The following is a 72,089-nucleotide window of genomic DNA, read 5'->3' as shown; positions in this document are numbered from 1 at the left end:
AGCTCCACCAACACCGCCGCCACGCCATCGTGCTGTCAGAGAATTCATCTACCTCTCCACTCCCTCTTGCTGGATCAAGAAGGCGGAGATCGTCATCGAGTTGTACGTGTGCTGAAGCGGAGGTGCCGTCCATTTGGTGCTAGATCGTGATTGGATCGCGAGACGGCTTGCGATTTGGATCACGAAGACGTTCGTTTACATCAATCACGTTTCTTAATGCTTCCTGCTTAGCGATCTACAAGGGTATGTGGATCTGATCTCTCCTCTTGTAGATGGTCATCATCATGGATAGATCTTGTATGTGCATAGATTTTTTTTGTTTCCCATGCAACGTTCCCCAAAAGTGGCATCATGAGTTAGGTCTATGCGTAGATGACATCTCGAGTAGAACACAAAGGAGTTTGTGGTGTTGATATTCAGAATGCTGCCCTCCTTAGTCTTTTCTTGATTCGGCGGTATTGTGGGATGAGGCGACTCGGACCAACCTTACTCGTCCGCGTACGAGAGATCGGTTCCATCAATAGACATGCAACTTGTTGCATAAGCATGGGTTGTGGGTGTTTGTCTCTCCTACTTTAGTTGAATCAGATTCAACAGAGGAGATCCTTGTAGAAGGTTAAATAGCAACTTACATATCACCGTTGTGGTTTTTGCGTAGGTAAGAAGCATTCTTGCTAGATACCCATAACAGCTACTTAAAACATGCAACAACAAATTAGAGGTCGTCTAACTTATTTTTGCAGGGTATGTTATGATATGATATGGCCAATGACATGATGTGATATATTTGATGTATGAGATGATCATGTTGTAATAGTTAATATCGACTTGCATGTCGATGCTACGGCAACCGGAAGGAGCCATAGGGTTGTCTTTAATTTTTGAGCGCTTAGTGGTGCTTTACTTTATCGCTTAATCAGTAGCAATAGTAGTACAAGCATATATGGTGCAACAACCTCAATGGCAACACAATGATGGATATCATGATGACCAAGATCATGGTGTGGCACCGGTGATGATGGAGATCATGCGAGGTGCCTAGAGATGGAGATTGAAAGCACAAAATCATGGCCATACAATGTCACTTATGATTTGCATGTGATGTTAATCCTTTTTTATGCACCTTATTTTGCTTAGGACGACAGTAGAATTATAAGGTGATCCCTTGATACGTCTCCAACGTATCTATAATTTTTGATAGTTCCATGCTATTATCTTGTCAAACTTTGGGTGTTTGTTATGCCTTTTATATCTTTTTTGGGACTAACTTATTAACTCAGTGCCAAGTGCCAGTTCCTATTTTTCCGTGTTTTTGACCCTTTTCAGAGGAGAATATTAAACGGAGTCCAAACGGAATAAAACCTCCGAAAAGATTTTTTCCAGAACAGAAGATATGCATGGAGCATGAGAACCAAGGCACATGCCACCAGGGGAGGCCACAAGCCCCCTAGGCGCGGCGAGGGGGCGTCTAGCAGAATTGTGGGCCCCGTGTGGCTCGTCTGCCCTACTTCTTCCGCCTATAAATCCCCGAAAAATCCAAAACCACGGGAGAGATCCACGAAAATACTTTTCCGCCGCCGCAAGCTTCTGCCTCCGCAAGATCCCATCTGGGGCACGTTCTGGTGCCCTGCCGGAGGGGGATTCAGATACGGAGGGCTTCTTCATCAACACCATTGCCTCTCCGATGATGCGTGAGTAGTTCACCATAGACCTTCGGGTCCATAGCTAGTAGCTAGATGACTTCTTCTCTCTCTTGGATCTTCAATACAAAGTTCTCCATGATCTTCATGTGTGGGGACCCCGACTAGCAAGTCGAGTTCTCCGTGCCCAGTGACCCCAAGGATCAATGTTCACTGAACACAGATACTGAATAATAGAGTCTTACATCCAAGTACCGAAATTATTACATCAAACGATCAGAAGGTCGGGTTCAAGAGCGAGGCCTAAGGCCAAATTAAACAGATACATCGAGTAGCGGAAACTCGTAAGGGCTAAGCGGTGCCCATGCCATCAAGCCTACACCGACAGGCATTCTGACTTGGAAGCATCCTAGATCGCAGGTTCATCTCCGACGGCGTACTCATCGCCAAACTCCGGTCCTTCCATGTCTGGTCAATAATATAACCAGTGGCAAGCCAATGAGTACTTTGAATGTACTCGCAAACAGCCCATGATATGAACATTTATAGTGAAAAATAACAGTAACATGCATCTTTAGTGGAATGCAATTTGGTGGAATGATCAGGTATATGCAACAAATTAAAGAACTACCCTTTAAGAACAGGTTACAGATATCAACATATCTGACAAGGGTTGAACACACCGGGTTCACCCTATATGCCAAGTCATCGGACTTGTCATAATCTCAATGTACTAATGAGGGCTAAACCATCGGGGTTTACCCTATATGCCAAGTCACCGAACTTGGTCATATTTTATCATGATTATAACAACACCTTTTTAACACCACACACACACACTTTTGGTTTATGCGGAAACGCTGGACGTAGTTTAAGCAGCACCACCCAACTGTCCTTGACCGTGGACACGACTATTCGAATAGTTTACACTCTGCAGAGGTAGTACGCTGGACCCACGAAAAACGGGAACTTCTTTGTCATCCACGACTCGCGGTATATCACATATACCCGAGGTAAGTACCCGATCATCATCTTTCCCCTAACGATACTAGACAAAGAGGTCCACTCGATTGGTACCCAGCCCACATGTTGTACGTCTTACGAGCACCGACTCTGGACTGTATCAACCATGCAGGGACCAACGGTGTGCCTGGAACTCATAATAATGGCATAGTCGTCCTACCTGGCACGACCCCATCACGAGAGTGACACCGATCACTCCCACCACTAGTAATGTGGCTCTTTGCTAGTACCGACCAGAGTAATCAACAAAGGCCCGTCCCATAAAGGGGTATCGTGGTCGTACTGGTAAGGTTGGGACGGTCGACACATCATAAATCTAATCCCATTTCCGAAACCATTCACACAAAAACACCGGTGCATCACTTCACCAAAAGTGATCACCAACTCATCATCACCCTCGGGCATTAGTGGCACCCGACGGGGTTTTCATAAACTCTTTATTTAACTCATCATCATGCTCATGATAAAATGCTCTATCTTTACTTGTCAACATGGTAATAACATGACCCTCACGGGGTAGGGTCAAGCTCAATGCAATGATCTTATAACTTTACTAATCAACATGACAGTAGCATGATCCTCATAGATAGTAGGGTCAGCTCATCATGTTTGTGCTCCAAGGAGCCATGTGAATATCATTACTATCATGCAAGTGCTTCGATGAAGCCTTCGGTACCATCACATCAATGATGAACCGACACTGTGATCTCATGTAACGAAAGTACTTGCTTTACTAGCGTGCATCATTTCATATGCTTAAGTCATGGCAAAAGGGCTGCTTGCCTTGGTCAGCTAGGTATCCGGGGTCTTCGAGGTCTTCCGCTCCGGATCCTCCGTCACTCGGTAACTCTACCGTCGAGAAAGGAATATATAAATAATAGCTCTCACTAAAACAGATCACAAAGTGCTTTCAAAAATGTTGCAAAGTCTGAATAAATTCAGTTCATTATTTGGAAAATGTTTCCTATAGTTTTTATTAGCTAAGCATATTTATTTAAAAGCAAACAGAAGCAAACAAGTGCTTTTTAATATCATTTTATTATACCAAAATAGTTTCTGTTTTTGATAAATGACAAACACTACAGAATCAAATACTACACATTTTTAGAAAATTATTGGTGGAAGAATCATATTTTTCTACTGGATAAATATTTTTATAAAAATCATTTAAGTTACTGGATTAAAATAAAAGGAAAAGGCCAGGGGGAACAGATCCAGCCGGCCCAGCCAGCAGGCCTGGCCACCAGGCGTGCGCGGGCCAGGTTCAAACCTGACCTGCGGGCCCCTAGGGTCAGCGTCAGTGGCTGCGCGCGCTGGCTGCCCCAAGACACCGACAGGTGGGCTCCACATGTCGGGTCCTTCTCCTACCTCCAGCCAGAGAGGCGGAGACGGACGCCGGCGAGGCTGCCGTTGTCCTCAGGCCAATCTAGGAGCGGGAACGGGTCCCTCGTGCCTCCGCCTACCTGCTCGTGGTCGGGACGTCACCGGAGATGGTCTGGGTCGCCGGCGACGAGGTGATCGTGGCGGAAGGGTTTCGGGTTGGTGTTGAGCTAGTGGCTAGGGGCATGGATTCGCTCGGGAAAGTTGGGGGAAATGTTCCTGGTGTCAAGGGGAGTGTAATGGGGGGTCGGGCAGCGCAGGAGCCGACGTATAGCCGGAGATCGACCGGAGCTCCGAGGCGGAGGGGCCTCGGTCGATCTCGAGCACCGGGGCTCCGCGAGCTCGACTGGGTGGCTAGGGGATGTCTACTGGTTGTGCTGAAGCTGCTTGGAGGGTGCTGGGGTGCCGGGGAGACCTATTTATAGGCCAGCGATGGTGACCCGACTCGGGCGCGCCGTTGACTCACCGTGGCGCGCGTGCGAGCACATTGAGGTGCTCGCCGCGAAACCACGGGTTCGGGACGTGGTTTAGGACCTCCTGTTGCATCGGCCGCACAGGGAAAGCGAGTGGGGTCGAGCCGCAGCGACCGTGCATGCTCGGCCGCGTCGGGCGCGCACGGGCACGCGTCGCCTGAGCTCTTGCGCGAGGGGAGAGGGTCCCTGGGGGTAGCTTTGCACTGAATGGTTGTCGGGGGAGTGTTTGGACATAACTGGGGAGGTTGGGACCGGCCGGGGCGTCGTCCCCTTGCGGGAGGTTCTCTGCAGCGCGCCCAAAGCGCAGTTTTGGCATGCCACGGCATGCTGGCGCGCTCTGGGGCACTTGGGACGTGTCCTCCATGTCCCGAGTGTTGCTGGGAGTGTGCCTAGCCATTGTGGTTTAGTGGGAGCCCGAGCTGGTCAAGGGAGCAAGGAACACTAGTGTTGCCAGTACTGCCCTGTGGCTCAAATTGGAGTTCTTGTCACTTGTGCTTGGAGTTGGGGAGGGGCTGATTGACTGGGTGCTCAGGGTGTTCTGGGGCTCTAACCCACCAAGTTTGGGGCCTTGCCATTGGGTAAAACAGTGGCTAGGAGGGTTTTTACCTTCCTGTCAGTAGGTGTTCGACAGTGACTTGGGGTGCTTCCACTCCACCACTGGAAATGAAACTTAACAAGTTGGGTCTTGGAGTAAAAACATGGGGTTTCACCAAATTTGAGCTCCATTGAACCAGTTTGGTTTTGTAAACTTGAAAATGCCTCAAAATGACCAGTACTATCCTTTACAAAGGAAGTGTGGCCAAACAGAGTCTCACAAATCCCATCTTTGGTGTGGAGTCCTCATTTGGGGTGTCAAACACCTATGCAAAGTTTCAGCTCCATTGGAGAAACTTTGCAATGTAGAGTTGTTCCAACTCTTCTCTGGACAGAGAGGGTTTTGGGCTCATTAGGTGCACTTCCCCACCTTGGATCAAGGTGAGATTTTAGGTGAGCACCTAATATGGCTTGGGAGGGCTCCTGTAATTTTATGGGAATTTACTGAGATAATTTCCTTTGGAAACATCTCAAAAAGCTAAAACAGACAGAAATGGTTTTCAGGGTTTTACTCAAATAATATCAATGTAAAATAGGGTTTAAAATCTTATATATGGAAAATATATGTCCTTCTGAGCTTCATTGAATTTACTCAGAATTTTCTAAGGCAGGAAAGAAATTTTCCTTGTGGGAATATCATTAGTGGCCTTAGAAACATACATAGGTATAAAATAGGAAAATAATATTTTAAATCACCAATTAATGTTTTTAATGAATGAAAATAATATTTGGATCAGACCACCAACTTTTGTTGGAAGTGCCACTTGGCTTCATGAGCTAGTAGTGTATCCCAACATGGTGAAGGTGATCTTGATATAAAGGAAAAAGGGTTTTTGAAGAGAGCAAAATAATAAGTTTTCATGGGTTTGAGTCATCAAACAAGCAAGCATTCACTCATACAAGGGTTCACATTGCACTCACAACATTATTTGAAAAAGTTTTAACAAGCTCTGATTTTTGCAACATAAAATACTTGTGGTGAAAAACAGGGTGTGACAGACCTATCCCTCTTACAAGAATCTCGTCCCCGAGATTCCTAAGCTAAGCGTTAAATAGCTCGGGAAATTCTGATTGGAGATAGTCTTCACGTTCCCACGTGGCTTGTACTTCGGTATGGTTGCTCCACTGAACCTTGAAAAACTTGATGGTGCGGCTTCGGGTGCAACGCTCGGCTTCATCCAAAATGCGGATCGGTCTCTCGCGGTAGGTAAGATCTGGTTGAAGGTCAATAGCTTGATGATCAATGTCCTTGTGAAGATCGGGACGGTTCGGCACTTGCAAGCACTTCCGGAGCTGTGACACGTGAAACACGTTGTGCACACCCAAAATCTCAGGAGGTAGCTCCAACTGATAAGCTACTTCCCCGCGCCTTGCCGTGATCTTGAAGGGTCCAATGAACCTTGGAGCTAGCTTCCCCTTGACGTGGAAACGCTTGGCCCCCTTGAGAGGCGTGACTCGCAAGTACACCTGGTCTCCGGGAACAAACTCCACGTCTCTGCGGTGAGGGTACGCATAGCTCTTCTGCCTTGACTTAGCTGCCTCCAAGTTTTCTCGGACAAGCTGAACCTTGTCCCCTGCTTCCTTAGTGCTTCTGGTCCGAAAACTAGTCCTTCACCGGTTTCGGACCAATTGAGCGGGGTGCGGCACTTCCGCCCATATAACGCTTTGAATGGGGCCATCTGAAGACTGGACTAGTAGCTTTTGTTGTAAGAAAACTCAGCAAACGGCATGTAGTCTTCCCACTTGGCACCGTGAGCCAAAACACAAGCGCGGAGCATGTCCTCAAGTATCTGGTTTACCCTCTCGGTCTGTCCGCCCGTCTGCGGGTGGAAAGCTGTACTGAAGGAGAGTTTGGTTCCGATAGCTTCTTGAAACTTCTTCCAGAATCTTGAGGCGAATTGCGTGCCACGGTCGGACACGATCTCTTTGGGAACTCCATGGAGACTCACCACTCGATGAATGTACGGACTGGCCAGCTGGCTGCCATCGTAGGTGGTGTTAAGAGGGATGAAATGGGCCACCTTGGTCAAATGATCGACTATGACCCAAATGGAGTTATGACCCTTATTCGACCGGGGCAACCCGGTGATGAAGTCCATGCCGACTTTATCCCACTTCCATTCCGGCACTTGAAGAGGTTGCAGCAATCCAGTAGGTCGCTGGTGTTCAGCCTTGACTCGCTGGCATACATCGCATTTAGAGACATAGGAGCCAATTTCTCTCTTCATGCCATGCCACCAGAATCGTTCTCGAATGTCTTGGTACATCTTGGTACCGCTTGGATGGATAGAGTACGGTGTGTCATGAGCCTCTTGCAGGATCAAGTCCTTAAGTTCGGCCTTGTTAGGTACGCACAAGCGCTTCCCGTACCACAGTACTCCTTGCTCATCAATCGAGAATCTTGGGGCTTTGCCTTCTCGCACCTTCCTCTTGAGGCCTTCGATACTCTTGTGCCCCTTCTAGGCTTCCTTGATGTCGTTTGCCAGAGTAGGCTTGACCTCGAGGTTGGCCAGGTACCCTGGTTCGACTATCTCAAGTCCAAAGTCCTCCATCTCTTCATACAAGACGAGTAACCTTTCCTTGAGCATGACGTTCAAGGAGCCTGCCTTCCGGCTTAAGGCATCGGCTACCACGTTCGCCTTGCCGGGATGATACTGAATACTGAGGTAGTAATCCTTGATTAACTCAAGCCATCTCCGCTGCCTCATATTCAGCTCCCTCTGAGTGAAGATATATTTCATACTTTTGTGGTCTGTATATATCTCACATCGCTTCCCCAGAAGGTAATGTCGCCACGTCTTCAGAGCATGCACTACAGCTGCTAGCTCGAGATCGTGGGTGGCGTAGTTCTCCTCATGCGGTCGCATTTGCCGTGACAAGTATGCCACGACCCTGCCATCTTGCATTAGGACTCCATCGAGCCCGGTTCCAGAGGCATCACAATATATCACGAATTCCTTGTTGATGTCTGGGGTAGCCAATACCGGGGCGGTAGTTAGCCTCTTCTTCAACTCCTGGAAGCTTGCTTCACACGCCGGTGTCCATTCGAACTTCCGGCCTTTTCAAGAGCTGTGTCATAGGTCGAGCGATGCTGGAGAATCCTTCGACAAACTTGCGGTAGTATCCCGCGACCCCGAGGAAACTCTTGACATCCTTTACGTCCTTTGGTGATTCCCAGTTGGTCACTGTAGTAATCTTGGACTGATCTACGGCCAAACCGCGTGCCATGAGGGTATGACCCAGAAATCCGACTTCGTTCAGCCAGAACTGACACTTGCTGAACTTGGCATAAAGCTGGTGCTCTCGAAGCTTTCCCAGAACTAGCCTCAAGTGTTGCTCATGCTCCTCTTAGGACTTGGAGAAGATTAATATGTCGTCGATGAACACGACGACGAACTTGTCCAAATATTCCATGAAGACCTTGTTCATGAGGTACATGAAGTAGGCTGGGGCATTTGTCAAACCGAAGGGCATGACTGTGCATTCATATAGACCGTACCGGGTCACGAATGCAGTCTTGGGTATATCTTCAGGTCGGATCTTCAACTGGTAGTATCCCGATCGAAGATCGATCTTGGAAAATACCATGGCCCCGTTTAACTGGTCAAACAGGTCTTCGATCTTGGGGAGCGGGTACTTGTTCTTAATTGTGACTTCATTAAGAGAACGGTAATAGACGCAAAGTCGAATGGTACCATCCTTCTTTGAAACAAATAGAACAGGTGATCCCCAAGGTGAGGCACTCGGACGGATGAACCCTTTCTTGAGTTGCTCATCTAGCTGCTTCTTCAGCTCTGCCAGCTCTTCGGAACCCATCCTGTAAGGCTTTTTATATATAGGCCTTGATCCGGGCATGAGCTCAATGATAAATTCGATGTATCGGTCAGGAGGCATTCCGGGTAGCTCGTCAGGAAAGACGTCCGGGTATTCACAGACTATAGGCACTTGATCAAGCTCTACCTCGGATAGACTGTTGACTCGAGGCACTTGAGCCGATACTGGCTCAGAGACAAACTTGACCTTGACCCCTTGGTTGCTTGTCATGGTAATGGCCCTGCTGGCACAGTCCAAAAGACTCTGGTGCTTGGCCAACCAATCCATGCCGAGGATTACTTTTACACCTTGCGATTTAAGCACAATGAGGTCTGCCAAGAAACTTGTCCCATTGATAACTATCTCGACCCTTCTACACCCTAGGTTGGTCCGCAATACTGCTCCCGGGGTTTGAATTGCCATCTGCCCACGGAGTAGAGTGGGTTTTAAACCACACTTCTCCGCAAACCCTTGAGTAACAAAAGAATGCGAGGCACCACAATCAAACAACACTGTTGCTGGAGTTGAGTTGACGAGGAACGTACCCAGAATTCATTCCGGGTCTTCCTGCGCCTCTTCTACAGTGATGTGATTGATCTGGCCCCTTCCATTGAACTGCTGGTTGCGGGGGGCCTGGTTCCTTCCTGGTGCACCTTGACCGGGGTTGGGTGCATTGGGACGCGGTGCATCGGGCTTCTTGTTGGGGCACTGCCTGGAATAGTGCCCGGTCTGACCACACCCAAAGCAGGTGACTTGCCCCGGAGGGTTGGTCTTGACTCCACCGTTGTTCGGCGGGTTGACTGCTGGCTTGGCTTGCTGCTGAGGCTGATAATTCTGGCGGAACACCGGATACTTGTACTGCTGCTGCTGAAAGTTGGGTCTTGCAGGTGCTGACTGCCATGGTCTTGGTCTTGCGTTACTAGATCCTCCACTGCCTATCAGTTTGCGCTTGCGGGTGTCGTCCATCGCACGACACTTGTCTTCCAGCATAAGCGCCTTGTTAACCAACTCGCTGAAAGTCTGGCAGTCGCAAACCACCAGCTGGTATTGCAGGGACTGTTGTAACCCTTCCATGAAGCGTTCCACCTTAGCGGCCTCAGTGTTAACATCTTCGGGCTCATACCTTGACAAGAGGTTAAACTTCTGCAGGTACTCCTTAACAGTTCCACTGCCCTGCCTCAAGGCTTGGAATTCCCGCTTCTTAATGGTCATCAGTCTAGGTGGAATGTGAGCCGCGCGAAATCCTTCCTTGAACATCACCCAAGTGATGACTTGCCCTATTCGCATGATCTGGAATCCATCCCACCATGCTCTGGTGGTGCCTCCGAGACAGTGAGAAGCATAAAGGACCTTCTCATGATCGTCGGTGCACTTGACCAGCGCAAGGAGATCTTCAATGGTGCGAATCTAGTCATCGACGTCCAGTGGTTCAGTCGACTCCGTGAATATGGGGGGCGTAGTCCGCATGAACTCAGAAAGAGTAGAGCGACCACCGCCATTCCCATTCCACGGCGGGTTGTCCACCAGGACTTGAGTCAGTTGCTGAATAGCGGCATTGCTGGCTTGACGCTCCTCCCGAAGAGCTTGAAGGAACTGAGCCATCGTCAAGTTCTCAGGAGGAGGTGGTGGCGGAAGGTCTCTAGGCTGCTCGTGGTGACCTCCAGCGTGAGCTTCTGCTTCGGTTCCCTGCGGCGTCCCTGAGGAGCCAGCGCCGGGGTTGCCGAAGGTGCTATTGCGGGTTGCGTTCACCATCCTGTCATAGAAACAGACAGGTCAAAATGCCACCTTGCTCGGGAATACAAGGACTCACTCCTAGTAAGAGGGGGTCCAATACGTGCATGTGCCAAGTTTTCAAAACCAAAGTTTTTGACAAACTGGAAATTGCATTCATAAAAACTAGGTGATGTAGTCACTTACAGGCTGCCTAAGGCAATATGTGACTTACATCATGCACACATACACAAATTAGAAACGGACACATGGATACCCTATGCTCGGGGTACTCCTAATTGCCTACGCTAAATCCTACGCGGCGGACTGCTCGGTCTCAAAGGCGGACTCAACAGGATCCTCATCTTCATCGACATCTTCATTGGCATCTTCCTCCTTTATAGGAGTGGAAGAAAGAATCCGCACATCATGGCGTCTCTTAGGCGAGGCGGCGAAGATCTCAGTGTACTCTTCCGCTGTCAGGCGGTGACTCCGAAGAGGGACTGCCTGGATGGGTAACACACCACCCCTAGTGGCAACAGCTGTCCTCCCTTTAGGTGCGCCTGCCTTCTTTAGCTTGCGGTTCTGCATCTTCTCAGTGTGGAGCAGGCCCTTGACTAGGTGAAGCTCTTGGCGAAGCTTGACTGATTCCTTAACCAGGAAGTGTGTCAGGGTGTCCGACGAGAGACTAAAGTAGGTCTGAAACCTTAATGGCATCCCATCCTCCGTGGCTGGGGTGAGTGTCCAACTCCCATCCACTCCTTCCTTAATGAAAGGTAGGTGACGAGTGACGGGCTCATTAGCCATCTTAGGGAGGATGCCGTGGAGTTGCACGAGCGCCTCTCGTGGAGCCGTCTCCACTGCCAACATCAGCTCTCCCATCTGTGGTCCTTCGAAGAACCAACTAGACGGGGAGTCATTAGCCTTCACTATCACGTCCACGTGATATTCCTTAGTGTCGGCATTGACCCAATGCTCGTGGTAGAGGAAGATGGGCGTGCGACGTATGTGGCACTTCTCGAGACAATCCACCAGAAGGAGTGGAAAGCCGGTCTCCAGAAGCGTCTCAGGTACGGCAGCCATCTACAAGGCATAGGAGAGAAGTCAGAAGGTTGTATGTGCAAAAGTCTTGTGCAAGGCTGGCGTTCTAACGTTCTCGGTTAACGTCCATGCTATCTAAGGCTTCCTATAGTCAGGATGACTCTGATACCAGTTCTGTGGGGACCCCGACTAGCAAGTCGAGTTCGCCGTGCCCAGTGAACCCAAGGATCAATGTTCACTGAACACACATACTGAATAATAGAGTCTTACATCCAAGTATCGAAATTATTACATCAAACGACCAGAAGGTCAGGTTCAAGAGAGAGGCCTAAGGCCAAATTAAATAGATACATCGAGTAGCAGAAACTCGTAAGGGCTAAGCGGTGCCCATGCCATCAAGCCTACACCGACATGCATTCTGACTTGGAAGCGTCCTAGATCGCAGGTTCGTCTCCGACGGCGTACTCATCGCCAAACTCCGGTCCTTCCACGTCTGGTCAAACTTTGGGTGTTTGTTATGCCTTTTATATCTTTTTTGGGACTAACTTATTAACTCAGTGCCAAGTGCCAGTTCCTGTTTTTCCGTGTTTTTGACCCTTTTCAGAGGAGAATATTAAACGGAGTCCAAACGGAATAAAACCTCCGAAAAGATTTTTTCCAGAACAGAAGATACGCATGGAGCATGAGAACCAAGGCACATGCCACCAGGGGAGGCCACAAGCCCCCTAGGCGCGGCCAGGGGGCGTCTAGCAGACTTGTGGGCCCCGTGTGGCTCGTCTGCCCTACTTCTTCCGCCTATAAATCCCCGAAAAATCCAAAACCACGGGAGAGATCCACGAAAATACTTTTCCGCCGCCGCAAGCTTCTGTCTCCGCAAGATCCCATCTGGGGCACGTTCTGGTGCCCTGCCGGAGGGGGATTCAGATACGGAGGGCTTCTTCATCAACACCATTGCCTCTCCGATGATGCGTGAGTAGTTCACCATAGACCTTCGGGTCCATAGCTAGTAGCTAGATGACTTCTTCTCTCTCTTGGATCTTCAATACAAAGTTCTCCATGATCTTCATGTGTGGGGACCCCGACTAGCAAGTCGAGTTCTCCGTGCCCAGTGACCCCAAGGATCAATGTTCACTGAACACAGATACTGAATAATAGAGTCTTACATCCAAGTACCGAAATTATTACATCAAACGACCAGAAGGTCGGGTTCAAGAGCGAGGCCTAAGGCCAAATTAAACAGATACATCGAGTAGCCGAAACTCGTAAGGGCTAAGCGGTGCCCATGCCATCAAGCCTACACCGACAGGCATTCTGACTTGGAAGCGTCCTAGATCGCAGGTTCGTCTCCAACGGCGTACTCATCGCCAAACTCCGGTCCTTCCATGTCTGGTCAATAATATAACCAGTGGCAAGCCAATGAGTACTTTGAATGTACTCGCAAACAGCCCATGATATGAACATTTATAGTGAAAAATAACAGTAACATGCATCTTTAGTGGAATGCAATTTGGTGGAATGATCAGGTATATGCAACAAATTAAAGAACTACCCTTTAAGAACAGGTTACAGATATCAACATATCTGACAAGGGTTGAACACACCGGGTTCACCCTATATGCCAAGTCATCGGACTTGTCATAATCTCAATGTACTAATGAGGGCTAAACCATCGGGGTTTACCCTATATGCCAAGTCACCGAACTTGGTCATATTTTATCATGATTATAACAACACCTTTTTAACACCACACACACACACTTTTGGTTTATGCGGAAACGCTGGACGTAGTTTAAGCAGCACCACCCAACTGTCCTTGACCGTGGACACGACTATTCGAATAGTTTACACTCTGCAGAGGTAGTACGCTGGACCCACGAAAAACGGGAACTTCTTTGTCATCCACGACTCGCGGTATATCACATATACCCGAGGTAAGTACCCGATCATCATCTTTCCCCTGACGATACTAGACAAAGAGGTCCACTCGATTGGTACCCAGCCCACATGTTGTACGTCTTACGAGCACCGACTCTGGACTGTATCAACCATGCAGGGACCAACGGTGTGCCTGGAACTCATAATAATGGCATAGTCGTCCTACCTGGCACGACCCCATCACGAGAGTGACACCGATCACTCCCGCCACTAGTAATGTGGCTCTTTGCTAGTACCGACCAGAGTAATCAACAAAGGCCCGTCCCATAAAGGGGTATCGTGGTCGTACTGGTAAGGTTGGGACGGTCGACACATCATAAATCTAATCCCATTTCCGAAACCATTCACACAAAAACACCGGTGCATCACTTCACCAAAAGTGATCACCAACTCATCATCACCCTCGGGCATTAGTGGCACCCGACGGGGTTTTCATAAACTCTTTATTTAACTCATCATCATGCTCATGATAAAATGCTCTATCTTTACTTGTCAACATGGTAATAACATGACCCTCACGGGGTAGGGTCAAGCTCAATGCAATGATCTTATAACTTTACTAATCGACATGACAGTAGCATGATCCTCATAGATAGTAGGGTCAGCTCATCATGTTTGTGCTCCAAGGAGCCATGTGAATATCATTACTATCATGCAAGTGCTTTGATGAAGCCTTCGGTACCATCACATCAATGATGAACCGACACTGTGATCTCATGTAACGAAAGTACTTGCTTTACTAGCGTGCATCATTTCATATGCTTAAGTCATGGCAAAAGGGCTGCTTGCCTTGGTCAGCTAGGTATCCGGGGTCTTCGAGGTCTTCCGCTCCGGATCCTCCGTCACTCGGTAACTCTACCGTCGAGAAAGGAATATATAAATAATAGCTCTCACTAAAACAGATCACAAAGTGCTTTTAAAAATGTTGCAAAGTCTGAATAAATTCAGTTCATTATTTGGAAAATGTTTCCTATAGTTTTTATTAGCTAAGCATATTTATTTAAAATCAAACAGAAGCAAACAAGTGCTTTTTAATATCATTTTATTATACCAAAATAGTTTCTGTTTTTGATAAATGACAAACACTACAGAATCAAATACTACACATTTTTAGAAAATTATTGGTGGAAAAATCATATTTTTCTACTGGCTAAATATTTTTATAAAAATCATTTAAGTTACTGGATTAAAATAAAAGGAAAAGGCCAGGGGGAACAGATCCAGCCGGCCCAGCCAGCAGGCCTGGCCACTAGGCGCGCGCGGGCCAGGTTCAAACCTGACCTGCGGGCCCCTAGGGTCAGCGTGAGCGGCTGCGCACGCTGGTTGCCCCAGGACACCGACAGGTGGGCTCCACGTGTCGGGTCCTTCTCCTACCTCCAGCCAGAGAGGTGGAGACGGACGCCGGCGAGGCTGCCGTTGTCCTCAGGCCAATCTAGGAGCGGGAACGGGTCCCTCGTGCCTCCGCCTACCTGCTCGTGGTCGGAACGTCACCGGAGATGGTCTGGGTCGCCGGCGACGAGGTGATCATGGCGGAAGGGTTTCGGGTTGGTGTTGAGCTAGTGGCTAGGGGCACGGATTCGCTCGGGAAAGTTGGGGGAAATGTTCCTGGTGTCAAGGGGAGTGTAATGGGGGGTCGGGCAGCGCAGGAGCCGACGTATAGCTGGAGATCGACCGGAGCTCCGAGGCGGAGGGGCCTCGGTCGATCTCGAGCACCGGGGCTCCGCGAGCTCGACTGGGTTGCTAGGGGGTGTCTACTGGTTGTGCTGAAGCTGCTTGGAGGGTGTTGGGGTGCCGGGGAGACCTATTTATAGGCCAACGACGGTGACCCGACTCGGGCGCGCCGGTGACTCACCGTGGCGCGCGTGCGAGCACAGTGAGGTGCTGGCCGCGAAACCACGGGTTCGGGACGTGGTTTAGGACCTCCTGGTGCATCGGCCGCACAGGGAAAGCGAGTGGGGTCGAGCCGCAGCGACCGTGCATGCTCGGCCGCGTCGGGCGCGCACGGGCACACGTTGCCTAAGCTCTTGCGTGAGGGGAGAGGGTCCCTGGGGGTAGCTTTGCACTGAATGGTTGTCGGGGGAGTGTTTGGACATAACTGGGGAGGTTGGGACTGGTCGGGGCGTCGTCCCCTTGCGGGAGGTTCTCTGCAGCGCGCCCAGAGCGCAGTTTTGGCATGCCACGGCATGCTGGCGCGCTCTGGGGCACTTGGGACGTGTCCTCCATGTCCTGAGTGTTGCTGGGAGTGTGCCTAGCCATTGTGGTTTAGTGGGAGCCCGAGTTGGTCAAGGGAGCAAGGAACACTAGTGTTGCCAGTACTTCCCTGTGGCTGAAATTGGAGTTCTTGTCACTTGTGCTTGGAGTTGGGGAGGGGCTGATTGACTGGGTGCTCAGGGTGTTCTGGGGCTCTAACCCACCAAGTTTGGGGCCTTGCCATTGGGTAATACAGTGGCTAGGAGGGTTTTTACCTTCCTGTCAGTAGGTGTTCGACAGTGACTTGGGGTGCTTCCACTCTACCACTGGAAATGAAACTTAACAGGTTGGGTCTTGCGGTAAAAACATGGGGTTTCACCAAATTTGAGCTCCATTGAACCAGTTTGGTTTTGTAAACTTGAAAATGCCTCAAAATGACCAGTACTGTCCTTTACAAAGGAAGTGTGGCCAAACAGAGTCTCACAAATCCCATCTTTGGTGTGGAGTCCTCATTTGGGGTGTCAAACACCTGTGCAAAGTTTCAGCTCCATTGGAGAAACTTTGCAATGTAGAGTTGTTCCAACTCTTCTTTGGACAGAGAGGGTTTTGGGCTCATTAGGTGCACTTCCCCACCTTGGATCAAGGTGAGATTTTAGGTGAGCACCTAATACGGTTTGGGAGGGCTCCTGTAATTTTATGGGAATTTACTGAGATAATTTCCTTTGGAAACATCTCAAAAAGCTAAAACAGACAGAAATGGTTTTCAGGATTTTACTCAAATAATATCAATATAAAATAGGGTTGAAAATCTTATATATGGAAAATATATGTCCTTCTGAGCTTCCATGAATTTACTCAGAATTTTCTAAGGCAGGAAAGAAATTTTCCTTGTGGGAATATCATTACTGGCCTTAGAAACAGACATAGATATAAAATAGGAAAATAATATTTTAAATCACCAATTAATGTTTTTAATGAATGAAAATAATATTTGGATCAGACCACCAACTTTTGTTGGAAGTGCCACTTGGCTTCATGAGCTAGTAGTGTATCCCAACATGGTGAAGGTGATCTTGATATAAAGGAAAAAGGGTTTTTGAAGAGAGCAAAATAATAAGTTTTCATGGGTTTGAGTCATCAAACAAGCAAGCATTCACTCATACAAGGGTTCACATTGCACTCACAACATTATTTGAAAAAGTTTTAACAAGCTCTGATTTTTGCAACATAAAATACTTGTGGTGAAAAACAGGGTGTGACATCATGGAGATCTATCCGATGTAATCTTCTTTTGCAGTGTGTTTGTCGAGATCCGAAGAATTGTGGATTTATGATCAGACTATCTATGAATCTTATTTGAGTTTCTTCTGATCTCTTATATGCATGATTTCGTATCCTTGTAATTCTCTTCGAGTTGTGGGTTTTGTTTGGCCAACTTGATCTATGATTCTTGCAATGGGAGAAGTGCTTGGTTTTGGGTTCATACCGTGCGGTGACCTCACCCAGTGACAGAAGGGGTAGCGAGGCACACATCGTGTTGTTGCCATCAAGGGTAAAAAGATGGGGTTTATGTCTATTGCATGAATTTATCCCTCTACATCATGTCATCTTGCTTAAGGCGTTACTCTGTTCGTCATGAACTCAATACACTAGATGCATGCTGGATAGCGGTCGATGTGTGGAGTAAAAGTAGTAGATGCATAAAGTATCGGTCTACTTGTCTCGGACGTGATGCCTATATGTATGATCATTACCTTAGATATCGTCATGAATTTGCGCGGTTCTATCAATTGCTCGACAGTAATTCGTTCACCCACCGTAATATTTGCTATCTTCAGAGAAGCCTCTAGTGAACACTATGGCCCCCGGGCATACTTCACATCATATTTTCAGCCCTACACTTTTACTTTGTTGCACATTCCGCCTTCAGATCTCACCTTGCAATCAATCTTGAACGGATTGACAACCCCTTTGTAGCGTTGGGTGCAAGTTTGCTGCTTTTGCGTAGGTACATTGGTGCTTCGTCCTTGATACTCCTGCTGGATTGATACCTTGGTTCTCAAACTGAGGGAAATACTTACTGCTACTGTGCTGCATCACCCTTTCCTCTTCAAGGGAAAAAACCAATGCAAGCTCAAGAGGTAGCAAGAAAAATTTCTGGCGCCGTTGCCGGGGAGCATCAAGTGAAGCTTATCCAAGTAAGTGTCGCAAACTCATCTCTTGCATTTACTTTTTTTCCTCTCGTTTTCCTCTCCCCCACTTCTGAAAAACAAAACTTTACAAAAATATTTGCCTTTTTTGTTCGCCCTTTTCTTTTGCTTGCTTTCTGCCTGTTTGAGTGGGATAGTCTAACTGTCCTCATGGCTAGACCTACCACTTCGAATGATACTCCCGAGACCGAAGTTCTCAATTTCAAACAAAATGAGGAAGAAAACTTAAAGGACGCTTGGTATAGGATTTGCAATGCTCAGAGTAGATCTACTCGTAAGCAATCTACTACCATCCTACTTCGCAGCTTTTATGTGGGTATTTCCCCTTGGAATAGGTATGTTCTTGACACCATCGTAGGCGAAAATTTCTTGGGTAGCCATACCGTTGATTCTTACGGTGCTTTAATAAATTTGGTAGGCTCACCCCCACTCATGGTTAATGGAACTAATTTAACTCTGGAACATGTGATGCGTAGGTTGGATATCATTGAAAATAAAGTTACTACGATTGGACTCATTGAGAATTTGGATAAAAAGATCCACAATCAAATCACTCAGTATGAATCGAAGGAGGGAATGGCTTTGAAAAATTTAAAGGAGAGGCAACCCACAGTTAACGAAAAACTAGGTCATGATTCCGCTAGGATTGGCAAACTAGAGGATGTTATAACCAACTTGGGTTCCGCTTTTGTCGCTATGGAGAACACTCCAAATTTGGCCCACAATAAGGCCACCAAGTCTGTTTTTGTCCCTAAAAATAGTGGTGAACCATCTAGTAAGAGAGATGAAGACCTTAAGATGATGAGTGATCACCCTACTTATGGTTTGAGTACCAAAGATGACGATACGTGATTTTATCACCTTATGCCTAGCTAAGGGCGTTAAACAATAGCGCTTGTTGGGAGGCAACCCAATGAATTTATCTTTGCTTTTTTGCTTTTTGTTTTGTTGCGTCCACACCTTCATAATTCTGTTATGATTGTGTTTTTTGTGTTTCTTTTTGTGTTTGAGCCAAGTAAAACCTTTATGACTAGTTTGGTGATGGTCGTTTGATCCCGCTGGAAAAAGACAGAAACTTTTCGCTCACGAAATTATTTTTCATTTTTATCCAGAAAGAGATTTTGAGTTGATTCTTTTTTCTGCTGGTTGAAATGCCAATTTCCCAAACTTTCATAATTGTTTAGAATTTTTGAGATACCATAAGTATACGAAGTATACAGATTGCTACAGACTGGTCTGTTTTTGACAGCTTCTATTTTTGTTGTGTTGATTGCTTATTTTGATGAAACTATGGATATTATCGGGGGGGGGGGGGGGTACTAGCCATGGAAAAGTGAGAATACAGTAATGTAACACCAATATAAATAGAAATCAAGTTTTCTACAGTACCTCAAGAGGTGGTAGTTTGTTTTCTTGTGTAATGATATCACGAGTTACTGTTTAAGTTTTCTGTTGTGAAGTTTTCAAGTTTTGGGTGATGTTTGATGAGATAAAGAGTGGAAAGAGCTCAAGCTTGGGGATGCCCAAGGCATCCCAAGCCAAATTCAAGGACACCAAAAAGCCTAAGCTTGGGGATGCCCTGGGAAGGCATCCCCTCTTTCGTCTTCAATCCATCGGTAATATTACTTGGAGCTATATTTTTATTCACCACATGATATGTGTTTGGCTTGGAGCGTCTTGTATCGTAGGAGTATTTTATTTTTGTTGTGTCACAATCATCCTTGCTGCACACGTTTTGAGAGAGTCATGCACTCATCGTGAATTTGCTAGAATACTCGTTGAGCTTCGCTTATATCTTTTGAGTTAGCCAATTTAGCTCACATCTGATTCACTATATCTTTTGAGCTAGATGACTTTGCTCTATGTGCTTCAGTTAGATCTTTTAGAGCACGACGGTGTCATATTTTGGAGAAATAAGAACTCTCGATCTTCACTTATATCTTTTTGAGAGTGCTCTCTCTGAGTAACTTGGTAGTTGGCTTGTGCTATGAAAGTAGTCCCAAAGATGATAGGCGCCCAAAGAGGATACAATAAAACTTCCATCTTCATGTGCATTGATTAGAAAGAGAAGTTTGATTCCTCTCAATTAGTTTTGAGACGTGGATTTGGTAATATTAAGAGTTATGTTAGTAGGGTGTTGTGAATCTAGAAATACTTGTGTTGAAGTTAGTGATTCCCGTAACATGTACGTATGGTGAACCGCTATGTTAGGAAGTCGGAGCATAATTGATCTATTGATTGTCATCCTTTGTGTTGCGGTCGGGATCGCGCGATGGTTAACACCTACCAACCCTTCCCCTAGGAGTATGCGTTTAGCACTTTGTTTCGATTACTAATAAAAACTTTCGCAATAAGTATGTGAGTTCCTCATGACTAATGTGAGTCCATGGTATAGATGCACTTTCACCTTCCACCATTGCTAGCCTCTCTAGTGCCGCGCAATTCTCGCCGGTACACAAAACCACCATATGCCTTCCTCAAAACAACCACCATACCTGCCTATTATGGCATTTTCATAGCCATTCCGAGATATATTGCCATGCAACTCCCACCGTTCCGTCTCATGACATGTGCCGTCACTTTCATATTGCCATTGCATGATCGTAAGATAGCTAGCGAGATGTTTCAACGTCATACGCCAAGCTAGATCGTTGCACATCCCGATACACTGCCGGAGGCATTTCCTATAGAGTCATCATTGCTCTAAGTATTGAGTTGTGAGTAGATAAAAGTGCGATGATCATCATTATTAGAGCATCGTTCCATGTGAGGAAACAAAAAAAAGGAGAAAGAGGCCAAAGTTGCCCACAAAAAAATATAAGGAAAGAGGCCAAAGAGCCCAAACAAAAAAAAGAGAGAAAAAGAGAGAAGGGTCAATGCTACTATCTTTTTCCACACTTGTGCTTCATAATAGCACCATGTTCTTCATGATTGAGAGTCTCTTGTTTTGTCACCACCATATGCTAGTGGGAATCTTCATTATATAACTTGGCTTGTATAATCCAATGATGGGCTTCCTCAAAATTGCCCTAGGTCTTCATGAGCAAGAAAGTTGGATGCACACCCACTAGTTCTCCTTTTGAGCTTTCACATACTTATAACTCTAAGTGCATCCATTGCATGGTAATCCCTACTCTTTCACATTGATATCTATTGATGGGCATCTCCATAGCCCTTTGATACGCCGAGTCAATGTGACCATCTCCTCCTTTTTGTCTCACAACCTCCACCACACTCTATTCCACCTATAGTGCTATATCCATGGCTCATGCTCATGTATTGCGTGAGAGTTGAAAAAGGTTTGAGAAAGTAAGAGTGTGAAAGCAATTACTTGGCCAATACCGGGGTTGTGCATGCTTTAAATTAGTTGTGTGGGGATGATGGAGCATACCGAGACTATATGATTTTGTAGGGATAATTTTCTTTGGCCTTGTTATTTTGAAAGTTCATGATTACCTTGCTAGTTTGCTTGAAGTATTATTGTTCTCATGTATATATAAAACTATTGTTTTGAATCTTTCGGATCTGAACATTCATGTCACATGAAAGAAGTTACAAAGGACAACTATGCTAGGTAGCATTCCACATCAAAAATTCAGTCTTTATCACTTCCCTACTCGAGGACGAGCAGGAGTTAAGCTTGGGGATGCTTGGTACGTCTCCAACGTATCTATAATTTTTTATGGTTCCATGCTATTATCTTGTCAAACTTTGGATGTTATGTATGCCTTTTATATCTTTTTTGGGACTAACTTATTAACTCGGTGCCAAGTGCCAATTCCTGTTTTTCCGAGTTTTTGACCCTTTTTCAGAGGAGAATATTAAACGGAGTCCAAACGGAATAAAATCTCCGGAAAGATTTTTTCCGGAACAGAAGATACGCAGGGAGAGTGAGAACCAAGGCAGAGGCCACCAGGGGAGGCCACAAGCCCCCTAGGCACGGCCAGGGGGGCCGGGCCTAGCAGGCTTGTGGGCCCCCTGTGGCTCGTCTACCCTACTCCTTCCACCTATAAATCCCCGAAAAATCCAAAACCACGGGAGAGATCCACGAAAATACTTTTCCGCCGCCGCAAGCTTCTGTCTCCGCAAGATCCCATCTAGGGCATGTTTTGGTGCCCTGCCGGAGGGGGATTCAGATACGGAGGGCTTCTTCATCAACACCATTGCCTCTTCGATGATGCGTGAGTAGTTCACCATAGACCTTCGGGTCCATAGCTAGTAGCTAGATGGCTTATTCTCTCTCTTGGATCTTCAATACAAAGTTCTCCATGATCTTCATGGAGATCTGTCTCATGTAATCTTCTTTTGCGGTGTGTTTGTAGATATCCGATGAATTGTTGATTTATGATCAGATTATCTATGAATCTTATTTGAGTTTGTTCCGATCTCTTATATGCATGATTTCATATCCTTGTAATTCTCTTCGAGTTGTGGGTTTTGTTTGGCCAACTTGATCTATGTTTCTTGCAATGGGAGAAGTGCTTGGTTTTGGGTTCATACCGTGCGGTGACCTCACCCAGTGACAGAAGGAGTAGCGAGGCACGCATCATGTTGTTGCCATCATGGGTAAAAAGATGGGGTTTACATCTATTGCATGAATTTATCCCTCTACATCATGTCATCTTGCTTAAGGCGTTACTGAAAGTGCGTTATATCGACTAGAGGGGGGGGGGGTGAATAGGAGATTTTTAGAATTTCATCACTGAGGAAATTCCTTTGAGGAAATTCCTCACTGATGACTAACTCACAGCGGAAACAATAATGGATCAGAAGTGCAAAGTTTCACAACAGCAGTTTTTCAGAGTGAGGAATGTGAAAACAGATTGCACAGTGAGCAGGCACGCAGAATACAGATGAGGATTAACTGACGTGAAGAATTTGGGGTTGAGGAAATTCAGAGAAAGTCTTCAGCAAATTCTTCAAACAGTAGCAGTGAAAGTCATCAACACATAATACGAGGAAAGTAAGGAGTTGAGGAATTAGAACCCGTTTCTCAGTGAAGACAGTCGTTGATGACCTAGTTCCAACTGCTGTGAGAGTCGTACATCTGCTTTGGAGCGGCTTGGTATTAAAACTAAAGGACACACAGTCCCGGGACACACAGTCCCTACCGTGTTCTCCTTGGGCTAAGAACACATAGTCCTCGCCCAACACTCGTGGTAAGTCTTCAGGGCAGACTTCCAAACCCTCACAAACTTGGTCACCCGACGATCCACAATTGACTGCTGGAAAGCTCTAGACCATAACGCCTAACCGTCTGGAGGATGCACAATCCTCAAAGGTAAAAGGCTTCAGTCCCACACAGGAACAACTTCTTCAGTGATGCTCAATCACTAGGTTTGGTTTGTGGTTTCGGTGTATGGGGTATTTCCTCACTGATGAATTACTCTCGAAGACTCTGAGGAATTGGGTTGCTCTTATGACAAGTGTCATATTCTAACGGAGCAGCCAACCAACTAATGGTTGTGGGGGGTGGCTATTTATAGCCTGGGAGCATCCCGACATGATTTGAAACTAATGCCCTTAAATAATATGACCGTTGGAGTGGATAAGACCAATGACTTGGCGTGGCTATCGAAACGGTCGGAACCCTCAACTGTGAGAGTCCTCATGTCACTCGTATTCCTCACTTGAGGCTTTTGATAGGATTAGGCTTGGGTTGAGCATCATGAGGAAATTCATTCCAAAGTGTAACTTCGACCCCCTTTAACAGTGCGATGTTCCTATTACTCAAATGCGAAGAAAATAAAACAGAAAGAGTAAATCTTCATGCTTCAAATTCTTCAAAGTGATTTTCTTCAGGACACACCGAATTCCTCAATTTCAGTATCTTCATGAGGAATATCAATTTCATCGCACATTCCTCGCGATTCATTTCTTCAGCTTCAGACCAATTTCTTCAACCAAAGATATATAGTTTTAGGGGTCGATATTCTTCAAATATCTCAAACTCTTGAATGACTTATAGATCCTGTGTACACTCATAAACACATTAGATACTTAACCTATAAGTTTTCAAACCACCAAAATCACTAAGGGGCACTAGATGCACTTACAATCTCCCCCTTTTTGGTGGTTGATGACAATTAGGTTAAGTCTTCAATAGGGATAAAAAATATGAAGTGTAAATACTCATTTGAGGAATTTGAAATCGAGATTCAGAGAGACTCCCCCTGAAGATGTGCATATCGTGAGGATTTTGCTTTTCACAGCAAATGCACATTGATGATTTATATCATGGAGATCTCCCCCTGAGTCTTGTAAATCATGCATACATGTAACATATCATATGAAGAAAATGAAAATGCATGATGACAAATGGTATCTGACAAATTCCAGCATGCGGTCACTAAAACTTGAGGAATGAGCATGCGAAGAAAAACGTTCAAAAGTGTCAGAGTACCATCGGGCTTAAGTTACAACTCATTACATAAAAACTTCAGAAGAGCCAAGAGTTTGTAACTTAAATGTAGTTCATAAGCCCCAAAAATATCCCGTTTGAAGACTAACTCAAGTTTCTCCCCCTTTGTCATCAAGTGACAAAAAGGGACAAACTGAGGACTAACGCCCGTGAAGACTTTACTTCTTGGCGGTTGAGGAAGAGCCGTGACGCTTCTTGGGAGTAGTCTTCTTCCTTGGACCAGTGGCAGTGTCGAGCTGTTCTTCATCAGTTTCAGCGGTGCAGAATGAAGAAAAGGAGCTGTCTTCAAGGTCTGGAACTGGGATGGGCCTGAACTTCTTCTTGGGAGGCCACGACCAGTCAAAGTCTCGCTCAAAGTCCATTTCTTCAAGCTCAGTCTGAGTCTTCAGATGTGCAAGTGTAGCCCAGGTGCGATCAAAAACCTCATGCAGATAGTGATGGTTGAGCTTCACAGAGTTCTGTGTTTCAGTGAGGGTTTTCACAATGGCGCCAAACTGACGTTTGACCCACTTGTGATTGCGATCGACCTTCTGATGAAGACCGAGGAGGAGCTCTCTTATATTCATCACTTGAGGAGGAACGGGGCTTGCCGGACGAGTCTCAGTATCATCCCATGAAGAATAAGCTTCTGCCTCTCTGAACTGGCCATCAAGGGGCCTACTGCCTTCCTCAATCACTGATTTGCCTTTTCCTTCAATGGGCTCGAAAGTCTTCTTGTTGACCCGGATAGGAGGCATATAACCAACATGGTTTTGGCATTCAGTGAGAAAGTTGATGCCTGTCCTTGTCCTGATGAATCTCATGATCCATGGGGCATATATCTTGTGGTCAAAAGGACACATAGCATTGTCGGCCAAAGTCCTCAAGAAGAAATCATGGATGTTGATAGGAATACCATGAATGATGTTGAAGAGGATATTCTTCATGAGGCCTACGACATCTTCTTCATCATCATGGCCTTTGATCGGCGCGAGCACACTGCAGAGGATTCTGTAGACAGACCTGGGTGTATACTTGAGCTCGTGGACGAGGAATGTTTTTCTCGGTGATTTTCCTTCAGCCAAAGGCTTCATGAGGATTTCCATCATCCCGTTGGGCAGCTCACGCTCACCATAAAGCTTCACAGCCTCCTCTGAGGGAATTGGTACAGGCAGTTCACGGAGGAGCTCAGTAGCAGGAGCCTTGTAGTGAATGTTTTGTGTCATCCAGTCAAACACCCAAGTGTTAATGTCTTCAGGGTTGCCAGAGATGTGAAGAGTGGCATAGAACTGAAGAATTAGCTCGTTGTTCCAGTTAGAGATGTCGGAGCACATTGGTAGTAAACCAGCATCATGGAGTACATTGAGGACTGGCTCGAAGCACGGTATAGCTTCAAGTTCAACGTGAGGAATATGCCTGTGCTGGAATATCTTGTTTCTTCCACACAGCACAGAGGCATAGTAATTCATCTGCCTCCTAGTCCAAAACTTCAGATGCCTCATTTGAGGCTTGTCATAGGGGTTCTCTCCAATGAAGTACATGCGTTCTTCAAAGAAATTCTCCTTTTGAAACTTTGGATGCTTGGAGAATGGCTGACGCTGAATTGGCTGAAGATTTTGCTGAGGAACAGGAGGGGAGACAACAATTTCAGTCTCGGGGTTGAGCACGACGAATGCATTGTCTTGGTCAGGTGCATTTTCCTCAGCATTTTCCTCAGGGTGAGGAATTTCAGCAGCTGGTACTTCAGGCTGAGGAGATGGTTCTGGCTGGGCGTCAGGCTGAGGGGCTTGCTCTGGCTGTGCATCAGGCTGAGGAATAGTTTCATCTTGCTCAGTTGGAGGAGTTGGGTCAGCTTGTTCCTCATCGTGAAGATTCTGCTCAGAGCTTTGAATTTCATCAGCTTGAGGATTTTCAGTTTGTTCTTCCTCATTTGGCTTGGTGGTAGAGGTAGTTTCTTCAGCTGGTGCAACTGATCCTTGAGCAGTGTCTTTCTAAGGAATGAAGGGCTGAGGACTGTCGTCAATACGAATTTCTTCGTTGGTGTGTTCCTCAGCGGCAGCATCCTTCATTTCCTCATCTGTCCCTTTCGCTTGTTCATCAAGGATGACCATTTCATAAGAAGGAGTGACATTTAGGGGCTCAGTGTCTAGAGGGGCAGTCTCTTCAAGTGCTTTGAGGCACTTGGCCTCTGTTTCTTTTTCTGTTGAGGAGGCCTTTCTCTTTTTGGCTTCCTTCTCAGCAGCCCTGGTTTTCTTCACGTCTGATGCAGACGGAGTCATCTTCTTCACCTTTGAAGCTTTTGGTGAAGGGGTTCTTTCGACAGATTCTTCAGCTGGTTTTGAGGAACCAGCTGGAACGGAGTCATCAGTTTGCTTTGATGAAGCAGCTGGATCAGGGGCAGTCTCATCAGCTGCAGCAGATTCATCAGCTGGAGCTTCCATGATGATTTCTTCAATAGCCGGTACATCTGCACGGCTTTCTTGGTGAATTTCCTCAGCTTGAGGAGTTTCCTCATCATGAGGAGATTCGTCTGCTGGCTCCTCAATCAAGGGCTAAGAAGTTGGTGCTGGAGGTGCAGCCTTCTTGTTGTAGTCATCAACAACTTTAGTGGCCAGCTTGATGAAATTGCTCTTGAGGCTCTTACGATCTGACAGCTTGGAGTACTTGTCAGTGTTGATACCAGTGCATCAGGCGTCAAGCTCCTTTTTAAGCTCTGCCTGTGTTGATACCAGTGCATCAGGCGTCAAGCTAAGGAGATTCTGCTTGAGGAATTTCTCCTTTTTAAGCTTTGCTACCTTGGCCTGCTTGGCCTGCTGTTCTTTCCACTTGGCTTCATTGATGAAAGTGGCCACCATGTGGCTAATGCCAGGGGGAAGTTTCAAATCATCAAGCGGAGTGTTTGGGTCCTCATACCAGATGTTGATGTAGTCAAGGAGGACCTTGGGGTCCATGGCCAGAGGAATGGCACTGCCTGATGCTTGAGCTACTCTTTCCTGCTTGTTTCTGATGATGGCTTGCAGGGTTTGATCATCATATTCATCACTACCCTCTGATGCAGACGGGACGGTGATGATTTTGCTGGGGCTCGGCAGAGTTGCTCATTCAGTAGACACCTGAGTCTTCACAGGAGGTGGTGAAGAATTTGTCTCCGAGCTGGTTGCAGCTGGGAGTGAGGAGCTGGAGCTGGCGGTCATATGCTTCATGACTTGCTTCTGTACTGGTGTCTCTTGAGGCTTTGGTGGTGGTGCTGAGGATTTTGGAGCTGAGGAGATTGGCGCTGAGGCTTTTGTAACTGATGCCTGAGCAGACTTCTTTTGAGGCTTTGGAGCCCTTGGCTTTGACGGCACAGACTGTGGTTGAGGAATTCCTGAACCAGAGGTCTCAGCGGTAGAGGAAGTAGCAGCAGCTGAGGATTCATTGAATTTCCTCACTGCAGCTTCTGCCTGCTTCTTGAGCGTAGCCAGATGCTTTTCCTTCTCATCTGGATAGTCATCAAGGGTCTTGAGGCTTGAGGGATGTGCTAATTGATGAGCCTCAAGTGGGGCCCGTTTGCCACGGGGCTTCAGATCGAATTTCTTCGCATACTTGGCAGTCACAAACCTATATTCTTTCCATTCCTTCACCCATCGGCGTTCTATCTTCTGCAGCCGGATCTTTCTCTTGGCCATTGTCTCATTTTCATCATGCGTGCAATAGTCCAAGTAAATATCCTCAGGGATATCCACAGCTGTGTTTTGCTCAAGTTTCTTTCCTCCCTTCTGTTTTCTGTCATCCTCCATTTTCTTCAGCTGAGGATTTTGCTGATGAGATTGAACTCTTGAGGATTCTGATGAGACTTGAAGATTTTCTTCCAGAAACGCTGCAAATGAGTTAATGTGATGAGAACCGAGAGATTCATCAGCTGACATGTGTGTACCTGTGAACAGAGTATAGTTGCGAGGAATTTGGATAGGTCATATGCGTTCTCAGATTTGAAGAAAATGAAAAAGTTTGACAGTTGAGGAATTTAACCAGTGGTTGAGGAATTTGCTTAAGCATACTGTTCTTGGGTTCCAGAGTTGTACAGATCCAAAAATTCGCACAATTGAGGAATCTCGTGAAAATCTTAGATGCTTAGTGTAGTTCATCAATGATGTGGTGATAGGCAGTGTTTGAGGAATCAAGTGCTTATCGATTCTTGAGGAAAAACAGATTTCACATAGAAGATGTAAAATTGTAGATCTAACTTGCGGTAAAAATGGGATTTTATTTACCCTTGAAGGAGCACACGAAGAACACAGAGAAGTTGTGTAGAGAAGCTCTTCGGTCGCGTGTCCAATGCACCCTAACCCGACGACAGAGGACGTCTACGGCGGCGGACGAAGATGGTCCGACTCCGGCATGGTTCCGGCGACGGAGAAGTTGAGGCAGTGAAGCTCTTCCTCACCGGCCACGAGACTACCAACGATGGTGCTAGGGTTTAGTGGTGTTTGCTGTAGCAGGAGAGCGATGGAGCGAAGAAGAGTTTGCTGAGAAGGATAGGGACATATTTATAGCCAGACAATTACTGTTGGCGCGAAGATTTCGGACCAAACAACCCCTGCCTCTACGCCTCCGCAGGACACGTGTAGTTCCCGAACAAGGCGGTGGAGATAGTGGAGATCGTGGTTATCCGATCGTGAGAAGTGGGGTTCAGTTACTGTGCATTAAAGAAACAATTTTTGAAGATTTGAGGATTTTCGTTACAAAATCATCAGCTGACAAGGACGCAGTGAGGATTTTGAACAAAGTTTCAAGTAGAACGCATATGAAGAATTGAATAGACTGGATGAGTATAGCATAGAGGGAAAGTAGGGTCCGATCACATTCACTTAGCAGAAATATCAACTTGAAGAAATAGCTATAAGTGAATGCTGTTGAGGACTTGAAATCATAGTCTATCTAGTCAAGTGAAAGTCATCAAGTGTTTTTGAAGATTTTGTGATAAATCGTCACAATGAAGAATAGCTGTTTTGAAGAAAAACATATTTTGAGGAAATGGAACATTTGAAGAAAATTAACTTGAGGAATTTCACATTGGGCGGTGGCGTGACCCACCATATAAGAATGTTGATTACAGATGCCACGTACAATTGTCGTAGGGCCCTGAGAATCAATTTCTTCGTTGATTTCTTCACATTCAGAGTGACATTCTTCATCAGTTGAAGAAAATCGATTCATCATGTGTTGCACATCTAAGTCATCAATTTTGCATAAGTGTTAGGATGTGTGCATGTTTTTACAAAACATTTGAAGATTCTAAGATATTTAGCTCACACCGCAACTTGCAAAACCTTTTCTCATCCAAGGGCTTAGTGAAGATATCTGCCAGTTGATCATCGGTCTTCACATGGTCGATGAGGATATTGCCCTTGAGGACATGGTCCCGAAGAAAATGATGACGAATCTGGATGTGCTTGGTCTTCGAGTGTTGTACTGGGTTGTAGGCAATCTTGATTGCACTCTCATTGTCACAGTAGAGAGGCACATTCTTCATGTTGATGCCGTAGTCCTTGAGGGTTTGCTTCATCCATAGTAATTGAGCACATCATGAACCAGCAGCAATGTACGCAGCTTCGGCAGTGGAGAGTGATACGCAATTCTGCTTCTTTGAGGACCAACAAACTAGTGATCTTCCGAGGAAATGACATGTGCCAGAGGTTGACTTGCGATCCACACGGTCACCGGCATAGTCAGAATCAGAATAGCCTACCAGATGAAGATTTGAGCCCTTGGGATACCATAATCCTAGTGTTGGTGTGTGAGCTAAGTATCGAAGAATATGCTTCACAACCTTATGGTGTGATTCCTTCGGTTTTGCTTGAAAACGTGCACACATGCAAACACTAAGCATTATATCTGGCCTAGATGCACATAGATACAATAAAGAACCAATCATAGAACAATATACCTGCTGATCGAAATCTTTACCATTTTCATCAGTGCCGAGATGGCCGTTGGTAGGCATTGGAGTCTTGGCACCTTTGCATTCATGCATGTCGAATTTCCTCAGAACATCCTTGAGGTATTTCTCCTGTGATATGAAGATTCCATTACTTTGTTGACGAATTTGAAGACCTAAGAAGAATTTCAGCTCCCCCATCATGGACATCTGATATTCTTCACTCATCATGTAAGCAAATTCATGAGTGCATCGTTTATCAGTACAGCCAAATATGATGTCATCGACATAATTTGACACACAAATAGCTCATTATCATAGGATTTAGTGAAAAGAGTTGGATCGAGTGAACCAGGTTTGAAGCCTTTCTTCATGAGGAATTCCTTCAATGTATCATACCATGCCCGAGGGCTTGCTTCAGACCATAAAGAGCCTTCTTGAGTCTGAAGACTTTGTCTGGATTCTTTGGATTCTCAAAACCTGGGGGCTGAGCAACATATACTTGTTCCTCAAGCTTACCATTGAGGATTGCACTTTTCACATCCATTTGATATAATATGATGTTATGATGATTAGCATAAGCAAGTAGTATTCGAATAGCTTCAAGTTTAGCAACAGGTGCAAAAGTTTCATCGAAATCTATTCCTTCAACCTGGGTGTAGCCTTGGGCTACAAGTCGTGCCTTGTTCCTCACCACTTGACCGTCCTCATCTTGCTTGTTTCGGAAAATCCACTTGGTGCTGATGATGTTGTGCTTTCGAGGATCTGGTCGTTTGACGAGCTCCCATACGTCATTCAGCTTGAATTGAAGAAGTTCGTCTTGCATAGCTTGGATCCACTCCGGTTCCAGAAAAGCCTCAGCAACTTTTGAGGGTTCTGTGATGGATACAAAGGAAAAATGCCCACAAAATTTAACTAAGTGTGAAGCTTTTGAGCGAGTGAGAGGACCTGGCGCGTTGATGTCGTTGAGGATTTTGTCAAGTTCTACTTCATTTGCAATCCTCGGATGAGCTGGTTGAGGATTTCGTCTGGGCTGAGGAAGTGGTTCTGGTGCAATTTCCTCAGGAGCATCTTCTTGATTGTCATCAGTGATGGGGATCGTTTCTTCACCAATTTCCTCAGTGGGGACAATGTCTTCAGTAGGTTTGAGCTTTATTGCTTCCTCAGGAGACAACTTATCTAGATCAGAAGGCATTTGCTCTCTTTGCGAGCCATTAGTTTCATCGAACCGCACATCTACAGTCTCAACAACTTTGTTGTGATAGTTGTTGAAGAGTCTGTATGTGTGCGAGTCCTTTCCATAACCGAGCATAAAAACTTCATGTGCCTTAGGTGCAAATTTTGAGCTATGGTGAGGATCTCTAATCCAGCATTTTGCACCGAAGACTTTGAAATAACTTACATTGGGTTTCTTGTCAGTGAGGAGTTCATATGAGGTTTTCTTGAGGAATTTGTGAAGATATACCATGTTGATGATATGGCATGCAGTGTTGATTGCTTCAGGCCAAAAGCGACGAGGAGTCTCATATTCTTCAAACATAGTTCTTGCCATTTCAACCAGAGTCCTGTTCTTCCTTTCGACGACACCATTCTGCTGAGGAGTATAAGGAGCAGATAATTCGTGAGTAATACCAAGTTCATCAAGATAATCATCAAGACCAGTGTTTTTGAACTCGGTTCCATTATCACTCCTGATATGTTTGATCTTGATGCCAAAGTCCGTCGAGGCCCTTGAACAAAATCGTTTGAAGATTTCCTGCACTTCAGTTTTATACACTATGATATGCACCCAAGTATATCTGGAATAATCATCAACTATGACGAAGCCATATAAAGATGCTGCATTGGTCAGTGTGGCATAGTGAGTAGGTCCAAATAGATCCATATGAACAAATTCGAATGGACATGTAGTGGTCATGATAGTCTTCGAGGGATGCTTGGATCTGGTCATTTTCCCAGATTCACAAGCACCGCAGAGATGATCCTTGAGGAATTTAACTGATTCGATGCCGATGACATGCTTCTTCTTCGCGAGCGTGTGCAAATTCCTCATGCCTGCATGACCGAGTCTTCGATGCCACAACCATCCTTCTGAGGTTTTTGCTAGTAAGCAAGTGGCTGGTTGAGGACCTGTAGAGAAATCAACAATGTACAAATCCCCTCTTCTTACACCTTCGAAGACTTTGGATCTGACAGATTCCATGATGACTACACATCTATATCTACCAAAGATAACAATCATATCAAGATCACAAAGCATCGAGACAGACATGAGGTTAAAACCAAGGGATTCAACAAGCATCACTTTGTCCATATGCCTATCCTTGGAAATAGCCACTTTGCCAAGTCCCAGTACCTTGCTTTTACCTTTGTCAGCATATGTGATTTGCTTCAGAGGTGATGGAGTTAGTGGCATATTCATCAGTAAGCTTTTATCACCAGTCATGTGATGTGTGCAGCCACTATCAAGAACCCACTCAGTATTCATGGGTTTGTCATCCTGCAGATGAATTAGTACAGCTTACCATCTCATATGCTTCAGATTTGAAGAATATGATATTGATTTCATCAGATAAGAAATTCATCATAACAGAAATATAAGGACGTGTGAAATATTTCTATTTCATCAATCATTAGCTTGCGTCCTATCAAGCATTTCCTCAAGTCTCCAGCAAATTCTTCAGATGATGATTTTCATCTGGAGACCTGACCTGCAGAAGTGATTAGTTCGATTTCTTCACCACCCACATCTGAAGGGGTGGCAAAGCATTCATCATCCTGCGAGCACCATATGAGAAAGGTGGCATTGAAGCCAATGCACTTCTCTTAACAGTAGGGGGGGGGTTAAAGTACTCATATGAATATGCAAAGAACTGGTTTGAGGATTTATGAACATAATGATTTGAGGAGTAACGCTCATATTCATATTCCTTGTAGTTTCCCTGCATGTTAGTCGCATTAGCACGGGTACGAGCATAGTTTTGACCAGTTGTGGATTTTGATCCTCTTGAAGACTTTGGTCCTCCTGAGGAATTTGATATGGGGTTCAGATTCTTCAGTGGTGGTGTCATGAGGACATTCACCAGAAGATTTTCAAGACAACTTTTGGGAACCCAGATTTTCCTCAAGGGAGGGCCATTCCTGCAGTTAGTTCCAACCTATCGAGCAAATACTTCACCAGATTGATTTTTGAACAGTTTATAGTTGGAGTCAAATGACTCATTTGAGGAATAGGATAATTCACATGAAAAGCCAGTTAGATTAGATGGATCAAAAGGAGGCCCAGTAGCAGCAACCCATGAGGTTTTGGGATACTGCTCAGGTTTCCAATAAGATCCATCAGCATTTAATTTCCTCTCAAAGGCAATTCCTTCGTTCCTCGGGTTCCTGTTCAAGATCTGCTTTTTGAGCACATCACAAAGGGTTTGATGTCCTTTGAGGCTTTTGTATATGCCTGTCACGTACAATTCCTTCAATCCTGCATTTTCATCAATAACATTTGTGTTTTCCTCAAGTGAGGAAATAGACACAACAGGTGCAGTTGAAGAATTTGTAGCAATAGTAGCATTTGATGATTCTGGTGAGGAATTAGCAGTTTCGCGTTCAATGCATTTAAGACATGGAGGAATGAATTCAACTTGACCAGCGCTGATCTGTTGAGCTAGTAATGAATCATTTTCCATACGAAGATCATCATGAGACATCGTCAGCTTCTCAAGATCAAGCTTCCTTTGAAGAAATTCATAGGAAAGCTTCTCATGATCAGTGAGGAGTGTATCATAACGATCCTGAAGATTATCAAATCTAGACTGAAGACTTTTCACATCTTCAGTGAGGATTTGGGTAAGGTTCATTTCATCATTCAACAGATCATCACTTTTATCTAGCAGTTTCTGAAGCTTTTCGAGGGCAGTTTGTTGTTTAGTGGCAATGATAGCAAGTTTACTGTAACTGGGTTTCTTATAATCATCAGGTTCACAGTCATTTGAATCAGAGGAGGAGGCATTATTTGGTACCTTTGAACCTTTTGCCATGAAGCAATAGGTTGGAGCGAAGTCATCAGCATAGTCATCAGTGTGGATGGTGCAATCATTTTATTCAAGATTGAAGATTGACTTGCTGACGAAAGTGGTTGCCAGTGCAAGACTAGCCTGTCCGGATTCTGAGTCTTCATCAGAACCCTCTTCTGCATCACCTTCCTCTGATTCTGCCTCTGAGTCCATTTCCTTGCCAATAAGTGCCCGAGCCTTTCTGAAACTAGTCTTCATGTGCGATGAGGGCTTTGAAGATGAGGATTTTGAAGATTTCTTCTTCTTCTTCGAGTCATCAGAACTGTCATCCTTGTATTTCTTCTTCTTTGATTCCTTTCCCCAACGGGGACAATCAACAATGTAATGACCTGATTTCTTATACTTGTGGCAGGTTCGTTTCTTGTAGTCCTCAGATGAAGATTCTGATTTCCTCATGTCTCTTCTTGAAGATTTACCAAACTATCCACGTCGTGTAAATCTCTGGAATTTCCTCACGAGCATTGCAAGCTCCTGTCCAAATTCTTCAGGGTCACCAATGCTGTCATCTGTGTCTTCTTCTTCAGATGAGGAAATTGCTCTAGCCTTCAGTGCACGTGGTCTGGAATAGCTTGGTCCATATAGATCTTTCTTTTCTTCTAGCTGGAATTCATGAGTATTTAGCCTTTCGAGTATATCAGCTGGATCAAGCATCTTGTAGTCTGGTCTTTCTTGTATCATCAGAACTAAAGTATCAAATGAAGAATCCAAAGATCTCAGCAGTTTCTTCACAACTTCATGATCAGTGATGTCTCGAGCTCCCAGTGCTTGCAGTTCATTAGATATGTCAGTGAGGCGATCAAAGGTATCTTGGCAGCTTTCATTGTCATTTCTCTTGAAGCGATTGAAGAGATTGCGAAGAATATCAACACGAGAGTCACGCTGGGTTGATACTCCTTCATTTACTTAGCACAGTCTCTCCCAGATCAGTGTTGCAGAGCCCAAAGCACTTACTCTTCCAAACTGGCCTGGGCTCAGATGGCCATAGATGATATTCTTCGCTTGAGAATCGAGTTGCTTGAATTTCTTCACATCAGTAGCAGAGACACTAGCAGAGATGATGGGGACGCCATGTTCCACAATATACCAGAGATCATTATCAATAGCTTGTAGATGCATTTGCATTTTGTTCTTCCAGAAGGGAAAGTTCTTTCCTTCGAAGGTAGGACATGCTGCAGTCACCTTAAAATGCATGCAGTCGACATAACTAAAACTCCAGGTGGTTAAACCAAAATCACACGGAACAAGGGAGAACCTTGCTCTGATACCAATTGAAAGTGCGTTATATCGACTAGAGGGGGGGGGGGGGTGAATAGGAGATTTTTAGAATTTCATCACTGGGGAAATTCCTTTTGAGGAAATTCCTCACTGATGACTAACTCACAGCGGAAACAGTAAAGGATCAGAAGTGCAAAGTTTCACAACAACAGTTTTTTAAAGTGAGGAATGTGAAAACAGATTGCACACTGAGCAGGCACGCAGAATACATATGAGGATTAACTGACATGAAGAATTTGGGGTTGAGGAAATTTAGAGAAAGTCTTCAGAAAATTCTTCAAACAGTAGAAGTGAAAGTCATCAACACATAATACGAGGAAAGTAAGGAGTTGAGGAATTAGAACCCGTTTCTCAGTGAAGACAGTCGTTGATGACCCAGTTCCAACTGCTGTGACAGTCGTACATCTGGTTTGGAGCGGTTGGTATTGAAACCAAAGGACGCACAGTCCCGGGACACACAGTCCCTACCGTGTTCTCCTTGGGCTAAGAACAGACAGTCCTCGCCCAACACTCGTGGTAAGTCTTCAGGGCAGACTTCCAAACCCTCACAAACTTGGTCACCCGTCGATCCACAATTGACTGCTGGAAAGCTCTAGACCATGACGCCTAACCGTCTGGAGGATGCATAGTCCTCAAAGGTAAAAGGCTTCAGTCCCTCATAGGAACAACTTCTTCAGTGATGCTCAATCACTAGGTTTGGTTTGTGGTTTCGGTGTATGGGGTATTTCCTCACTGATGAATTACTCTCGAAGACTTTGAGGAATTGGGTTGCTCTTATGACAAGTGTCAGATTCTAACGGAGCAGCCAACCAGCTAATGGTTGTGGGGGTGGCTATTTATAGCCTGGGAGCATCCCGACATGATTTGACACTAATGCCCTTAAATAATATGCCCGTTGGAGTGGATAAGACCAATGACTTGGCGTGGCTATCGAAACGGTCGGAACCCTCAACTGTGAGAGTCCTCATGTCACTCGTATTCCTCACTTGAGGCTTTTGATAGGATTAGGCTTGGGTTGAGCATCATGAGGAAATTCATTCCAAAGTGTAACTTCGACCCCCTTTAACAGTACGGTGTTCCTATTACTCAAATGCAAAGAAAATAAAACAGAAAGAGTAAATCTTCATGCTTCAAATTCTTCAAAGTGATTTTCTTCAGGACACACCAAATTCCTCAATTTTAGTATCTTCATGAGGAATATCAATTTCATCGCAGATTCCTCGCGATTCATTTCTTCAGCTTCAGACCAATTTCTTCAACCGAAGATATATATTTTTAGGGGTCGATATTCTTCAAATATCTCAAACTCCTCAATGACTTATAGATCCTGTGTACACTCATAAACACATTAGATACTTAACCTATAAGTCTTCAAACCACCAAAATCACTAAGGGGCACTAGATGCACTTACAGTTACTCTGTTCGTCATGAACTCAATACACTAGATGTATGCTGGATAGCGATCGATGTGTGGAGTAAGAGTAGTAGATGCAAAAAGTATCGGTCTACTTGTCTCGTACATGATGCAGATATGTATGATCATTGCCTTAGATATCGTCATGACTTTGTGCGGTTCTATTAATTGCTCGACAGTAATTCGTTCACCCACCATAATATTTGCTATCTTGAGAGAAGCCTCTAGTGAACACTATGGCCCTCGGGTCTACTTCCCATCATATTTTCAGCCCTACACTCTTACTTTGTTGCACTTTCCGCCTTCAGATCTCACCTTGCAATCAATCTTGAAGGGATTGACAACCCCTTTGTAGCGTTGGGTGCAAGTTTGCTGTTTTTGCGCAGGTATATTGGTGCTTCGTCCTTGATACTCCTACTGGTTTGATACCTTGGTTCTCAAACTAAGGGAAATACTTACTGCTACTGTGCTGCATCACCCTTTCCTCTTCAAGGGAAAAAACCAACACAAGCTCAAGAGGTAGCATCCCTCACTAAAATCTCAAGATAAAACTGTGTTCTCCCCGAGTGTGCACCGTTGCGAAAGTTGTCGTTTTGAGACACCACATGATGATCGGGTGTGATAGAATCTACGTTCACATACAACGGGTGCAAGACAGTTTTGTACATGCAAAACACTTGGGTTAAACTTGACGAGCCTAGCATGTACAAACATGGCCTCGCAACATAAGAGACTGAAAGGTCAAACATGAGTCATATAGTTGATATGATCAACATGAAGTTGTTCACCATTGAAACCAACTCATCTCACATGATGATCTGACTTGGGTTGGTGGATTTGGATCATGTCACACTCGAATGACTAGAGGGATGTCAATCTGAGTGGGAGTTTTTAGTATGATTAACTAAACTCATTATCTTGAACAATAGTCTAAGTAATCTTTGCAAATTTTATGTTGTAGATCAATGGCTCACGGAGTAGCACCCTTGAATTTTAATGCGTCCTAGAGAAAGCTAAGTTGAAAGATGATGGGAGTAACTTTGTAGACTGGGCCCATAATCTGAGGCTAGTCCTCACGGTTTCCCAAAAGAGTTATGTCCTTGATGCACCGCTTGGTGATCCCGCCCCCTTCCCGGCGGCAGAAGACATTTTGAACGATTGACATTCGCGTTTGGATGACTACTTAGTAGTTCAGTGTGCGATCTTGTATGGCTTAGAGCCGGGACTTCAAAGACATTTTGAACGTCATGGAGCATATGAGATGTTCTAGGAGTTGAAGTTTATCTTTGAGAAAAATGCCCGGATCGAGAGGTATGAGACCTTCGATAAATTCTATGCTTGCAAGATGGAGGAGAAAGGGTCTGTCATTGAGCATGTACTCAGAATGTTTGGGTTGGCCAACCGTCTGGCTGAGTTGGAAATTGTTCTCCCGCCAGAGAAGATCACTGACAGAGTTCTTCAATCACTACCACCTAGCTACAAAAGCTTTGTGATAAACTACAACAACCAAGGGGTGAATAAATCACTCGTCGAGCTGTTTGCGGTGCTAAAAGTCGCTGAGTCAAAAATCCATAAGGAACATCAAGTGTTGATGTTGAATAAAACCACCAGTTTCAAGAAAAATGGCAAGGGCAAGAAAGGTAACTTCAAGATGAGTGGCAAAGTTGTTGCCTCTCCCACGAAGAAAACTAAGGCTGGACCCAAGGAGGAAACAAAGTGCTATCACTGCATGGGAACTGGTCACTGCAAGCGGAACTGCCCCAAGTATCTGGTCGACAAGAAGGCGACCGACGCCAAACAAGGTATATATGGTATACATGTTATTGATGTGTACCTCACTAGCTTTCGTTGTAGTGCCTGTGTATTTGATACCGGTTCGGTTGCTCACATTTGCAACTCAAAGTAGGAACTACGAAATAGACGGAGGTTGGCGAAGGATGAAGTGACGATGCGCGTGGGAAATGGTTCCAAGGTTGATGCGATCGCCGTCGGCATGCTCTCACTTCAATTACCATCGTATTAGTGATGAACCTAAATAATTGTTATTTAGTGCCTGCGTTAAGCATGGACATTATATCTGGATCTTGTTTATTGCGAGATGGTTACTCATTTAAATCGGAGAATAATGGTTGTTCTATTTATATGAGTAATATATTTTATGGCCAGACACCCAATTTGATGGGTTTGTTCTTATTGAATCTCGATAGTAATGACACACATGTCCATAACATTGATGCCAAAAGATGTAGAGTTGATAATGATACTACCACTTTCTTGTGGCACTGCTGCTTAGGTCATATTGGTGTAAAGCGCATGAATAAACTCCATGTTTATGGACTTTTATAGTCACTTGATTTTGAATCACTTGACACATGTGAACCATGCCTCATGGGAAAGATGACCAAAACTCCGTTCTCCGGAACAATGGAGCGAGAAAGTGACTTGTTGGAAATCATACATACTGATGTGTGTGGTCCGTTGAGCATTGAGGCGCATGGTGGATATCGTTATTTTCTCACCTTCACCGATGACTTAAGTAGGTACGGTTATATTTTCTTAATGAAACACAAGTCTGAAACGTTTGAAAAGTTCAAGCAATTTTAGAGTGAAGTGGAGAATCATCGTAACAAGAAGATCAAATTCTTACGATCTGATCGAGGAGGTGAATGTCTGAGTTATGAGTTTAGCACTCACTTAAGACAATGTGTAATTGTTTCACAGTTAACGCCGCGTGGAACACCACAGCGCAATGGTGTGTCTGAACGTCGTAATCGTACTATATTAGATATGATGCGTTCTATGATGTCTCTTGTCGATTTGTCGTTATCATTTTGGGGTTATGCATTAGAGACAACTACATTAACTTTAAAAAGGGCACCATCAAAATCCGTTGAGATGACGCCATATGAACCGTGGTTTGGTAAGAAACCAAAGTCGTCGTTTCTTAAAGTTTGGGGATGTGATGCTTATGTCAAAAAGATTCAGCCTGAAAAGCTGGAACCCAAAGCGGAGAAATGCTCTTCATAGGATACCCGGAAGAGACAGTTGTGTATACCTTCTATCTCAGATCCGAAGGCAAAGTGTTTGTCGCTAAAAACGAAACATTTCTTCAGAAAGAGTTTCTATCGAAAGAATTGAGTGGGAGCAAGATAGAACTTTATGAGGTTATTGAACCTCTACTTCAACCGGAAAGTAGCATAGCACAGAAAAATGTTTATGTGGAGCCTACATCAATTGAAGAGGAAGCTAATGATTATGATCATGAAGCTTCAGATCAAGTTGTTATTGAACCTCGTAGGTCAAGAAGGGCAAGTACTGCTCCTGAGTGGTACAATAACCCTATCTTATCAATCATGTTGTTGGACAATGATGAACTTACGAACTATGGAGAAGCAATGGTGGGCTCGAATTCCAACAAATGGTTAGAGGCAATGAAATCTGAGATAGGATCGATGTATGAAAACAAAGTGTGGACTTTGGAAGTATTACCTGAAGGGCGAAAGGACATTCATAATAAATGGATCTTTAAGAAGAAGACAGACGCCGACGGTAATGGCACCGTCTATAAAGCTTGACTTGTGGCAAAATGTTTTTCACAAGTTCAAGGAGTTGACTATGATGAGACTTTCTCACCCGTAGTGATGCTTAAGTATGTCACAATCATGTTAGCAACAGTTGCATTTTTTATTATGAAATTTGGCAAATGGTGTCAAAACAACGTTGCTTAATGGTTTCCTTAAGGAAGCGTTGTATATGATGCAACCGACATGTTTTGTCGATCCAGAGAATGCTGTCAAAGTGTGCAAGCTCCAGCGATCCATTTATGAACTGGTGCAAACATCTCGGAGTTGGAATCAGCGTTTTGATGAGGTGATCAAGGCGTTTGGGTTTATACAAGTTTACGGAGAAGCTTGTATTTACAAAAAGTGAGTGGGAGCTCTGTAATGTTTCTAATATTATATGTGGATTACATATTGCTGATTGGAAACAATATATAATTTTTTGGAAGCGTAAAGGATTATTGGAATAAGAGTTTTGCAATGAAGGACCTAGGAGAAGCTGCTTACATATTAGGCATCAAGATCTATAGAGATAGATTAAGACGCTTAATAGGACTTTCAGAGAGCACATACCTTGACAAAATTTTGAAGAAGTTCAAAATGGATCAGTCCAAGAAAGGGTTCTTGCCTGTATTGCAAGGTGTGAAGTTGAGTAAGACTCGATGCCCAGTGACTGGAGAAGATAGAGAAAAGATGAGTGTCGTCCCCTATGCTTAAGCCATAGGCTCTATCATGTATGCAATGTTGTGCACAAGACCTGATGTCAGCCTAGCCATAAGTATGTTAGGAAGATTTCAGAGTGATCCAGGAATGGAACACTGGACATCGGTCAAGAATATTTTGAAGTACATGAAAAGGACTAAGGAAATGTTTCTCGTGTATGGAGGTGATCAAGAGCTCGTCGTAAAGGATTACACTGATGCAAGCTTTGACACTCATGCGGATGACTCTATGTTGCAAACTGGATACGTATATATTCTCAATGGGAGCGCGGTAAGCTGGTGCAGTTCCAAGCAAAGCGTGGTAGCTGATTTTGCATGCGAAGCGGAGTACATAGCTGCCTCGGGGGCGGCTAAAGAAGGTGTCTGGATGAAAGAGTTCATGATAGATCTTGGAGTTGTGCCTAGTGCACTGGATCCAATGACTCTGTTCTGTGACAACACTGGTGCCATTGCTCTGGCCAAGGAACCAAGATTTCACAAGGGGACCAGACACATTGTGAAGAAAATTAGTGGTTGGAAGGAAAAATTATTATCAACAGGGGGGAAGGAGATCCTTCTCAAGGCTGTTATCCAAGCCTTACTTACCTATGCAATGTCGGTCTTTAAAATTCCTAAAAAATTGTAAAGGAATCATTGACATAATAGCGCATTTCTGGTGGGGTGACGAGGAGAACCATAGGAGGATGCATTGGATGGCTTCGTGGAAAATGTTTGTACCTAAAAATCAAGGAGGGATGGGATTTCGCGATATTCACTGTTTCAACTTGGCATTACTAGCCAAACATGCATGGCGTCTTATTGATAAACCAGACTCTTTGTGTGCTGTAATCCTAAGAGCTAAGTACTATCCGGATGGCAACTTGTTGAATACGAAGCTGAGAAAGGGCTCTTCCTTTACTTGGCAAAGTATCATGGTTGGTATTGAATCTTTAAAACGTGGATATATTTGGTGTGTGGGGAATGGACAGAATATTAATATTTGGGACGATGCCTGGATTTCCAATTGTGTCACAAGGAAAATTATAACGCCCAAGGGGGGACGACTATTGTCTAAGGTAGGTGACCTGATCAACCCTGTTTCAAATACTTGGGATGAAGATCTCATTACACAAATAATGTGGCCCATTGATGCACAACGGATTCTGTCTATCCCACTACCACAATATGTTATGCCTGATTTCATTGCTTGGAGCTTTACCAAAAATGGTTTGTTCTCGGTTCGGTCTACCTATTCAGTGGAGTGGGATTACCAGTATGGAAAAAAAATTAGGGTATTCTAATGGGATGGGACGAACCACAGTAAACCCCATATGGAGTAAAATCTGGCATTTATCTTGTCCGACTAAAGTTAAAATCTTTATATGGCGCACGCTTCATGGAACGCTTCCATGTCGGGTTACCCTTGCGAATAGACATATGAAGATCTCGCCCATTTGTCTTGTGTGTTCAGATGGCTTAGAAGACACAAAACACATGTTCTTCCTATGCAATAAAGTCAAGGAGGTGTGGAAAAGACTGGGATGGGATAATATTATTGATAAAGCATGCAAGGTCGATCGAGCTGGAGAAGAAGTGTTGGAATATTTGTTGCTTCTGCCAGATCAAAAATTATGTATATTGGGTCATCACAATGTACGTGAAATGATTGCTATTACTGCATGGTACCTCTGGTGGGAGAGACGAAAAGTGGTACATAACGAGATAACGCAAGATGTGCAACAGATTTCAATGGGGATTCTTGCCCTTACGTCAAACTATGTGAATGCATCGTCCACAAAGGCTTCGATGAGACATGGGGGTTGGTCATGTCCCCCTAGGGGGTTTGTTAAACTTAATGTTGATGCTTCTTTTGAGCATGACAATCTTAAGGGGATGATGGGGGCGGTTCTGAGAGATGACAAAGGTAGGTTTATTGCTGGAGGAAACTGGAAGATTGACTATTGCGTGGATGTGGTAACGGCGGAAGTCCTAGCTCTCAAATTTGGTCTAACACTAGCGCACAGGGCAGGATGTAACCGCCTGATTATTAATTCTGACAATCTAGAGGTGATTGAGACCATGCCGGATGGAGGCCAGTCGGCAGGAGTGGCGGCGGCGATTTTCGATGATTGTTTCTATTATGCTTGTGATTTTATAATTTCGAGATTCGAACATTGTAACAGAGAAGCAAATAAAGTTGCTCATGAGCTTGCTAGATTAGCTAGATTTTCTTTCACTTCAGAGTGGTTTGAGGAACCTTTACGTGAAATTGTATCGATCCTCACAAACGATGTATTGGTTATTACTAATGAATAAAGTGGGGTTTACTTTCAAAAAAAAAATCTCGCGAGACATCAGTTATCCATGCCATGATCTGTCAACTGGACACCTTGTACCATGAGTAAATCCAACTGTAAGTCCCCACGTGCAGCTATCTATCACGAGATTCAATCATAATCGGCAAGGAGCCTTGCCGACGGCAACACATCACCGATTATGCACATAGATTTCCATTGTAATTCATTCTCTTTCATCTAAAGGCTAGGCTACCAAGCCTCCAATTCTAAACTCTTGGATCCTCAAAAGTCATCAAGTGACCTAGTCAAATTCTGATTTCCGCTATTACAAAAATTCACCATGAAGTAGAAAAAAGAAATAAATTGGAGATTGCATCATGATGCAAGGAGATCTACAAAATCAATCGATTCATATGCATTAGGACATCAAGTGTCGGGGGGATGACCCCGGGTAGGCTAAAGAAGACGATACAACATTTCAAAAAACATCGGGGGAGTTGTCCCCGATACGTCATACCCCGCGAATCAACAAAGACAATCGAAGGAGTAAAGACAGAAAACCGACCGGCTGGAACCCGGCCGGTTGGAACCTGGCCGGCTGGAACCCATCCGGCTGGAGACTGTCCGACTGGAAACCAGTCCAGGTGGAGCCCAGCGAGGACAACTGCAACGTCCCATCAGATAGGATGGGAGGACGCTGCAGCCTACATAACTGCGCCTAGGCAGTCCAGTCTATATCATTGCGCACCTGTCACCTCCAAAAGTAAAGTTAGGCCAGGCGGGCCCCTCACCCATCATGTCGAGCAGTAAAAGTTAGGCTCTATGGGTCCCCCTTGTCCTCCGGGCACCCCTTTATAAGGTGACCTAGGGAGCCACACCACGGGGAGATTCCCAAAGACGCGGGGAGCCAAGCCAGACACACACACACACACACATGCACAGGGGGAGGATTCTCCCAGGCTCCCTCCATTCTCTCACTCCCCACTCTCCAGGAGAGGAGGAGAGCTCCCAGCCTCCTCCTCCTTCCTCCAGACAGCTCAAGGAGCACCATGTACAACTATATATTCTCCATATACACCAACATGCAGGAGTAGGGGTGTTACCTCCACGCGAGGGCACCGAACCTAGGTAAACCACCGTGTGCTATTGCCCAACTCGTTCCGGATCTCCACAGTGGTCTTGCTCTCACCTCTCTAAGCCATCCCATGGCATCTGTCCCGGAAATACCACGATAGTTGGAGCCCACCGTGGGGCATGCTGCTGCTGGAACCGCGGTTCGGGTGGGACCCTTTTCGTCATCATCGTCGTGGCATCGCCGTCGTCTCTCCGGTAGCACTCGGGGGCCCAACATCGACACGCCCCCGAGGCAACTGCCCGATGCTGCACGTCCTCATCACCGACCTCGCCCTCTTCTTCGTCACCACCGCGTCGCCGCTGCCGTCTAGACGACAACGCGCGAGGGCTCAACATCGACACATACCCGGGGCGACCGCGCGCGTCCACACCGTCGGTCTCGCTCGTTTCACCCGGGGCATCGTGCTCCTCGCGTTGGCCGTCGTGCTCGCGCCGGCGAGCTCCTATGGCTCCTGATGGGGTTATAGTCCTAGGGTAGGGTCATAGGCCTGCCCTGTAGGTCCTACCCAAGGACTACCCCTCACAAAGGACAAGGCCCTTAGTCAGCTCCGACTGAATTAAGGAGTCCCCATCATCCAGTCGGTAACAGGTCCTCGATCATCCAGTCGGAGACTAGCATTCAGAGGATATCAAGCTAACCGACTGGATACCACTCGGTACATCGTAACCCCCCTGGAGGGAAACGGCCATACGTTTCCAGGTGCATTTATTAGCATTTAGGGCGTACGTTACCTGTAACGTACGCATTCAATCGCCACTACTCCACCCCTGTACCGGAACCGTTGTGGAGGGAAGCGCACTCTATATAAGCCACCCTCCCCCGCTGGTAGAGGGGTTAGCAACTGATTGTATTCCATATTTCCACTCGACAACAAGCTCCCTGAGCACTAAGACGTAGGGCTATTACCTCCATCGCAGAGGGGCCTGAACTCATACAACCTCCTGTAGCTAAGGCTCTGCCCATCCTTTTCGTACCCTACACATCTACTGTCAGGCTTATACCCACGACAGTTGGCGCCCACCGTGGGGCAGGCGTCTAAGCGACTTCCGGCGAGTTTGCGACTACTTCCTTTCGTCATGTCGTCCGGTGGAGGTTCGAGCATGGGTCACCAGATCTTCTTCGACGCTCTCCCCTTCATCATCGATGATTTGGCATGGCTTCGGGATGCTCCTCTCGACGTCGAGGCGCTTCCCCGTCGTGGGGCTACGCACTTCCGTGCCGGCGCCCGCGGCATTCTTCTTCTCCAACAGTCGGCTCCGGTTTCGACCTGCACCGCCGTGACGCGCCGCAGCAAGCGGTCTCGCCGTCCGCGGCTCCAGCGTTGGGTGCAACACGCCCAGGCGCGCCAGAACGCGTCTTCACAAGTGGCGGTTCTAGAGTCCGTTGTGATTGCCCCGCTGTCCCAGCACTCGGACTCGGTTCCGACTGAGTTTCCTTCCAAGTACGCGGGTCGCGGGCCTGCAGCAGAAGTACACATGGCCAACTCCCATGAAGATCCCCGTCAAGCTGGCCGGAACGAGCACGAGATCGGCGAAACGTCCGGCGCGCGTCGTCTGCCTCGCCGTTCTGCCAGTCGACACACTCGGCGGAGCAACGTGGAGTTGTTCCGCACACCCCTCCTCAACTTGGCTACAGCTGCCAAGATAGTCGATTCCCTCCAGCCGACTGATTCAGAGGCTGGTAGGGGAATCGAGCAGATCCGAGCCCTGTTGCACACGGCGCAGCAGCAGAATTCGGCAGTCTCCCAGTCGCATAACATGATCCATAATAGTTCCGTTCATGCGAATACGCATCGGTCGGTTCACAGCCCTGGTTCCCATCAGCGGCACAGAGGTGGCAACCGTTCCATAAATCACGAAGATCGCCGCCGTTCACGCACCCCTCCGCGGGGTGGGCTCTACGGGCCCCGACATCATGATGATCGGCGTTCAGTCGGTGACACTTACGACCCAAGGCCTGACGCAAGAGGGCGTATCGCTGAGCGAAGGGTCGACAGGGGCCGAGGCCACCGCGAGGGTTATGATATGGACCGTTCGAGCGGAAGCAGGACCATCGTGTCTGGTCCCGAGTGTTTCAGTCGAGCCATCCGTTTGGCTGACATCCCGCCAAACTTTAGATTGGCGACGGGAATCAGCAAGTTTACAGGAGAGTCCAAGCCAGAAACGTGGCTGGATGACTACCGAGTGGCAGTCCAGATCGGAGGAGGGGACGACCATGTCGCCATGAAGCACCTCCCTCTGATGCTCGATGGCTCGGCTCGAGCATGGATGAACCAGTTGGCCCCCTCAAGCATCTACAGCTGGGCAGATCTGGCCCGGGTGTTCATCAGGACCTTCGAAGGGACGTGCAATCGCCCTGCTCGCCTCGTGGAGCTCCAGCACTGCGTCCAGAAGCAGAATGAGCCCATGCGAGACTTCATCCAGCATTGGACAACTCTCTACCACACGGTGTAGAACGTCACCGAGCATCAAGCAGTCTGCGCCTTCAAGGCAGGCGTGCGGTACAGAGATCTGTATTTGAATTTCGGCCGAACAAGCGACATCTCCATGAGCAAGATGATGGAAATAGCGACGCGCTATGCTAATGGCGAAGAAGAAGACTACATCCGAAGCGGCAAGCACAAAACAGTCGCTGATGGAGATGGTGGCAACACTCGGAAGCGAAAGCAGAAAGCTCCATCCACTCCGCGGGCTGAAGCTGCAGTCGTGACCAATGCCAAGTTCAAGGGCAAAGGGAAGGCGCAGTTTACCCCCAAGAAGAAGCAGTTCAATAATCCCATCCCGGACCAGCCATGTCCGGTTCATACGAAGATGGATGAAGAGGGCAACCCCATATATGCGAAGCATACCACTCGACAGTGTCGCCTCCTGATCCAGGGGTTCGGCGAAGGGCAACCGAGTGAGAAGGTCAACGAACAGGATGAGGAGGACAAGGAGGATCCGTCCCCCCAAGTCCATGCAACTCTCATGATTTTTGCTGACGTTGAGAGCAAGAGTCGACTGAAGCTGGTGAACAGGGAGGTGAACATGGCCACCCCTGCCAGCCCCAAGTTCCTCAAATGGTCTCAGACTATGATCACCTTTGACCAGTCGGATCATCCAGCACATGTACCCACCCCAGGAAGACAAGCTCTGGTCATCGACCCGGTGGTAGAAGGAGTCCGACTACACAAAGTCCTCATGGACGGCGGCATCGGTTTGAACATCATGTACGCCGACACTCTCAAGGAGATGGGCATTCCGATGTCCAAACTCAGCGGGAGCAGCATGCAGTTCCATGGAGTCATCCCTGGACGGAAGGACAAGTCACTCGGCCAGATCGCGTTGGACGTCGTTTTCGGCTCCGACAAGAACTTCCGCAAGGAAAAGCTGACGTTCGAAGTGGTGGACTTTCAGAGTGCTTACCACGCAATTCTGGGTCGCCCAGCGTATGCACGTTTCATGGCCCGTCCATGTTACGTATACCTGAAGCTGAAGATGCCAGGCCCGAAAGGCGTGATCACCATCGCGAGCAATCGACAGCGAGCCGAAGAGTGCCTGCAGCAGGGATCAAGAATCGTCGACCGGCAGATGGCCGTCCTCGAGCTCGGCGAGTACAAGAAAACAGTCGACCCCGCCAACCTGATGAGCTCAAAGAAGCCAGCTTCTGAATCCACATTCCAGTCGGCGGGAGAGACGAAGAAGGTCAGCATTCACCCGACGGACAACACTGCTGCCCCGACGAACATCTCCACCACCCTCGATCCTAAATAGGAAGCCGAGCTCACACAATTCCTCCGTGAGAACTGGGACATCTTCGCATGGAAACCCTCTGACATGCCAGGTGTACCCAGGGAGTTGGCTAAGCACCGACTGCATGTGGACCCCGTCGCTCGGCCCGTCCGAGAGCGCTTGCGCCGGTCCCCTGCGCACAAGAGGAAAGCAATCGGGGAGGAGGTGGCCAAGCTGCTGGCAGCCAACTTCATTCGTGAGGTTCACCACTCCGAGTGGCTCGCCAATGTTGTCATGGTGCCCAAGAAGGATAAGTCGCTCCAAATGTGCATCGACTTCAAGCATCTCAATAAGGTCTGCCCGAAAGACCATTTTCCGCTCCCCCGCATAGATCAAATCGTCGATTCGAGTGCGGGTTGCGAGCGTCTGTCATTTCTTGATGCCTATTCGGGCTATCATCAGATCCGTCAGTATGGTCCCGATGAGTTAAAAACGGCCTTCATCACCCCATTCGGGTGCTTCTGGTACATCACTATGCCATTCGGTTTGAAGAATGCAGGAGCTACCTTTATGCGCATGATCCAAAAATGTCTCCTCGACCAGATCGGTCGGAATGTGGAGGCGTATATGGATGATATCGTAATCAAGTCATGTAAAGGTTCCGACCTGCTGACTGACTTGGCAGAAACATTCGTCAACCTTCGTAGGTACGATATCAAACTCAACCCCGCCAAATGTTCATTCGGCGTTCCCAGCGGAAAGTTACTCGGTTTCTTCGTTTCCGAACGAGGGATCGATGTCAACCCCGAAAAGATCAGGACCATCGTCCAAATGGAGAGGCCGGTCAGAATACACGATGTTCAACGGCTCACAGGTTGCCTAGCGGCTTTGAGCAGGTTCATCAGTCGACTCGGCGAGGAAGCACTTCCTCTGTACCGACTCATGAAGAAATCAGATACTTTCGAGTGGACAGACGAAGCCCAAGTCACATTCGAGGACCTCAAAGTCCTACTTTCCACCCAGCCGGTTCTTACTGCTCCGCTCAGTAAAGAGCGCCTTCTTCTGTACATTGCGGCTACAAATCAAGTCGTCAGTACTGTTCTTATAGTCGAACGAGAAGAAGAAGGCAAAGCATACAAAGTTCAGCGGCCAGTGTACTACGTCTCCGAAGTCCTGACTCCTTCCAAGCAGAGGTATCCCCTGTTGGGGAACGTCGCATGGGAAACAAAAAATTTCCTACGCGCACGAAGACCTATCATGGTGATGTCCATCTACGAGAGGGGATGAGTGATCTACGTACCCTTGTAGATCGTACAGCAGAAGCGTTAGAGAACGCGGTTGATGTAGTGGAACGTCCTCACGTCCCTCGATCCGCCCCGCGAACAATCCCGCGATCAGTCCCACGATCTAGTACCGAACGGACGACACCTCCGCGTTCAGCACACGTACAGCTCGACGATGATCTCGGCCTTCTTGATCCAGCAAGAGAGACGAAGAGGTAGAAGAGTTCTCCGGCAGCGTGACGACGCTCCGGAGGTTGGTGATGACCTTGTCTCAGCAGGGCTCCGCCCGAGCTCCACAGAAACACGATCTAGAGGAAAAACTATGGAGGTATGTGGTCGGGCAGCCGTGAGAAAGTCGTCTCAAATCTGCCCTAAAAGCTCCATATATATAGGAGGAGGGAGGGGGACCTTTCCTTGGGGTCCAAGGGACCCTCAAGGGGTCGGCCGAGCCAAGGGGGGGAGGACTCCCCCCCAAACCGAGTTGGACTTGGTTTGGTGGGAGGAGTCCCCCTCCCTTCCCACTTCCTCCCTCTTTTTTTTTCTTTTCCTTTGATTTCTTTTTCTTGGCGCATAGGCCCCCTTGGGGCTGTCCCACCAGCCCACTAAGGGCTGGTGTGTCTCCCCAAAGCCTATGGGCTTCCCCGGGGTGGGTTGCCCCCCCGGTGAACTCCCGGAACCCATTCGTCATTCCCGGTACATTCCCGGTAACTCCGAAAACCTTCCGGTAATCAAATGAGGTCATCCTATATATCAATCTTCGTTTCCGGACCATTCCAGAAACACTCATGACGTCCGTGATCTCATCCGGGACTACGAACAACATTCGGTAACCAACCATATAACTCAAATACGCATAAAACAACGTCGAACCTTAAGTGTGCAGACCCTGCGGGTTCGAGAACTATGTAGACATGACCCGAGAGACTCCTCGGTTAATATCCAATAGCGGGACCTGGATGCCCATATTGGATCCTACATATTCTATGAAGATCTTATCGTTTGAACCTCAGTGCCAAGGATTCGTATAATCCCGTATGTCATTCCCTTTGTCCTTCGGTATGTTACTTGCCCGAGATTCGATCGTCGGTATCCGCATACGTATTTCAATCTCGTTTACCGGCAAGTCTCTTTACTCGTTCCGTAATACAAGATCCCGCAACATACACTAAGTTACATTGCTTGCAAGGCTTATGTGTGATGTTGTATTACCGAGTGGGCCCCGAGATACCTCTCCGTCACACGGAGTGACAAATCCCAGTCTTGATCCATACTAACTCAACTAACACCTTCGGAGATACCTGTAGAGCATCTTTATAGTCACCCAGTTAAGTTGCGACGTTTGATACACACAAAGCATTCCTCCGGTGTCAGTGAGTTATATGATCTCATGGTCATAGGAATAAATACTTGACACGCAGAAAACAGTAGCAACAAAATGACACGATCAACATGCTACGTCTATTAGTTTGGGTCTAGTCCATCACGTGATTCTCCCAATGACGTGATCCAGTTATCAAGCAACAACACCTTGTTCATAATCAGAAGACACTGACTATCATCGATCAACTGGCTAGCCAACTAGAGGCATGCTAGGGACGGTGTTTTGTCTATGTATCCACACATGTAAATGAGTCTTCATTCAATACAATTATAGCATGGATAATAAACTATTATCTTGATACAGGAATTATAATAACAACTATACATTTATTATTGCCTCTAGGGCATAATTCCAACATCCCCACTATCAAAAGCTTATCTACGGGATCTACATGACTGCAAAGAAGGTGGCCCATTAGTTCCAAGACCACTCGGTGTCTGTCGTTTCTGATGCTCCATTGTCGGAAATTCTCCACAATCGAGACGCGTCAGGCCGAGTGGCGAAGTTGGCGACGGAGATGCTGTACTGCGATATCAAGTTCGAGGCCAAGAAAGCGATTAAGTCTCAAGCTCTGGCTAACTTCATAGCAGAATGGGTAGAACAACAGCAACCGACCCACATCTACTCGGTCCATTGGACAATGTTCTTCGATGGGTCCAAGATGTTGAATGGCTCCGGCGCTGGCGTTGTGATCATATCGCTAAAGGGCGACAAGCTCAAGTACGTGCTACAGATACACTTTGATTCCTCCAACAACAAGGCAGAGTATGAAGCTCTCCTCTACGGGTTGCGTATGGCCATCTCACTCGGCGTCCGTCGCCTGATGGTCTACGGTGATTCGGATTTGGTGGTCAATCAAGTGATGAAAGAGTGGGACGTCAGGAACCCCACCATGACCACATACTTCAATGCAGTGAGGAAGCTTGAGAAGAAGCTTGAAGGTCTAGAACTTCACCATGTTCCGAGACTGAAGAACCAAGCAGCGGATGAGTTGGCAAAACTCGGATCCACTCGGAGACCAGTCCCGAGTGACGTCTGCCTCGAGCACCTCCACCTTCCCTCAGTCAAAGAAGATCCTTTTACAGAGGAACCAGTACAACCAAAGAGTTCAACAGATCCGACTGAAGTCAATGTACCTGCTGTGGTTGATCTGGTCATGGAGATTCTTGCTGTCATCCCCGATTGGACTGTGCCGATCATTGCATATATCCTGAGGCAGGAACTACCAGAAGACGAAGTCCAGGCCAGGCAGATAGTCCGCAGGTCGAAGTCATTCACTGTCATTGATGGCCAATTGTACAAGGAAAGCGTTTCAGGCGTTTTTCAACGATGCATCTCTCCAGAAGAGGGGCAGCTGATCCTGGAAGATATTCACTCGGGAACCTGCGGTCATCATGCTTCTTCGAGAGCAATCGTCGCCAAGGCATTCAGGGCTGGTTTCTTCTGGCTGTAGGCAAACGAGATGGCTAAAGATATGGTTGACCGATGTGAGGGCTGCTAGTTCTACTCCAATAAGTCCCACAAGCCGACGTCTGCGTTGAAGACGATCCCTCTTGTGTGGCCATTTGCAGTGTGGGGATTAGATACAGTCGGTCCATTCAAGACAGGCCAAGGTGGATACACACATCTGTTGGTGGCAGTCGACAAGTTCACGAAATGGATCGAAGCCAAGCCCATCAAGAAGCTCGATGCCTCAACAGCCGTCAAGTTTGTCAGGGACATCATCTTCAGATTCGGTGTACCTCACAGCATAATCACAGACAACGGGACAAACTTTGATTCAGACAGATTCAAAGGTTTCTGTACAAGCCAAGGTATCCGAGTGGACTTTGCTTCCGTGGCGCACCCGCAGTCCAACGGACAAGCAGAGCGGGCGAACGAACTTATTTTGCAAGGTTTGAAGCCCCGACTCCTGCGAGAGATAGGACATGCCACTGGCGCTTGGGTCACCGAGCTACCTTCAGTGCTTTGGGGTCTTCGCACAACCCCGAACAGATCTACAGGGCGATCACCGTTCTTCCTCGTCTACGGAGCAGAAGCAGTCCTTCCGAGTGACTTACTTCACAACTCTCCACGAGTCGAACTCTTCTCCGAAGCTGAAGCAGAACAAGCAAGGCAAGACGGAGTGGACCTTCTAGAGGAGGAGCGCGAGATGGCACTGACTCGCTCAACCATTTATCAACAAGATCTGCGGCATTTTCACGCGCGACACGTCAGGAGTCGTACGTTCCAAGCAGGCGACCTGGTGCTCCGAGTGGATCCGCAAAGACCTCACAAGTTGGCTCCTGCCTGGGAAGGACCCTTCATCATCTCAAAGGTGCTGAACAATGGAGCATACAGACTCTACAACATCGACAGGGAGATAGACGAGCCGCGAGCATGGAACGGAGATCTCCTGAAGCGCTTCTACACGTGACCGTCGACTGAAGCAATGTGAAGAACAAGTATTGGTGAAATAATATAAATCAAATTGAGTTTTTTGCAGGTTCAAAGTTCTTCCGCGGTCGCAGACTCCGGTCTCAAAAAAAAAAACTTAGCTGCGATCCACAATCGCCTAAGTATGAACTTTCTCCGAGTGTGCACTTAACGTAACACTCCGGGACTTAGCTGCGATCCACAATCGCCTAAGTATGAACTTTCTCCGAGTGTGCATTTAACGTAACACTCGGGGACTTAGCTGCGATCCAGAATTGCCTAAGTATGAACTTTCTCCGAGTGCGCACTTGACGCCACACTCGGGGACTTAGCTGCGATCCAGAATCGCCTAAGTATGAACTTTCTCCGAATGTGCACTTAACGTCACACTCGGGGACTTAGCTGCGATCCAGAATCGCCTAAGTATGAACTTTCTCCGAGTATGCACTTAACGCCACACTCGGGGACTTAGCTGTGATCCAGAATCGCCTAAGTATGAACTTTCTCCGAGTGTGCACTTGACGCCACACTCGGGGACTTAGCTGCGATCCAGAATCGCCTAAGTATGAACTTTCTCCGAGTGTGCACTTAACGTCACACTCGGGGACTTAGCTGCGATCCAGAATCGCCTAAGTATGAACTTTCTCCGAGTGTGCACTTAACGTCACACTCGGGGACTTAGCTGCGATCCAGAATCGCCTAAGTATGAACTTTCTCCGAGTGTGCACTTGACGCCACACTCGGGGACTTAGTTGCGATCCAGAATCGCCTAAGTATGAACTTTCTCCGAGTGTGCACTTAACGTCACACTTGGGGACTTAGCTGCGATCCAGAATCGCCTAAGTATGAACTTTCTCCGAGTGTGCACTTCACGTCACACTCGGGGACTTAGCTGCGATCCAGAATCGCCTAAGTATGAACTTTCTCCGAGTGTGCACTTAACGTCACACTCCGGGACTTAGCTGCGATCCAGAATCGCCTAAGTATGAACTTTCTCCGAGTGTGCACTTAACGTCACACTCGGGGACTTAGCTGTGATCCAGAATCGCCTAAGTATGAACTTTCTCCGAGTGTGCACTTAACGTCCCACTCGGGGACTTAGCTGCGATCCAGAATCGCCTAATTATGAACTTTCTCCGAGTGTGCACTTAACTTCACACTCAGGGACTTAGCTGCGATCCAGAATCACCTAAGTATTAACTTTCTCCGAGTGTGCACTTAACGTCACACTCGGGGACTTAGCTGCGATCCAGAATTGCCTAAGTAATATCTTTCTCCAAGTGTGCACTAAACATCGCACTCGGAGACTTAGCTGCGATAAATAATCGCCTAATTATCAAATTTCTCCGACCTTGCACTCGGAGACTTAGCTGCGATCCAGAATCGCCTAACTACATGAGTTACAGACCCTCATTGAGGCTCATGTGGATGTCAAAACAACTGACAACTACATCAGTTGCTTACCCTCATTGAGGCTCATGTGGATGTCAAAACAACTGACAACTACATCAGTACTAACTCGCCTCGAGTGCGACTTGATAGTCGCACTCGACAACATCGCTGCGATCCTGCATCGCCCAAGTACTCTTCGATCTCCGAGTACGTCCCACCGATCCACTCGGTGATCCTACTGATCTACTTGGAGACAATACAGATCCAATCAGAAATTTCACAGACCCTCAATGAGGTTCATGCAGATGTCAAGACAACTGACATGTTCCGAATGTTTGCCCCTGGCTTCACCAAGAAACGCCAAACAAAAAATCGAGTCAAAATTGCAACAGAAGAGCAAAGGATTCGATGTCAAGTTCAACCACAAATAATGGCTCGATGTGGATCAAGCTTACCCACACCGAAACGAGAATGTAACGGCCAACGACAGTGGCCAAAGTTTATTACAAAGCAACACTCGGCATACCGAGGATAATGTTTTCTTACGCGTCGTCTGGATCGGCGCCAGGACTGGAGGGCTCCACGAAGGTGTCCAGGTCGATTCCGTCGGCGATGCGGGTGGCACTTTCAAGGAAGGTTTCCATGAAGTCTTCGAATTGAAGTTTCTTCGTGTTGGCCACCTTCAACGTTTTCAGCTTCTCCTCGTGCACCTCCTTGCAATGAACTCGGACCAAGGATAGAGCAAAATCTGCACCACAACGAGCCGCAGATTTCTTCCGTGACTGCACTCGGTCGGGGACCTCCTCCAATCGACTCAGCAAGTTTTCCATCTCGTGCCGCGACTCATCCTCAGGCCAAATCTCCTTGTCGATCCGGCCGACGACTTCCTTCCGTCGACCGATGAAAGGGCCAACTTTTCCCACGCGGATATGCGCTCGGAGCAGATCTCGATTGGCGTCCTCGCCGAGTGGAACGTTCTCGCGAATCGACCGTTCCACATCAGCTGCTTCGGCTTCAGCGTCAATGCAAAAATCTGCAACAACAGGACAAGCAAACAATAAACGCTGAGTGTGATGCACATACCACAACCACTCGAAAAAAGCAGGACTTACCAGCCAGACGCGTCATCATCTGCTGAGCCCAGTCACTGACGTATTTCTCCTGCGCTCTGCACCGTTTGTTCAACACGTCCATTTGTCCCATCAGAGCAATCCTTTGTTTCCCCATCTTCTCAACTTCCTCAGTCAGCACTTTGTTCGCTTCACGAGCCTCCTCCAATGACTTCTCTCGGTCCGCCAGAACCACCTTCATACCATCCATTGCAAGCAGTGCCGCATCCCGCTCACCAGCAAACTGAATCTTCTCCGCCCTTAGAGTCTCATATGCTGTCCCCATTTCACAAGTTTTCTGCCAGCCAGCACCAAGAGACAATCAGATAATTCAGCAATAAAAGTCTAAGTTCTTCAGACCCCTGCCGACGCAAGCAGTCGACAGCGGTCTCGGGGACTACACCCAGTGGGTTCACTGAGAGTGACCCCACTGGCATGCAACTCAAGCAGGCCCGCCCTATTGAGATACATGTTACCACCCACGCCTACGAGGCGAATACTACCCGACCTGAGTACAAATTACTCTCGGGGACTCTTACAGTAAGTGCACTCCGAGTGCCACAACTGCTCGCAGTCGGTCATATTATTTACAGACCTGACCAAAGCAAAGACAATATGTATAAAGACAACTGCCGGTGCAAGCACTCGGCAGAAGTCTCGGGGACTACACCCACTGGGTTCACTCAGAGTGAACCCATTGCAAACAACAGATGCTATCCAAGAACACCCAGTGGGTTACAAGAGAAAAGTAAATACTTACTAGCCCACTTACTCGGATATCATCCCGCAGCTCCAAGCTCCGCCGGTACAAGGATGCGATGGAGTCATAGGCCCTCTTGGCTTCTCCAGCCATCAGCTCCGCCTGCACCATGGCTCCCTTGGCCGCTCCCACCTGCTCCTCCGGGAGACGCTGGATGTTGAACTCGACATTCGACGAGCCTGGCATCGTCGGAAGTTCCTGAGGCATCCCAAGGTCCGCTCCAGTCCGCTCTTCAACCACCAGCGCCGGTTCAGTCGGCGGCAGCGCCTCAGTCGGCAACACGTCAGCGGCGTGGGCAGCAACAGGCGGAGTAGCCTCAAGAACAGGCTCTGCAGCTTGTTCAGCTCTCCCCTGATCACCCTCGTCCACGCAAATCGCCCCTGATAGACCGAACGGCGCGAGATCTCAGAAAAAGAAAGAGGCAGAACCTATGATAGAATTCGAGACGCGATAGTATAAAACACTCGGAGTCACTACAACGCACCTGGCTGGGACGAGACGACGTTGTCCGTGTCCATGGGGTCATCCTCCTGGCGCGCCGGAGAGGTGGCAGAAGTAGCGACTCTGTCGAGTGAAATCCATTCGACCAATAAACAGGAGTTCACTCGGATATCAGAAGAAATTAGAAGATTGATGCACTTACGTGGAGGTGACGGGGACAGCAACCCTCATCCTCGGCAGAGCCTTCCGAGGCTTGGGCCCACTCGGTTTGGCCGCCTTGGAAGACTAACCCACGGACTCGACATCAGCGTCCCTGGCCCTCTTGGTGCTCCGAGCACTCGGCACCGCGGGAGCAGCACGCGGAGCACTCGAAGATGTCGGAGGAGCCGAGGGAACCATAGGTTCATGTCGACGCTTGGTCTGGTGCTCTGGCAGCGGAGGCGGCGAGTCCTGCTCTTCGTCATCCTCCCCTTCTTCACCACACTCCTCCTCCGTCTCCCCACTGTCGGAGACGTACTCGCCACTCTCCACGCTGCCCTCTTGGCTGCCTTCTTCCTCCTCCTCGTCCGGGTCCCCGTTCGAGACAGGAGAAAACCAGTTGGTCCACTTATGCGTGAAATACAGTCGGCGACATCAAGCGACAAGCAGAGATTCAAGAAAGCGATAAAACTAAAACAGATACGTGCACTCGACACATGGTACTCACCTGATTCGGAGGAGGATTGTCCGCGCTGAAAGCCCTCACTCGCCGAGACCCTCTGGGGTTCTCGCAGGCGCCTGTGATCTGGAGCACCCACGACGCCACCTTCTCCTCGGTCACGCTCAAGATGTTAGTCCGAGTGGAGTCCTCGGTCCCCGAGTAGTGCCACATGGCATGGTCGCGAGCCTGCAGTGGTTGTATGCGCCGACCAAGGAAAGTCCCCAGCAAATCCATGCCGGTGACTCCCCTCCTGATGACGTCTATGAGTGCGTCGACCAAGGGCTGGATGTCGAGCTTCTCCGCCTTCGTGAGCGCGAGCTGCTTAGGTGGAGCGGGACGATCAAGGCTAAAAGGGGGCAACCCTAAAGAGGCGTTCGGACAGGCAACGTCTTGGCAGTAGAACCAGGTCGACTGCCAGTTCCTGACCGACTCGCTCAGCTGAAGAGCAGGATAACTACTCCGACTCTTTTTCTGGAAGCCTAAACCTCCGCAGAGTTGGAGAAGATGCGTTTTATCATCCGACTGGCTGAGTCGTTTGATAGTCTGAGATCTAGCAGAGAATATATGTTTGAACAACCCCCAATGGGGGGGGGGCAGTCGATGAAACACTCGCACATAACGATGAAAGCAGAGAGATGGGCAATAGCATTCGGAGGAAAGTGGTGAAGCTGTGCTCCGAAGTGGTTCATGATGCCCTTAAAGAAAGGATGCGGAGGCAGGGAGAAACCTCGGTAGACATGGCTGAGCAGCAAGACGCGCTCCCCCTCCTGGGGTGCCGGCTCGACCTCGTTATCAGCCGGCAGCCTCCAAGACTTGTGGACGATCATCCCATCCTCCACCAGCTACAACAGATCCCCCTCCGTCACCGTAGAGGGGAGGAAGTCGCCTTGAATCCACCCCGCCGACAACGGCCGCCGCCGCCGCTGAGCAGGAGCCGCCGCCTTCCCCTTCTTCTTCCTCGCCTCAATCTTGCTGGTTTGACCCTTGGTCATGGCGGAAGTTGCGAGTTCGCGGAGAGAGAGGAGGAGTGGGGAGGTTAGGTGCACTGGAGGAGGCGAGGAGGACGAAGCAACGACAAAAGATCCGGCGGGCGTAACGAAAAACCCTTGTCGCCGGGATTTAAGTAAGGTTCCGACCGGGTCGCTGGCAGGTGGCCCCGAAACCTTATCCCCCGACCGGCCGCGGCGATATCAGTGGAGGAGTTGAAGGCGGGAGAATCGAGGCGTCAGACGCTAATCGAGCGCGCTGCCGTCATCCCCGCTGAGCGCGCGGAAACCGAAATTTGAAGATCCCGGAAAATCCGCTGCTGTCAGTTGACGGGTCGCGTCAAGAGATACCCTGAATACACTTGGTTTCCGACAGTTTGTTCCACGGAGATTTCCACTCGGATCGTTGGTCAGAAAAGATAAAATGGATCGAGGCAAGCAACACCCAAGCCAAGTCCGCTCTAGTCGAATCCAAACTTCAAACATCGCTTCGTCGTTCCAACCCCAATCCATTCGGGGACTAATGATGGGGTTATAGTCCTAGGGTAGGGTCATAGGACTGCCCTGTAGGTCCTACCCAAGGACTACCCCTCACAAAGGACAAGTCCCTTAGTCAGCTCCGACTGAATTAAGGAGTCCCCATCATCCAGTCGGTAACAGGTCCTCGATCATCCAGTCGGAGACTAGCATTCGGAGGATATCAAGCTAACCGACTGGATACCACTCAGTACATCGTAACCCCCCTGGAGGGAAACAGTCGTACGTTTCCAGGTGCATTTATTAGCATTTAAGGCATACGTTACCTGTAATGTACGCATTCAACCACCACTACTCCACCCGTGTACCGGAACCGTTGTGGAGGGCAGCGTACTCTATATAAGCCACCCTCCCCCGCTGGTAGAGGGGTTAGCAACTGATAGTATTCCATATTTCCACTCGACAACAAGCTCCCTGAGCATTGAGACGTAGGGCTATTACCTCCACCGCAGAGGGGCCTGAACTCATACAACCTCGCCGTAGCTAAGGCTCTGCCCATCCTTTTCGTACCTTACACATCTACTGTCAGGCTTATACCCACGACAGCTCCCTCCCATGGTCGTTCTGTCTTGGCAGGCTGCACAGGCCGGCTAACCTCGTCGGCACATGCTTGAGCACCACCAACCGGCTCCCATGCTCCCTCCATACGTGAATCCGCCGGCCTCTTTGCATTCCATTTGCGGCTGGCCTCGCCAACCGACCCTCCGCGTGTGCGGTGCCGCCATGCCCGGCCTCGCGCAGCCGCCTCCGTCTGCACGCCCGGCTACACCTCGGCACCGCCCCCCTCTGCGTTTCCGCGTGGGCTGGCAGCCCGCACCGGCCGACCCGAGCCTCTAATCGACAATCGCGCGAACACCCGAGCTTTTCCCTCGGCCTCCCGCAGCGTCGTGCGTGCGGATCGCTACCCGCGTATGCTGCCTCGCCTCTGGTCTAACCGCAGCTGCTGCGCATGCCCCTGCATGCACGCCCGCGTGCGACCTCCATGCATGGAGTCACAGGTGCTGCCCGTGCCTAGGCACCGTTCCGTGGCTTCGGCTGGTCCACACGCATGTCCAGTGCTGCTCCACCCACCCAGCTAGGTGCGTCTTGGCCCCTTTCACCGACTGGGTGCTAGCCATCCACAGTCGCGTCCCGTCTGCCGGCTTGCCGCGCCATCCGGCCGCCGCTCCTCCTTCACCAGATCCGTGTCGATCCAAGTGCGTCATGCACCAGCTTCGCCCAGTGCCTCCACGCGCTCGTGTCGCTCTAGCCACGCACAAGCCCGCCTCGCCGTCTCCATGCGCCCACATCGCGGTAGCGCACTCCTGCCGGCTGCCCCATGCTGGCTCGGTCCCACCTCCGTACGGCTCCACCCGGTTAGCGCGGCGTTGAAGCTGCTCCACGAGCGCCTCCATGGTTACGTGCTGCTCCACCAGCCCTGCCTCGGCACGTCGTACGCTTCTTTCTTGCACCCCGCATTGCCGCCCTCTGCCCTTGCGCCGCCTGGCGTCGCCCGGCCTTGCTCCGGCTCGCGTACGCCCCGACCCCTGCCGGTCGGCTCCCGCCTTCGCGAGTGCTGGCCGGCTCCACACGCCTCGGCCCGGCTACCCGCCCGCCGACTCTGTCGGCTCCCTCGATCCCGCCCCAGCCGGCTCCCACTCCACCCAACTGCCATGTCCGGTTGGAGAAATAAAATAGAGAGTGGCCGGCTGGCCAAAAGAAAAGTCGAAGACTGCAAAAAAAAAACTACTACCGAGAGAAGACCAAAACATGCTCCATGCAAGAAAAATAAGAAGGCCACTCGCGCCTGGCCGTCAACGTCGCCGGTCGGTCGGCTGGTGATACGTCCCAAACGTATCTATAATTTCTGCATGTTCCATGATCTTTTGGGTGACATAGTTATATGTTTTGCTACACTTGTATCATTTTACACATATTTGGACTAACCTACTAACTCAGTGCACCCAGTGCCAGTTTATGTCTACTAATGTCCATTTTGAAAGGGCTTTAACCCAATTTTCCGAAAATCAAAAAATTCCAAGAAAAATATATAAAAAATCAGCGAAACAAAAGTTTCGAGATCATCGAAGATGGGCCAGAGGGGGGCCAGGGGCTGCCCAGGTGACCTGCTGGCGCGGCCAGGCCCTAGGCCGCGCCAGGAGGCCGCCTAGGTGGGCCCCACCTCCTTCAGTGCCCTCCTTTGGCCTATATTTAGTCCTCCAAGACGAAACCCTTCCACAACTTCTAGAATCGCGAATTTCTCCATCGTTCCGTTGCCGCAGCGCTTCCGAGATCGGGAGCGTCAGGATACCTCTTCCCGGTACCCTACCGGAGGGAGGATTGACCTCCGAGAGCTTGTCCATCGTCATGGATGCTTTCCGGACGTGCCGTGAGTAGTCCTCCTTGGACCATGGGTCCATGACCAGTAGCTATGTGATGTATTCTCTCCAATCTTGTGCTTCAATGGTTAGTCCTTGTGACCTGCCCTACATTATCAAGGCATCTATGTAATTATCTTGCTATTACTATGCTCGGTTTGTTGGGATCCGATGGATCATGAGATTATGTTCAGATTTTTATGAGTTATATATTTGATTATCCTTTTATATTAGGTTCCTGAGTGATTCATGTTGGGGAACGTCGCATGGGAAACAAAATTTTCCTACGCACACGAAGACCTATCATGGTGATGTCCATCTACGAGAGGGGATGAGTGATCTACGTACCCTTGTAAACCGTACAGCAGAAGCGTTAGAGAACACGGTTGATGTAGTGGAACGTCCTCACGTCCCTCGATCCGCCCCGCGAACAATCCCGCGATCAGTCCCACGATCTAGTACCGAACGGACGACACCTCCGCGTTCAGCACACGTACAACTCGACGATGATCTCGGCCTTCTTGATCCAGCAAGAGAGACGGAGAGGTAGAAGAGTTCTCCGGCAGCGTGACGGTGCTCCGGAGGTTGGTGATGACCTTGTCTCAGCAGGGCTCCGCCCGAGCTCCGCAGAAACGCGATCTAGAGGAAAAACCGTGGAGGTATGTGGTCGGGCTGCCGTGGAAAAGTCGTCTCAAATCAGCCCTAAAACCTCCGTATATATAGGTGGGAGGGAGGGGGCCTTGCCTTGGGGCTCAAGGAGCCCCAAGGGGGTCGGCCGAGTCCAAGGGGGAGGACTCTCCCCCCCCAAACCGAGTTGGACTAGGTTTGGTGGGAGGGAGTCCCCCTTCCTTCCCACCTCCTCCTTTTTTTTCTTTCTCTCTTGATTTTCTTCTCCTTGGCGCATAGGGCACTTGTGGTCTGTCCCACCAGCCCACTAAGGGCTGGTGTGTCTCCCCCAAGGCCTATGGGCTTCCCCGGGGTGGGTTCCCCCCCGGTGAACTCCCGGAACCCATTCGTCATTCCCGGTACATTCCCGGTAACTCCGAAAACCTTCCGGTAATCAAATGAGGTCATCCTATATATCAATCTTCGTTTCCGGACCATTCCGGAAACCCTCGTGACGTCCGTGATCTCATCCGGGACTCCGAACAACATTCGGTAACCAACCATATAACTCAAATACGCATAAAACAACGTCGAACCTTAAGTGTGCAGACCCTGCGGGTTCGAGAACTATGTAGACATGACCCGAGAGACTCCTCGGTCAATATCCAATAGCGGGACCTGGATGCCCATATTGGATCCTACATATTCTACGAAGATCTTATCGTTTGAACCTCAGTGCCAAGGATTCGTATAATCCCGTATGTCATTCCCTTTGTCCTTCGTTATGTTACTTGCCCGAGACTCGATCGTCAGTATCCGCATACCTATTTCAATCTTGTTTACCGGCAAGTCTCTTTACTCGTTCCGTAATACAAGATCCCGCAACTTACACTAAGTTACATTGCTTGCAAGGCTTGTGTGTGATGTTGTATTACCGAGTGGGCCCCGAGATACCTCTCCGTCACACGGAGTGACAAATCCCAGTCTTGATCCATACTAACTCAACCAACACCTTCGGAGATACCTGTAGAGCATCTTTATAGTCACCCAGTTACGTTGCGACATTTGATACACACAAAGCATTCCTCCGGTGTCAGTGAGTTATATGATCTCATGGTCATAGGAACAAATACTTGACACGCAGAAAACAGTAGCAACAAAATGACACGATCAACATGCTACGTCTATTAGTTTGGGTCTAGTCCATCACATGATTCTCCTAATGATGTGATCCCGTTATCAAGTGACAACACTTGCCTATGGCCAGGAAACCTTGACCATCTTTGATCAACGAGCTAGTCAACTAGAGGCTTACTAGGGACAGTGTTTTGTCTATGTATCCACACAAGTATTGTGTTTCCAATCAATACAATTATAGCATGGATAATAAACGATTATCATGAACTAAGAAATATAATAATAACTAATTTATTATTGCCTCTAGGGCATATTTCCAACAGTCTCCCACTTGCACTAGAGTCACTAATCTAGTTCACATCACCATGTGATTCCAACGAATCCAACACCCATATAGTTATGGGGTCTGATCACGTCTTGCTCGTGAGAGAGGTTTTAGTCAACGGTTCTGAAACTTTCAGATCCATGCGTTCGTTACAAATCTTTATGTCATCTTATAGATGCTGCTACTACGTGCTATTCGGAAATGCTCCAAATATCTACTCTACTATACGAATCCGTTTCACTACTCATAGTTATTCAGATTAGTGTCAAAGCTTGCATCGACATAACCCTTTACGACGAACTCTTTAAGCACCTCCATAATCGAGAAAAATTCCTTAGTCCATTAGTTACTAAGGATAAATTTTGACCGCTGCTAGTGATTCAATCATGGATCACTCTCTGTACCTCTCAACAGATTTTGAGTCAAGGCACACATCAGGTGCGGTACACAGCATGGCATACTTTAGATTCTACCGCTAAGGCATAGAAGACGACCTTCGTCTATTCTCTTTATTCTGCCGTGGTCGGGTTTTGAGTCTTACTCAAATTCACACCTCACAACGCAACCAAGAACTCCTTCTTTGCTGGTCTATTTTGAACTCTTTCAAAAACTTGTCAAGGCATGCATCTTGCTGAAACTTCTATTAAGCGCTTTCAATCTATCTCCATAGATCTTTGATGCTCAACGTTCAAGTAGCGTAATCCAGGTACTCCTTTGAAAACTTCTTTCAAACAACCTTGTATGCTTTACAGAAATTCTACATTACTTCTGATCCACAATATGACAACCACATATACCTATCAGAAATTCTATAGTGCTCCCACTCACTTCTTTGGAAATACAAGTTTCTCATAAACCTTGTACAAACCCAAAATCTTTGATCATCTCATCAAAGTGTATATTCCAACTCCGAGATGCTTGCACCAGTCCATTGAAGGATCGCTGGAGCTTGCATACTTGCTAGTATCTTTAGGATCGACAAAACCTCCTGGTTGTATCACATATAATGTTTGCTCAAGGAAACCGTCGAGGAAACAATGTTTTGACATCCTATGTGCAATATTTCATAAATAATGCAGCAACTACTAACATAATTCTAACAGACTTTTAGCATCGCTACGAGTAAGAAAGTCTCATCATAGTCAACTGTTTGATCTTGTCGGAAACATCTTTGCGACAAGTCGAGCTTTTCTTAATAGTGACTTATCACCATCATCGTCTGTCTTCTTTTAAAGATCCATCTTTACTCAATAGTCTTATGACCATCAAGTAGTTCTTTCAAAGTCTACACTTTGTTTTCATACATGGATCCTCTCTCGGATTTCATGGCTTCCAGCCATTTGTCGGAATCTGGGCCCACCGTCGCTTTCTCCATAACTCGTAGGTTCACTGTTGCTCAACAACATGACCTCCAAGACAGGGTTACCGTACCACTCTGTAGTAGTATGCGACCTTGTCAACCTACGAGGCTTGTAGTAACTTGATCCGATGCTTGATGATCACCATCATCAGCTTCCACTTCAATTGGTGTAGGCGCCACAGGAACAACTTCCTGTGCCCTGCTACACACTGGTTGAAGTGATGGTTCAATAACCTCATCAAGTTCTACTACCCTCCCACTCAATTCTTTCGAGAGAAACCTTTCCTCGAGAAAGGATCCGTTTCTAGAAACAAACACTTTGCTTTCGGATCTGAGATAGGAGATGTACCCAACTGTTTTGGATATCCTATGAAGATGCATTTATCCGCTTTGGGTTCGAGCTTATCAGACTGAAACTTTTTCACATAAGTGTCGAAACCCCAAACTTTCAAGAAACGACAGTTTAGATTTCTCTAAACCTCAGTCTATACTGTGTCATCTCAACAGAAATACGCGGTGCCCTATTTAAAGTGAGTGCGGTTGTCTCTAATGCATAACCCATGAACGATAGTGGTAATTCGATAAGAGACATCATAGTATGCACCATACCAAATAGTGCGTGGCTATGACGTTCAGACACATCATCACACTATGATGTTCCAGGTGGCATGAACTGCGAAACAATTTCCACATTGTCTTAACTGTGTACCAAAACTCGTAACTCAAATATTCATTTCCATGATCATATCGTAGACAGTTTATCCTCTTGTTACGACGAACTTCACTCTGAAACGGAATTGAACTTTTCAACATTTTAGACTTGTGATTCATTAAGTAAATACTCCTGTATCTACTCAAATCGTTAGTGAAGTAAGAACATAATGATATCCACTGCGTCCCTCAGCACCCATTGGACTGCATACATCAAAATGTATCACTTCCAACAAGTTACTATCTTATTTCATCTCAATGAAAACAAGGCCTTGCTCATGTGGTATGATTCGCATGTCACTAGTGCTTCGAAATCAGGTGAGTACAAAGATCCATCAGCATGGAGCCTCTTCATGCAATTTATACTAACATGACTCAAGCGGCAGTGCCACAAGTAAGTGGTACTATCATCATCAACTCATATCTTTTGGCACCAATATCATGAACATGTGTAACACTACGATCGAGATTCAATAAACCATTGAAGGTGATTATTCAAGAAAATAGAGTAACCATTATTCTCTTTAAATGAATAATCGTATTGCAATAAACACGATCCAATCATGTTCATGCTTAACCAAATAACAATTATTTAGGTTTAATACCAATCCCGATGGTAGAGGGAGCGTGCGACGTTTGATCATATCAACCTTGGAAACACTTCCAACACGTATCGTCACCTCGCCTTTAGCTAGTCTCCGTTTATGCCGTAGCTTTCATTTCGTGTTACTAATCACTTAGCAACCGAACCGGTATCCAATACCCTCATGCTACTAGGAGTACTAGTAAAGTACACATCAACATCATGTATATCAAATACACTTCTTTCGACTTTTGCCAGCCTTCTTATCTACCAAGTATCTAGAGTTGCTCCGCCTCAGTGACTGTTCCCCTCATTACAGAAGCACTTAGTCTTGGGTTTGGGTTTAATCTTGGGTCTCTTCATTAGTGCAGCAACTGTTTTGCCGTTTCACGAAGTATCCCTTCTAGCCCTTGCCTTTCTTGAAACTTAGTGGTTTTACAAACCATCAACTATTGACGCTCCTTCTTGATTTCTACTTTCGCAGTGTCAAACATTGCGAATCGCTCAAGGATCATTGTATCTATCCTTGATATGTTATAGTTCATCACTAAGCTCTCACAGCTTGGTGGCAGTGACTTTGGAGAACCATCACTATCTCATCTGGAAGATTAACTCCCACTTGATTCAAGTGATTGTCGTACTCAGACAATCTGAGCACATGCTCAACGATTGAGCTTTTCTCCTTTACTTTGTGGACAAAGAATCTTGTTGGAGGTCTCGTACCTCTTAACAAGGGCACAAGCATGAAATCACAATTTCATCTCTTTAGAACATCACTTATGTTCCATAACGTTTTAAAACGTTTTCGGCGCCTTGCTTCTAAGCCATTTAAGTATTTTGCACTGAACTATCGTGTAGTCATCAGAAACGTGTATGTCGGATGTTCACAGCATCCACAGACGACGCTCGAGGTGCAGCACACCGAGTGTTGCATTAAGGACATAAGCCTTCTGCGCATCAAGAGGACAATCCTCGGTTTTACAGACTCAGTCTGCAAAGTTTGCTACTATCAACTTTCAACTAAATTTTCTCTAGGAACATATAAAAACAGTAGAGCTATAGCGCAAGCTACATTGTAATTCGCAAAGACCATTAGACTATGTTCATGACAATTAGTTCAATTAATCATATTACTTAAGAACTCCCACTCAAAAAGTACATCTCTCTAGTCATTTGAGTGGTACATGATCCAAATCCACTATCTCAAGTACGATCATCACGTGAGTCGAGAATAGTTTCAGTGGTAAGCATCTCTATGCTAATCATATCAACTATACGATTCATGCTCGACCTTTTGGTCTCATGTGTTCCGAGGCCATGTCTGCACATGCTAGGCTCGTCAAGCTTAACCCGAGTGTTCCGCGTGCGCAACTGTTTTGCACCCGTTGTATGTGAACGTTGAGTCTATCACACCCGATCATCACGTGGTGTCTCGAAACGACGAACTGTAGCAATGGTGCACAGTCGGGGAGAACACAATTTCGTCTTGAAATTTTAGTGAGAGATCACCTCATAATGCTACCGTCGTTCTAAGCAAAATAAGGTGCATAAAAGGATTAACATCACATGCAATTCATAAGTGACATGATATGGCCATCATCACGTGCTTCTTGATCTCCATCACCAAAGCACTGATACGATCTTCTTGTCACCGGTGTCACACCATGATCTCCATCATCATGATCTCCATCAACGTGTCGCCATCGGGGTTGTCGTAATACTCATGCTATTACTACTAAAGCTACGTCCTAGCAAAATAGTAAACACATCTGCAAGCACAAACGTTAGTTATAAAGACAACCCTATGGCTCCTGCCGGTTGCCGTACCATCAACGTGCAAGTCGATATTAACTATTACAACATGATCATCTCATACATCCAATATATCACATCACATCGTTGGCCATATCACATCACAAGCATACCCTGCAAAAACAAGTTAGACGTCCTCTAATTTTGTTGTTGCATGTTTTACGTGGTGACCATCGGTATCTAGTACGATCGCATCTTACTTACGCAAACACCAAAACGGAGATATATGAGTTGCTATTTAACCTCATCCAAGGACCTCCTCGGTCAAATCCGATTCAACTAAAGTTGGAGAAACCGACACTTGCCAGTCATCTTTGAGCAATGGGGTTACTCGTAGCGATGAAACCAGTCTCTCGTAAGCGTACGAGTAATGTCGGTCCAAGCCGCTTCAATCCAACAATACCGCGGAATCAAGAAAATACTAAGGAGGGCAGCAAAACGCACATCACCGCCCACAAAAACTTTTGTGTTCTACTCGAGAAGACATCTATGCATGAACCTAGCTCATGATGCCACTGTTGGGGAACGTCGCATGGGAAACAAAATTTTCCTACGCGCACGAAGACCTATCATGGTGATGTCCATCTACGAGAGGGGATGAGTGATCTACGTACCCTTGTAGACCGTACAGCAGAAGCGTTAGAGAACACGGTTGATGTAGTGGAACGTCCTCATGTCCCTTGATCCGCCCTGCGAACAATCCCGCGATCAGTCCCACGATCTAGTACCGAACGGACGGCACCTCCGCGTTCAGCACACGTACAGCTCGACGATGATCTCGGCCTTCTTGATCCAGCAAGAGAGACGGAGAGGTAGAAGAGTTCTCCAGCAGCGTGACGGCGCTCCGGAGGTTGGTGATGACCTTGTCTCAGCAGGGCTCCGCCCGAGCTCCGCAGAAACGCGATCTAGAGGAAAAACCGTGGAGGTATGTGGTCGGGCTGCCGTGGAAAAGTCGTCTCAAATCAGCCCTAAGACCTCCGTATATATAGGTGGGAGGGAGGGGGCCTTGCCTTGGGGCTCAAGGAGCCCCAAGGGGGTCAGCCGAGTCCAAGGGGGAGAACTCTCCCCCGCCCAAACCGAGTTGGACTAGGTTTGGTGGGAGGGAGTCCCCCTTCCTTCCCACCTCCTCCTTTTTTTTCTTTCTCTCTTGATTTTCTTCTCCTTGGCGCATAGGGCACTTGTGGGCTGTCCCACCAGCCCACTAAGGCCTGGTGTGTCTCCCCAAGGCCTATGGGCTTCCCCGGGGTGGGTTGCCCCCCCGGTGAACTCCCGGAACCCATTCGTCATTCCCGGTACATTCCCGGTAACTCCGAAAACCTTCCGGTAATCAAATGAGGTCATCCTATATATCAATCTTCGTATCCGGACCATTCCGGAAACCCTCGTGACGTCCGTGATCTCATCCGGGACTCCGAACAACATTCGGTAACCAACCATATAACTCAAATACGCATAAAACAACGTCGAACCTTAAGTGTGCAGACCCTGCGGGTTCGAGAACTATGTAGACATGACCCGAGAGACTCCTCGGTCAATATCCAATAGCGGGACCTGGATGCCCATATTGGATCCTACATATTCTACGAAGATCTTATCGTTTGAACCTCAGTGCCAAGGATTCGTATAATCCCGTATGTCATTCCCTTTGTCCTTCGGTATGTTACTTGCCCGAGATTCGATCGTCAGTATCCGCATACCTATTTCAATCTCGTTTACCGACAAGTCTCTTTACTCATTCCGTAATACAAGATCCCGCAACTTACACTAAGTTACATTGCTTGCAAGGCTTGTGTGTGATGTTGTATTACTGAGTGGGCCCCGAGATACCTCTCCGTCACACGGAGTGACAAATCCCAGTCTTGATCCATACTAACTCAACCAACACCTTCGGAGATACCTGTAGAGCATCTTTATAGTCACCCAGTTACGTTGCGACGTTTGATACACACAAAGCATTCCTCCGGTGTCAGTGAGTTATATGATCTCATGGTCATAGGAATAAATACTTGACACGCAGAAAACAGTAGCAACAAAATGACACGATCAACATGCTACGTCTATTAGTTTGGGTCTAGTCCATCACATGATTCTCCTAATGATGTGATCCCGTTATCAAGTGACAACACTTGCCTATGGCCAGGAAACCTTGACCATCTTTGATCAACGAGCTAGTCAACTAGAGGCTTACTAGGGACAGTGTTTTGTCTATGTATCCACACAAGTATTGCGTTTCCAATCAATACAATTATAGCATGGATAATAAACGATTATCATGAACTAAGAAATATAATAATAACTAATTTATTATTGCCTCTAGGGCATATTTCCAACAATTCATGCATGTCCTCCATTGCTATTTATTGCTTTGGCCGAGTAGTAGATTGTAACTCCAACAGGGAGCGTTATGCATGATTGTGGGTTCATGCCTCTCGATGTCTAGCTTGAGTGACAGAAACATGAGACTAGGGGATGTGTTGTTGCCACCAGGGAGAAAAGAACGGTGCGTTTGACCACGGTTGCAAGGATTGTTTACCTTACACATAGTTCGTTAATGTAGTTGCCCGTTGCTTTGAGTTTACACTTTGGGTGGGGCTCGCAACTTAATACCGGCGAGATGTTCTGGATAGATATCTCAAGGTGGATGATTAGTAAGTAGATGCTGATGAATAAACGATCTACTTGTCTAGGCGTACTGCCCATTACTATTGAACCTCTAACTATCAAGTAGGATAATTAGCATTGCGGTGCGGTCATAATTCTGTCAATTGCCCAACTGTGATTTGTTTACCCAAGCATAGTTGTTTATCGTCTTTTGGGATAGAGACATCACTAGTGAACATCATGTGACTCCGGTCCATATCACCATCATTGTTTACACCTCCATCATTTATCACTTTCATTTACTTTTCCGTTGCAATCACTATTACCTTCCCGCTTGTGTTTTGATCCTTTGCAAACTACAAGGCCGGAGAGATTGACAACCTCTCTGTACTCGTTGGGAGAAAAGTTATTTGTGTGTGTGCAGGTCCACGTCTTCTGCTGACCAGGACAAGAGACACCTAACTGTTGGTCCTAGGAGTCCTCTTGGTTCGATAAACCTTACAGTTCCCGTGTGAGGGAAAACTTGTTGCTGACTACATCTCAACCTTCCACTTGGGGTAACCAATGAGGTTCGAGAAGTATATACATAATCTCGTCATCAGCTGGCCCGCCCGCGTCCCGTCCTGGCCAGTCCAGCCGCCTACTTCGATACCAGGCCGACCCTGTCGCCCATCCGCTCTGACGTTCGACCATCGGGCCCGACCGACTACCACAACCATCGATCGCCGAAGGCTCAGCGGCCACACCCAGTAGGCGCGCCGACGCGCTTTGATTGCAGAAGGCCACGCCGGCTGTCATCGACAACAACAACCTCGTCTGCACTAAAGCAATGTGAGCTCCTATCCGTGCATCCTCGCACTGCACGCAAAAGTAAAAACCCCGAGCGAGACTCGGGGGGCATCACCGCATTCATTTGAGCTACTTTGCTACTCACCCGGCGCCATCTAGTCTCGGCACGGGTGCTTGCCATTTGGCCCGATTCGTTCCTCCCCGCAGACGGAGCTAGTAGCATCTACGGTACCAAAGGCCCACTCTTCGTCTCAGTTACACACCGTATCGCGGTTGTCTGGCTAGCAAGAGCAAAAGCTGGAGGTCACCTCG

Source organism: Hordeum vulgare, chromosome 1H, assembly GCF_904849725.1.
Source record: "Hordeum vulgare subsp. vulgare chromosome 1H, MorexV3_pseudomolecules_assembly, whole genome shotgun sequence".
Lineage (NCBI taxonomy): Eukaryota > Viridiplantae > Streptophyta > Magnoliopsida > Poales > Poaceae > Hordeum > Hordeum vulgare.
The sequence above is the reverse complement of the archived record's forward strand: the minus strand, read 5'-3'. Positions refer to the sequence as shown.